We start from the raw sequence: 72,089 nt of genomic DNA on the forward strand, positions 1-72,089 counted from the left end.
ACACCAATCTCAAATTCACTGGGACACACAAAAAATTCATCAAAACTGGTCCAGCCGTTTAGGAGGTAGTTCAATTGTGAATCTAAACCATTCTCGAATCCACCTGAAGACGCACAAAACAATATATATATTAAGATAAAATCGACTAGGTATGATATAATCTTTTTGGTATATTTAAATATGCTAAAACTACTGAAAAAACTTACTTAGATAATTTATTTTATTTAGAAGTTTAGTAGATAGGTAGGTATTAGTTGTAACTTGTATAGCCTATAATATGATCTTCATTTAAATAAAAATTCCGCTTCAAACACAAGAGCCTATTAAATAATATTAATATTCACCTTAAACTTATTGTCCCCGGTCGGTGCAGTTGCATATGGGATTCCATAGAATGCGTAAAATCCTTCATCGGGATCCATATACCCTCGAACATATCCTTGTTTGAGCTTTACTGTTAGCTCACTTGCCCCTCGTACACATGGCGACAATGGTACAAAAAGCAAAAAATATAATATAAACCACATTATTCGGAAAACATATATTCAATTGATCACTAGATCCACGTCAACACCACGTCAGTACACCAACAAAATGTACAATGTCTACATACCGAGGTCCTCTCGGCCAATGTCCTCGAGGTCAATATAAATATTATAATTATACTAGATGACCCGGCAAACGTAGTTTTGCCAAATAAAGTATTTTTAGTGTTCGGTCGTTTTATCTCAGACTTACTTTTTCAATCAGACTATCACGAAAAAGTATTTTCATCTTTAGAGTTAATATTGATATTGGTAACAGTCAAAATCAAATAAACCTATTTCAGATAGGCTTAAACTTAGCGGTTCTGAATCGTCACTATAAATTTCTTTTAATTTACTGAATTTACCATATGTTCGTAATAAGTTGAGCTCGTAATAAGAAACTCAACAGCCACTCTTTTCGATCAAATAGAGTATTTTACAATAGCTGTAATATTACTGTTACATAACAAAAGGTTGTAAGGTGCTGCATCAATATAAGAGTCATATTAAAATAATATAAATTATTTCATGAAAAGTAATAAATATTTAAAAGTATAAATATAAATAATCGTATATTGGAGGATTGCTTCGTGAACATGATGGTCGTGATTACTGTCACAATTAGTAATTGTATCCAACAAATACAATGATTCATTAACTATAACAGGTCGATCTAGCACCAAGCAGCACCCGTTCACGAGTTGACGCATGGACCAGCCATCGTTCCCTTCACAAGCATGCCATTCAGTGAGCATGATGAACTATGTTATAGCATACCTACGCATGATATCTCAAAATTTTAAAATTAATGCTCACCAAGCAAGCCCGCAAATGATTCTATATAATACAATCACAGTGGATTCTATATAAACCAAAAGAATATTATACAATATTCATGTTACATTCTTAAGATTATACAATCTTAATATTATGAATAATTCCTATTAGGTGATAATAAAAATACAGAAAATTTAAAATCGGTTCAGAAGATCTAGAGATTATCATTATTAGACAGTATTATCATTTCGTCTATAATTAAATGTTTTTATTATTTTGCTATTCGGGACGGAGACATATCCAACAAATAAAAAATCATGAAAATTTGTGGAGGCGTTCTCCAGTTATAAGTTAAGTTTAATTGGAAGTAAGTATTTTTATGATGTTCTCACTAATAGGAATTATAAATGCTATAGTTTGTAAGGATAGATGGGTAAGATGGTATATGATTCTAAAGTTATAGGTAGCTACTGCAATAGACTCCTATAAACTGATAAACGATTTATTTCGGTCAGCATTATCATGCAGATTTTACTATTTTGAAAAGTGTAAGCAAGCCACGCATGCCTGTTAAATCCCTGCGATTGATTTGATAGAACAACTACCCCGCCTGTAGTCATACGACATTCCTCACTATGCTCCTTAATCGTTACAAAATTAAAAATTCAAACCGTATACGTTGCTGTGATAAACCAGCAGATTATACCAAAGTATGCGCATCTATTAGCACCCCACGTAAATAAGCATGTACAGGTGCCATCCTGCAGCACCAGAACAGCCAGCACACGTAGCTCCACACAATGCTCCACGCCTCTTCCGTAGATGCTACGCATCACGCCAGAATAAGCAGCAAATACAGTTTCCACTTTGTAGCACTCCGAGCCAGTGACACACCGTTGGATTCATCAAACATGAAAATAATAAAAAAAATTATTAAAACTTATTTCATAAAATGCAATAAAACTGTAAATACTACGTAGTCATCGTGTCATGTTCCGTTATCTTCTTGCTCGGTCGAACCTGAGCAAATATCCCATCCCTGTCTAGTAAATGTAAAGATCTCATCAACTATGTCACCGACACACGGGCAATAGCTATAAATAATCATAGCCAAGGGACATTCGCCAGTGGTGTTCCATCGCTAGAGCCTCGCTGTATCATGCAAATACTGCGTAGGGCATCACGTGACATCACACGCTGTTCTGCACTACGCATTGCAGCGCACCCGCACCAGTATGTAAACAAAATTCATTGTATAGTACAACAGCTGTAAACATCAAAATTAGAGTTCGCACATGCTCACCATAGTGAGACTTATTCTCATAAGTGTTTTTACAAATAAGTGCTCAACACTCATGATACGGTATCATTTTTTTACTAACACAAAAGTCAACGGATCAGTCTTGCTATCCAACGCGGCAAAGCTGCCACTATTCTTGGTATATTTCCCCAAAATTATCCTTAGTCTTGCCATAAATATTGAAACAAAGAAAAAAAAAAATCTATTGCAAATAACATTAACTTTTACAGTGTGTTAGTTACTTTTGTTTTGAACATTTTCTGGGATCCTGTTGTAAAAGCACATACATCGCCCCACAAAAGACTTGCTAACCCGACTTAGTCGAGTAGTAGGCATTATAAGCTTATGTCTGTTCCTGGCGTTAACATTATGGTTATGACAGTTTCTGGCAAATTCACTTATGTGCCTGTGAACATACATTACATTATCATACATACATTATATAGCCTGTGCAGAGCTTGAACGTGCCATTGTAGTAGGTATATAGAAACCCCCCGATGCATTGCCTATATCAGTTATTTGAGAGTGTATTGGAGGAAGTTCTATCAAAATTATCATTATTTATCACCTCTAAAAGCTGTATTGATAATATTTTTAGTAATTATAAACTTATTTCTCAGTTAATAATTGGTAAACTGAGATCAGACCACTTTGGTCAATTATAATGTTGAAGTTAAATTTACATATGCATACCTTGACATGCCATCATGGACATTTCCATTTCATGGACATCAATAAGTTTATTAGAAAATATTTTTATTTAACTAAGTTATGTTAGATTTTTTAAATATACGCAATTATTTTTATACTTTTTAGTGCATATTTTATCTATTGTTTTGGAATAGTGTTTTTGGAGTCGGTTGTGTTTTTTGTTAAAAATTTTTTAAAGACCTAGTGAACAATGATTACCAATATTGTATTTTGTGTAATTTGAACGGCTTACAAGAACGTGAACACTTACAGACTAGTGCCATTTACACGTTATCACGGAAGTATGGTTACCTAGTGATAATTGATACTTATTTACATCGCAAATATGTAAAAGCTAATATTTTTCAGCTTTCCCGAACACAGATAATGAAAGATAATTGGCACCAGTTGGTAGCAAGAGAGTGATGTGAAGAAATTTACAAACCAAATAAGCATATATTTAAATTTCACTACTAAAGGACTTAAGTTTTTTGGATTTACCTACATTTAAAATTTGACAAAAGCTGTCATACAAATTTATGTTGATGTCCGCTTACATATACATACATATACGTGTCTCCTTTATGCTGATGACCTGAAACTCTTCAAAGAGATCAAATCTGATTCAGATTGCATAGCACTCCAAAATTATGTGCAAGCTGTACAGCTTGAGGAACCGTATGGCATTTAATACGTCCAAATGCTATGCCATGACTTTCGGTCGAAAGTGGTGCCCAATAGAGTTTGATTATAAAATTGGTGGTGATTCGATATCTCCATCAGAAACTATCAAAGACCTGGGTGTCACATTCGATCGAAAGTTAACCTTCCATGATCATATTACCACTCTGGCCAAGGAATCCTATAGAATTTTAGGCTTTGTTTTGAGGAATTCTAGGGATTTCACATCTGAACCAGTCATAAAGCTTTTATTTGGTGCTTTAGTGCGCAGCATGCTAGAAACAGCAATGTGTGTGTGGAATCCCCATGAAAGTACTTATGTACTCCTTTTCGAAAAGGTGCAAAAAGCTTTTCTTAGGTACCTTTACAAACGTACGCATGGATACTACCCCTATATGTATCCCACAAATTTTCTTCTGGGTACATTAGGCTACAACTCCCTCGAGGTTAGGCGAAAACGACAGCAGCTCACAGCTATGTGCAGAGTTCTCAGAGGTGATGTAGCTGCGCCGAGTTTGCATGTTCAGCTATGTAGAATCTCTGTACCGGACAATTACTGTTCGAGGCACAGGTATAGCTTGTTCGCGAATCCGACACATCGTACTGTGGCTCACACCAAGTCACCTATACCGAGGTCTCTCTCTGCTCTCAACGCTCTTCTCGAAGCCAACCCTGCTTGTGATTTATTTGCGCATGGATGGCAGACGATTTCAACGAGTGCTTGCGTTTTTGTGAGAGGAATGGATGAACAGTATTTGGATGTTAGTTAATTGTTAGTTATTTACAGAAAACTTTGTATTTATTAACTATTATTTGTGTAATATGTTTAGTTTATAATTAATTCTTACTTTAATTATCTTAATTGGCTTGCGCCGTTTTATTAAAGTATAAATAAATAAATATACCAAAAAGATACCCTGGAAAAGATATCTAAGTCTAAAAGACAAATTTTAATTAATTCAAGGAAATTAACACTCAAATAACCAGTTTAACTAATTATTTTATGTAAATAAAAATATTATATTTGAGTATTAGTTTCTCTCATTAAATATTAATATTAATATTATTATTACCTAAACTTATTAAACCCAAATCCCTTTAGAACGTCAAGATGTAACAAATATAAACACAAGAAAGCACAATATGACATGTATTTACAGGTGTAAACAACATTTACAATAGTGCGAAAAGAATAGCAAAGTTGAACAATAATTAAACATAATAAAATTAAAGAAATGAAGAGTGAAACAAAAATGATGATAAAAAATGAGTTAAATACATTTCTATTATAAAAAAAGAGATTTATAAAATTTATAACTTAATACAATAATTTAATTCTAATATTTAACTTACATAACTAAGATCTTAATATTTTAATGCATTTGGTTTTAAATTTATTGATATGAACCATATGAAAAATAACTATATTACCATTTTTGCAGTGATATCGTTATAAGAGCTCATGATTCTGTTTAAAGGGGCGTTTTTACCTATATTAGTTGTGCTGATCGTTGGGCTGAAAATATTTTTAATAGGCAATCTTGGTCTATTTCTAGGGACTGTAAGATTTACATTTATAAAACATTCTGGGGATATCGTTCTACCATGTATAATTTTATGTAAAGTTCACACATCAGTTATTATCCGTCTTATCTCCAACGATTTCAAATTGAAATAGTCCAGTCTTGTTTCATAGTCTACACGATAAGGGCAGGTTTTGTCTTTAAAAGCTAGAAAACGAGTCAAATTACGTTGAATACGCTGTAATCTTTCAATATGGACATTATATTGGCGATTCCGAACTGGTGAAGCGTATTCAAGTGCACTTCGTACCAAAGCATTGTAAAAACACACAATTGCAAATGGATTTCTGAAATCTTTGCAAGTACGTATAATAAAACCCAGCATTTTCCAAGACTTTAGTATCATGTTATCAATATGATTAATAAAATTTAGTTTTTTGTCTATAACTATACCAAGATCACGAACTAATGACGCCTGTTCCAAAGGAACATTATTAACGACGTAAGATGATGCAGTCTCAGTTCTATTTCTAGTGATCTTGATATGTACACATTTTTACGGATTAAGTATAATTTTATTTACGTTACACCAGTTGCAAATATTATACAGGTCAGTTTGAAGAAATCTTATGTCATTCTGAGACTTAATTTCTTTATAAATTTTAAGTCATCTGCGAACATAGAACATTTGCTTAATGTTATTTGATCCAAAATATCATTAATAAAAGCGTAATAAAGAACAGGACCAAGATGTGAGCCCTGAGGGACGCCTGATTTAGGAAAAAATATATGTGAAGTGTAACCATTTAGTTATTTATTTATTTATTTATTGAAAAGACCAACAGCATAAATATTACAAATTAGTCTTAAAAATTAGTGTACATATAATAGCCAATTACAGGTCTCTCTATATAAACAAAAATCAACTAATGAGTTTTCAACTTAAATAACTTTAACTTATAAACAAAAAAATCGACTTATGAATTACAACTTAATTTACTTTAACATAATAAGATGTATAGTTTAAACATTAAAAGAATAATATTATGCGTATGAATGCGAATTAAATATATATATCTATTATTATATTATGTTATAATCGGTTATAGTGTTTATTTTATGTTTGGATGTGTATGTGTTCGTGTAGTGTGTGTTTGTGTATATGTGCGTGTGTTAATGTACCTATTTGTTCGTTTTATATTGCTCCAGTAACATTTTTCGTATCTAGTGTATTCATTAATATTTTAATAATTTCTTTTTTGAAGATATTTTTACTGCGATTATGAATGTCGACCAGTAGTGACCCTCTGTCTTGTGTCTTTTAAATGAGATTATAACAAAATTAATAGTTTAGCATAAATCCCAGAGAATTTTAACTTTGAAGGAAGTATTTCATGGTTCACTTTATCAAAAGCGCTGGAAAAATCTGTGTATATCCAATCAATCTCAGCTTTGTTGTCTACGCCCGACGACAAATCCGTTACATAACCTAGAAGGTTACTGAGAGTTGACCTGCGTGTACGGGAACCATGCTGTGCATTTGACATAACGTTCTCCAGATGTCTGGTTAAAATTGGACAAATATTTTTTTCGACATCTTAGGAAATATGCTTAAGATTGATACGGGCCTATAATTTTTGATATTACATTTATCACCTTTTTTGTGCTTTTTTTGGGTACAACATTCGCAATCTTGCAATCAGTAGGAAATATCCCTGCAGTAATTGATTTTACAAAAATAATTTTGAGAGGAAGTGTTAACTGCTTTACTGTCCTTTTAATAAATATTGGATCCCGTGGATTGGTATCCCGTCCGGTCCAGCACCTTTACTAACGTCAATTAATTTAATAGTGTTTTCGATTGTTCGTTCCGTTATGACAATGTTACTAAGTTATAGCTGAGAAAAAGAGTCACCTTTGTCAAGACGAATAAAATTATAGGACGTATAATAAACAGATGAAAAATGCTGAGCGAAGAAATTACAAATCTTCTCCTGTATGAGCTTTATTTTCATTTAAAAAAAAATATTTGGCATATTTAAAACACTAACTCGTTGTTATGTGACAAAAGACTAAAACTTTTTAGGATTTTTAAAAATTGTTTTTTCAGTAATATTTATATAATCGAAATAACAAGATGAAATCACGTGTGAACCACAATGGAAATTTAAGGTTACGAGTTTTAATCTTCGTTATAGTTGATTCGATGATGGAACATTGACATCTTTAATAGGTATGAGCTCTGACTTCCAGTCAATTCTTTTCAACTCTGCAATAACTAGAGAATAGTTTGCTTTTCTAAAACTATAATTACAAATTTGTTTGTTTATACAATACATATATGATAAATTTGTGTATGTCTTCATTTAATGCTGGATGATGAGGATCAAGTTTGCTTAATGGGCTCCTACAATGTTCTACAAATACAACAAAGATATACCTTCAAAGTTACTGAGTGTTAAATCTAATAATCTATTGTTCTGATTTCTTACATCATTATTTGTTAAGGACATAAAATCGATTAAACGGTATCCTAAATTACAATTATAATTGATTGGTAGCAAATGAGAGGAGCTGCTTCTATCATATTTCCAGTCGATAAATCCCAGATTAAAGTCACCTAAGATGATGATTTTGCCAGAATAAGACTGCATTACGTAACTACAATTGTCTAAAATATAATCCAGTGTGGTGGCCGTAACCGGAGGGGGTATGTAAAGTTTACAGAACAGTATTTCCTTGTAGAATTTATCATTGTCGAAACGACATTTCAGAGACCCATAAATCTGCGCTGGTGCTTAAATGGTTGACTTTTCTTGAAATCAGATGTTTGGAAACAGCCATAATAACACCTCCTCCATTTGCTTTCGATGAACTACTAGAACTTCGGTCTCTCCTGTATACAACATATTTATCTCCAAACAGCTCACTATCCTGAATTCCGTCATCTGACCAAGTTTCTTTTCCAACAATAATATCACTTCACTTTCGACTTGAGTCCTCTAAAGTTTTGGTAGTAGATATTCAATTTTGTAATTTAGTCCACGGATTATTATTGAGATTGACGGATAGGCAGATCACAATTTGTTTAGCGGTTGATTGATCATTTTTTCTAATAAATATGCGGCCGTTGCATACCCATGTATATTTATATTGTTTCTCACGAGCAATTTGTCTTATACGAGCATGTACGGCTATGTAAACTGGAGCGCGGTGTTCTGAAACAAACACTGGCATCTTGGTCCCACCAGAGCTTAAGTGTGCAGAATTCAATTTATTAGTGGAATTACTTTTGTTGAATTTAGTGACTGCAGATAGAATATTATCTCTTATTCTTGTTATAGGAAGCCGGACAGAAACAGACCGTGGTCTGTTATTGGAATCGTTCTTCCTAACTCGCGTGCGTGAATTAATATCCATGTCCTGTATAGGGTTTAAGACTATGGAACATAATTGTTTTAGGACGGTGATCAAGTTTTCACTTTTACTTTCCGGTGTACCACTTAATTCAATGTTAGTTTCGCGCGAATGTTGATCCAACAAATTAATTGTTGTGGTTAGTTCGTCTATTTTATCCTTTAGTAAAATGTTGTCCTTACAGAGAGAAATTTCTTTTTCTTCGGAATCCAAAAGTTTCTTATTTATTCGGTCGTATTCGCCACTAAGAAATTTTTAATTTTGTAAACTGATTTTAATTCCTGAAAGACAGAGAGATTCTCTATTACGGTACCAATTCTCGTTTAATAATTGTTTCGACAACAGTTTGCTTTCATTTCAGTCCTGATCACAGATAAGATGGCCATATCATTTGGAGGTGATGCGAGTGAACTTTGTTGTGACTGAATGATTTTTTTACGGTATGTTGCGTTGTCTTCCTCTCGTGTTTGAATGCTGTAACAAATTTTTTGCTGAGATGTAGGATGAATTGGAGTGTTCATGTTATCGACATTTTTTTCCAAATTTTGGCAACCAGGGCCGGATATTCATTTATCTTTTCTTTCCTTATCCATTGCCGTGAAACGTTGACGGTTAACTGTCGCACAGACCAAATCATAGGCATCATAACATCTATAGCATAATATACATTCCTTGTTAGTAATTTTATTTTAGCATCCAGCTCATATTGTTAATTTCTGAGACTGAGATATTTGTGTACTTAGAAAAACACACAAGCAAAATACACTGGCCTTCAAAAGTAAGTATCACACTTTTAAAATTGGGATAACGTTTTAAGTTCACAAGATATGCTTTCGAAATAAAAAGGACTCCAAAGAGAATTTGATTTTGTACATAAAAACTTTATAGTCGGTAACCTTCTTTTAAGAATTGGCTGAAAAAAACTTCAAAACCAAAACCATTCCTTTTTCAAAGTGGACATTTCCGAATTACAATTTTACCATTCACATTTTTCTTTCTGTTTTAATTTTTTTTCAAGATCGATGGGTCTTGTTTCAAAAATTTATGCTAAAAAGCACATAACATTTATTTATCATGCCTCTTTCAGTTGAAAAATGTGCTAGGATCATGGCTTTTCTGGAACTAGGCATCAGTATGCGTCGCACTGCAAGAATGGTGGGTGTGACGGTACGAACGGTCCAGAAGGTAAAGCGAAGGTACGAAGAGACTGGACACCATCTGAGGAGACCTTGTAATGGCAGACCCAGGTGTACCAGTGCCCGAGAAGATCGTTATATTATTTTAACTGTGTTAAGAAATCACCACCAAAATGCAGTTGAAGTCCAGCAACAGCTATTTCAGACCCGGAGGGACTACATTAGTGACAGTGCAGTGAGAAGAAGACTCGCTGAAGCAAATTTGAAACCCCGAAGACCAGCGAGTGGCCCAAAACTCGAGAGACAGCATCGAGTAGCGAGACTGCGATACGCCCGTGAACACATGCAGTGGGATGAAGAAGAATGGTCAAGAATTTTGTTTGCAGATTAGTCTCGATTCTCCCTTTACACTTCTGATGGAAGGCGAAGTGTTTACAGGCGACCTGGTGAGCTATACCTTCAAGCCTGCATCTCAGAAAGAGTCCAATACGGTGGAGGCAGTGTACATGTATGGGCTGGCATATCTTCAGAAGGACGCACAGAGCTAGTAGCCATAGAAAATGGCACCCTCACTGGGCAAAGATATGCTCAAGAGATTCTCAATGAGTATGCAGGGCCGTATTTAGCAAATATGGGTGATGGATCGATGCTGATGCATGATAATGCCCGGCCACACACGGCTCATATCGTACAAGAGTATATTCAGGAGGTCGGTATCAGCGTGATGGCATGGGCATCAAGAAGTCCTGATCTCAACCCGATTGAACACGCCTGGGATGAGCTTGGGAGGCTATTAAGAAATCGCAGACCACCACCTACTACCCTCAGGGCACTAAAGCAGGCCCTGGTAGAAGAATGGGAGAATATTCCCCAACATTGGCTCCGAAACCTAGTGTTCAGCATGCCAAACCGGCTCGAAGCTGTAATCAGAGCTCGAGGAGGCAATACCAGTTATTAAAAATTAAATAACATGTAATACATTTTAGTTGAATTTTTTTACACTAAACTAAAAATTTCTATTTTCATTGTTTTATCTTTTTTAAGTTAAAAATGTTACTAATGTATAATTTTAGTTTCTAAGAATTAAAGCCTATAAAATTTGCAACAAAACGTTTTTAATCTTAAATCTCTACCTTCTATAGTTAAAAAAAAAATTAATTTGAAAAGTGTGATACTTACTTTTGCTGGCCAGTGTATGTATGTAAGCAAATTTTACAGACCCATAACAATATATAGTAAAATATACTTTACTAAATTAAATAATATTAAAATAAATAAAACTTGGGGTAGTAATTATGAGAATAAAAAACAATAATGTTCTTCTGCACGAGGCTTGATCTTGTGTCGCTACGATATCAGTCCGATATATTAACATAAAGCTATACAACACACAAGAATTAATTTGAATTGTGTGAGTCGAAGCCGTTTAATAATTAATGTAATTGGTGGTTACGCGCATTATTATGTGATTAATTTGGCTATATGCATCACAATCACTTATTGTATCACTTTTTAAACCTATTTAAGCAAACCTTGTAGACTGTGATCGGATTTCAAATGTAATTTCAAAAGTGCAGTATCTGCCGGATTTTCTATGAGATGAGCTCGGACTGAAGCTCGGACACTGGACCGCCTTTTAAAACTAAGGTAAGACAGAATTATCAACACTAATAATTTTAAACTTTAACTTTTTATGGAGACTAACGCACCGTACACCATGACAGTATTATCTTAATTAACTGATCTGAACTGACTGTTAAATTATGATCGGCAAATCGGGACAGACTAACGAACGTAAAACTTACAGCAACTTTCTTTTTCGTCTGGGTTTAAAAAAATACCTAACTGCTACTCCACTGCTCTTACTGTCCAAATTGGGTTCTAACTGTTTACATTGCTGCGTATTGACCAATAATATTTTAAACAACTGGAGTAAACGCAGAAATGTATAGACATAGCTGTCGAAGGTTATTATGGTATCATTTGTGGCATGACGTGCCATATTTCAGGCTTGATTTTGTATGAGGTGCATTGTCTATATGTATAGAACGTAATTGTTGACTAAAGATAATTATTATTATCTTTCTAAATATTATATTCGATATTAAGCAGATATGCTAAATTATTACCTTATTAACTTGTCCAGTTCAGTGGACAAACAGACACCTGCTTCTATTGAGCAGATTAATAATACCTATGGTATTAAAACTGTGGAATATGTTCCAAACAATTTTCCAAACAAACTAGTTTGTAAGACAATAAGAACAAGTCCGGCACAAATATGAAATGTAATAATACAAATTTTTACAAATTGAATATTAAGAATAGCCTACCTTTATTAGATATTTTTGCACCAAAATATTCAGGGCTCTTCTAGGAAACTAACTAGGATATTGATATCATTTGTATAACAGAACATTGGTTAAGAAGTCATCAGCTTATGTTTAATTTTATCAAGCACCAGGTTGCTAGTTGTTCGATAGACAAAAAACTGGATCACGGAGGCTTTCTAATACTTATTCTTAATAGTTTAAAATATAAAGAACGATCAGATATTGAAAGCCTGTCAGTTGAACAAATTATTGATATGGCCCGTAAGGGTATACAGACCTCTGATAGAATAAAATGAACATGGCAAATAATAAACAGTGACACTGGAAGGGACAAACATCGCAACATAAATTTTAATTTAATAATACATGATAAAATCTTGACTACTGCGACACCTTCGTTTGATATTTTAAAATTTAATACAAAAAAAAAAACAAAACGATAGTGCCTCAGTTAAATTTCTAATTTTAATTAATTTTAATAAGAATTTATAATATAAAATTTATATTATGGTAGGGTAACACGTTAAAAAAAAAGAAAGTCGTGGTAGGTTCTATCGGATTCTGCTATAGTTGGTACTCTCCTGCGAGATCCCGTTCAGTCACGCTCGGCGATCTGGATGCGGTGATCTTCCAGCGCCAGGAAGACAGGAATCGTTCGATGCGGAGCGACGTCCTCAGAACCGCAAGCACCAAGGCAGGTTCAACGTCAGCGGTAACTTAGGACCTGGAATTATAAACTAGCGATTGGCGGTCCATTCCTTTTTTTTTTTTTTTATTTCGTTCCTTCTTTCCAGAACACGGAACCCGCAAGCATAACATAGCAATCGCACAAATCGACATCTCGAGGATTGCGTAGGTACCTACTTGGTGCATAGTGGCGAGATTGTCGACATGGCAAAGCAGAACGAAGTTTACATATTATTATTAATGAACTAATAACGAAAGCAAGCACTTTATTATGATAATAAATTAAAACATTACTAATCTAATTATTTAACAAAAAACCTTGTGGTCAGTAAAAAGTTTGCATAGATAACTGTAATTTAAGCGATTTCTATTTTATTTCTCAAACAATTAACAATGGCGAATGTTCTACAGCTAAGTTATAATAAAATAAGACTTATGTGCTATTCAATACTCACCCTAGAGCGGGATTTATCCAATACACACTATATATTTATTACGTAACTGTTAATTTTAGTAATTATGTATATTGAGCACGCGTTGAAATCTTCTTAAATCAATTTATGTCGACCGGCCGCGGAAACAGCTGTTAGCCTCTGTCCGTGCCGCTTGCGCAGCCCAGACCCTTACACGGCGTCATATGCGTGCCTGCTCACTCATGAACCGTCTCGCCCACACCTATTATTAATTGAAACACCACTACCTTATGCTGTAGTAACGTTCCGTTACATTACCCGCTCGGCCCACGCAAGGATTTAACCTGACTAAAGGTAAAATCCGCAAATAATATAGTACCCGCCCTACACACTTACACAATAAGGCTAAACTATTAAAAAAAAGGAAAAAAAAATACAGAGTAAAATAAAAATAAAATACTTAGAAATTACTATAAATAAATTACTAATTACAATTTATTATGACCTACAATTTTTAAGTCTTTAATGTGCCAAGTGCCTAGATTCTTTCCCGACATATTTTCCAAAACATATACGAGAGGTGAAAGCTTTTGCGTTACCCGACACTTAATAAACTTTGGAGCCAATTTTTTGCTGAAGTACTTGTCTTTATCGCTCAATACGTAAGCACGCTTAAATACGATGTCTCCAACATTAAACTCGTAAATTGTAATGGTTAGTATTTTTAACATGAGCTTGATATAAAGATTTTTGAACATCATCAAATATTAACCTTAGAGCCCCAAGGTTTTCTGCATAGGCTTCGCGCGGAAGAAACAAAATTTCGTCACCTAAATCCGTATCCGTGTAGTGGGACCCGCAAAGGACAAATTCCCTACCGTACACAAGAAATGAAGGAGTATATCCAGTAGCCTCATTCACAGAGTTGTTGACCGCAAATTGTACTTTTGGAATGAAGATATCCCAAGTTCTGTGATCGTTCTCGACGAATGTGGAAAGACATGTTATGATAGTTTTATTATAGCGCTCAACCGTGTTTATTTGGGGTGTATACTTGGGCGTAAAGAAAACGTTTGGAACTTTGTACCTATCAAAGAAGGATTTAGTCGGACCACTTATAAATTGACTACCATTATCTAAAAAAATGGTCTGAGGTACGCCATGTATTAAAAAGACTTGTTCTTCGAGGATCTTCGTAATAATGCTTGAAGTAGCTTTCTTAATGGGAAAAATTTGGCAAAATTTTGAAAAGCAACAAGTAACAACCAGAATGTAGCTATTTTGTTTTCGAGTCACCGGAAGTGGTCCCATGAGATCAATGGAAATCATTTGAAAGGGCCTAGAGCATTGTTTAGGCCTTCCCATTTCACCTAGCGTAGCATGATTTTGTGGCTTGTATGAGAGACACGTAGAGCAAGAACTAACAAACTTCGTTACATCGCTATGCATATTAGGCCAGTAATACCTGAGTGCAATACGCTTATAAGTCTTAAAAATGCCCATGTGACCTGCTGTTGGCTCAGAATGATTCTCTTTCATAACTACCATTCGAGTTTCTTTCAGAACTACTTCTTTCCAATCAAATTCTCTAGTAAGTGTACAAGGTTTTCGCATAATTCGGTATAGTTTATCATTCTTTATTATATAATTAGGATATGAACTGGGCGCCTTTTTACAGCCGTCGTAAATATTTAAATACCAATCGTCACTAGTGTTCGTGTTTGCTAACAAAGTATCTATGGTAGACACCGGTACAGCACGCGATAAAGCATCTGGTATAATATTATCAACTCCCCGGCGGTGTTTTACGACAAAATTAAATGATGATAGCCGTACACCCCACCGCGCTAAGCGCCCTGTTGGATTATTTAAATTTAGGAACCACTTTAATGCTGAATGATCTGTGTACACCGTAAACGTTTTTCCGTTTTCTATGTAGCATCTCCAGTGCTCTAGTGCGACGATAACAGCCAATGTCTCACGCTCTGTGATACTATAATTCTTTTCTGCCCCGGATAGAGATCTGCTCATGTAAGCTATTGGGTGTTCTTTACCCTCAATAGTTTGAGTCAACATAGCACCTACGCCATAGTTGCTAGCGTCAGTGTGGATAGGTCATACTTAGGGCAAGATAGAACTGGTGCAGATACTAAACATTCTTTTAGCATCCTAAACGCGACGTCAGCTTCATCAGTCCATTTAAAGGGGGGAAAGCTGACTTTTTACTAGAAGTCAGCTTATTGAGCGGCCCAGCGATTGTGCTAAACTTTGGAACAAATCTTCTATACCAAGTTGCCGTGCCGAGGAAACGTTTAAGGTCCTTACGACACGTAGGAGTTGGATAGTTTAAAATTGATGAGATTTTATCTGGATCAGTTCGTAGACCTTTCGCATCAACCACGTAGCCTAAATATTTAAGCTGACTACGAAAAAATTCACATTTTTCTAGATTCACAGTTAAGTTTGCCATTCGTAACTTATCAAGTACTTGCAAGAGAAGTGTCACATGATCATCAAACGAGCTAGTAACTAAAACTATATCGTCCAAATATGCGAATACCTTGTTTTCCATATTCCCAAACAATAAATCAACCAAACGCTGTTGCGTAGATGGTGCGTTAGTCAACCCAAACGGAGTAGTTTTGAACCTGAACGTTCCGCGACCTGGGACGTAGAATGCTGTTTTATCTCTATCCTGGGGGGCAATCGGCAATTGCCAAAAGGCCTTAGATAAATCAATACTACTAAGGTAACGCGCGTCACGTAAGTTATCCAATATTTCGCTTATATATGGCAAATTATATGCATCACGTTTTGTGATGGAGTTGAGTTTTCTGCTGTCTAGGCAAAATCTAGGCTGACCGTTTTTCTTTGTTACTAGTAATACTGGAGATTGCCACGCACTTTCGCAAGGCTCAACTACATCAAGTTTTAACATTTCATCCACCTGCTCGACTAAAATTTTTTGTTTTTCTGGAGAAAGTCTATAGTAACGCTGTCTAACCGGAGGAGAACTTCCTGTATCTATGCGATGAGTAATTAAATTCGTGCGTCCTAAGCCTTTGTATTCAAAAGAAATTTCCTTAAACTGATCAATAATATTACTGGCACGAGCCCTCTGAGACTCATCTAAATTCTCGTATGAATGTATGAATACAGTAGAAGTATCAGTATTTATGTTTGCTACAGGAACACTTGATAAACCAAGCGATCCCAAATATTTAGGACATAGTTTAAAAGCGCGCCAGAAATCAACTCCTAAAATAAGTGGTGATTGAACTTCGAAAACTATATGGGCCTTAATAATGTGAAATTGATCTTCAAACTGCACTGGTAAATCTAGATAACCAACAGTTTTGAAATTCTGTCCACCAGCCGTCACAATTGATAACTTATCTGCTGTATATAACTTCAAACCACGATCGACCAATGCGGTGTGAGCATAATTACCTAGTATGGTTACTGCTGAACCTGAATCTAGAAGGCCTGAAGCTGTAATATCATTGACTTTTATATTAACGTAGGGTCTAGTATCATTTTTAGGTTTAACGTGCAGAATTGAAGCAACCTTGTTCCCAAGAAAAAATAAACGAACCATTTCTAACCAGTTATTCCATTCCTCTTTGCTTGTACGGTTGTTATTTATTCGTTTAGGTTTGCCACAATTCTGCGATTTTAGTTTTTTGAAACCTGAGAACTGGTATTACAGGTGGGGCAGTCAGGTTTCCTAACTCCTTTGTGACCGCATTTAAAACACATAATATCCGCATTAGTGCAATCCTTCAAGGAATGTGTATTATTACGGCACCTTGGGCAATAAGGTAATTTGTGACTTGTACCAGAATCGTTTTTTTGGATGCTGTGTACGTATTTTTCATTTATATTGACATTAGAGTTGTTTCTCAAGCTAGTATTCGATTGTTTTACATTACTTTTAACGTCATTACTGCTTAACTTAAATTTATCAGATCTTTCAGTGCCTTTATAAGCAAATTCTGGTGCCAGAGTACCAAAAGCTGCAATTGGTTCTCTGAAGTGCGCAAATCGCGATTGAATATTTTCGTAATTTTTACAGATAGTTTTAACCTGATCTATATTCCGTAACTCAGGCGAGGAAGCTAAAGTGCTAGCATAACATGGACGAATATTATGCAACACAATTTCAAGCTTGTCCTCTTCCGGCATTGGGTTAGAAAGCCGTGCAAACATACCTGATAAGATAGACAAAAAAATTGTGATATTTTCCGTTTCCCCTTGGGTCCTAGAGCGAATCTCAGAAACTAAACGGTAATCATAATCACTTTTATCAAAATCTTGTTTCAACAAAACAACTAGATCATCCCAAGACGAAACTTGGTCTTTAATACTTCTAAACCAATGTAATGCGTCACCCGTAAATATTTCTGTTGCAAGTGATAAGAATTTTGAGTCGGGGATGTTACGTGCTTCGCTAAATTCATTAGCACGTTCAATAAAAGATCTAACGCAAGACTTGCCATCGAACTTCAACCTGCCTAGTTCGGAAGTTACACTTTTGTCACAAGTGACAGCAATATTAATAGGTTGTTGACTTTTAGACGAAGTCGCAATCGTTGAGGTGGCTAAATCAACTAAAAGAGGATCGACTATTTTATTTGAAAGTTTTAAATATTGTTCGTAACATATCCTGAAGAGTTTGGTACTTGTAAGATGTTCCTCTTTTATGTCATCAGGTTCAATTCTGTTGATCCTATGGTAAATGTGATTTAATAAATTTTCTAAACGTAATAACGAACTTTTGTCTGTAAGACCTGAGTCCAGACTCGATTTGATTTTGTTTAATAACTTTACAACAGCCGCTATATCCTCAGATGGTTCAAGGTGAGAGCATAATATGTCGTGAGAAGGAAACAACTGACTTAATTTATTGATTTGTTTTCTAAGTTCAGCCACAGTAGTACCTGGGCTTTCACCTCTTATCGCAACTTCGTATTCTAACTCTGTTTTTTGAAGTGAAAAAAATTTTATTGGAAAAGACATACTGACACTGATTGCACTTTAGGTGAATTTTAAATAGCACACAAATCGAGAAAATACTTCGTTCTGTTACAAAACACTGTTCTAAAATCGTCCTCTTATAAAAATAATATAACTTAAATGTAACTATAATATATAATGTATGTAGTATTTCAACTTGATATAAAAATTCACAAATAAAACAAAACTTAATTAAGTTGCACAAGTAAAATATAATTAAAGCGATGCAATTTATGTATCATTTATATTTACACAATTACACAATTAAAAAAAACAAAGAAAAGGACGTCCACATAAACACTTACAAACAATCCACAACCACTATACCCAAAGCAAAACCAGATAGAAACCACGTTGGGCGCCAGTGCGACACCTTCGTTTGATATTTTAAAATTTAATACAAAAAAAAACAAAACGATAGTGCCTCAGTTAAATTTCTAATTTTAATTAATTTTAATAAGAATTTATAATATAAAATTTATATTATGGTAGGGTAACACGTTAAAAAAAAAGAAAGTCGTGGTAGGTTCTATCGGATTCTGCTATAGTTGGTACTCTCCTGCGAGATCCCGTTCAGTCACGCTCGGCGATCTGGATGCGGTGATCTTCCAGCGCCAGGAAGACAGGAATCGTTCGATGCGGAGCGACGTCCTCAGAACCGCAAGCACCAAGGCAGGTTCAACGTCAGCGGTAACTTAGGACCTGGAATTATAAACTAGCGATTGGCGGTCCATTCCTTATTTTTTTTTTATTTCGTTCCTTCTTTCCAGAACACGGAACCCGCAAGCATAACATAGCAATCGCACAAATCGACATCTCGAGGATTGCGTAGGTACCTACTTGGTGCATAGTGGCGAGATTGTCGACATGGCAAAGCAGAACGAAGTTTACATATTATTATTAATGAACTAATAACGAAAGCAAGCACTTTATTATAATAATAATTTAAAACATTACTAATCTAATTATTTAACAAAAAACCTTGTGGTCAGTAAAAAGTTTGCATAGATAACTGTAATTTAAGCGATTTCTATTTTATTTCTCAAACAATTAACAATGGCGAATGTTCTACAGCTAAGTTACAATAAAATAAGACTTATGTGCTATTCAATACTCACCCTAGAGCGGGATTTATCCAATACACACTATATATTTATTACGTAACTGTTAATTTTAGTAATTATGTATATTGAGCACGCGTTGAAATCTTCTTAAATCAATTTATGTCGACCGGCCGCGGAAACAGCTGTTAGCCTCTGTCCGTGCCGCTTGCGCAGCCCAGACCCTTACACGGCGTCATATGCGTGCCTGCTCACTCATGAACCGTCTCGCCCACACCTATTATTAATTGAAACACCACTACCTTATGCTGTAGTAACGTTCCGTTACACTACATAACAAGATGTTGCGGATGCTTTTGAAAGATTTTTTTGCAGATATTCAAATTTCCACCACCAAGGCTCTAAAGTCATCTGCCACTCTTGCTGAATTTCTAATTAAGTGTAATATAAATGAATGTAAAATAGACAAAGTAAAAAAACAAAGTGTTTACGGTTCGTTACACCAAACACAGCGGAGGTACAAACCAACGTACTTATAAATGTCCAGAGATTGGACCTTGTGGACACTACGGTCTTCTTGGGTATCACGTTAGATAAAAAGCTTCAGTGGGGTCCACATATTGCCCATCTAGCAGATAGACTCAGCTCTGCTGCATATGCAGTTAGAAAGATTAGAGAGTACACGAATGTTGCGACCGCTAGATAAGTTTACTTCAGTTATTTTCACAGCATCATGACGTACGGTATTTTACTATGGGGTCATGCTGCTGACATTGATATAGTGTTTGTTCTGCAAAAGAGAGCTGTTAGTGCTATATATCAGCTTGGTTAAAAATTTAAAGAAATAAATATAATGACTGTTCATTCTCAGTACATTTATGAAAATTTAATATACGTTCACAAAAATCGTTACCTTTTTGCTCTTAATAGTGATTTTCATTATTATAACACTAGAATAAGGGATTGCTTCTAACTAATTCTAGTAGGCTTCATAAGACACATAATAGCTTTAAGGGTAAATGTATACACTTCTATAATAAAGTCCCAGCCACTGTTCAGGCATTATCTATAAATAAATTTATATGTTTTATAAAAAATGGCTCTGTCGTAAATCCTATTACTCCACTGCTGAATATCTAAATGATCGGACAGCGTGGGACTAGATTGTGATTATTTTATAGCGATAGAAATGATTGTACAATATTGTATATTTTTATTGAAAAGAGCGCAAAAAAAGAATGCTGGGAGAGTTTCTTGCGCCGCTTCTTTTCTCTCAGAGCGCCATTTATTTCCGAAGCGGTAGTAGTATTTAGTAGTTATTAGAAATTACACTAAAAATAATTCTAAAGGAATCAATTTTGAGAAAATAAATGCCTTTTATGCCTTTAAGGCTTTCTAGTTAAATCCATCGACTTATGTCATAATGGTATGTTAGTGTGGGGGTCACTAGCTGATATTCAGGACAAATTTGTATTATAAAAGAGAGTCATACGCGCCATTTATTAATTAATACATCGTAATTCGCTTAGAGATTTATTTAAAGAAATTAATATTTCACAATTGAAATTTTATATTGGCCTGGACCTGCTATTATTTTAATAGATAGCTAGATTAACCAGTTAAAGTACAGTCTATAACACGTTGCGGCTGGTGGTGGTATTGGCTGCCGATAATGTTCCTCGTAAATCTGATCCCAGAACAGAGTACGTTCCTTCAGTAACGAACCCCTGAGGCTCAACGGAAGATCTAATGACATGTGCGGAGACCAGTTCTTCCCTACTGGTGGCCACGGAGGCAGCTCTGAATCTTCAGAAATTGGTTTCCTGCAAAAGGTTATACTTATAAGTTTATCATGAATCTTGTCGATCGTTTTTAAAACCTATTTTGCAGTAAGTTTAATCGAAGTTCCTTCTGTAGAGTTTGAGGTACCAATGATATGATATGAGTACATTAAAAAATACTTGTAAGGGTCAGTAATCGTTTTTTAATTCTATTTGTTTATCATGCAAGAGAGTGGAGCAAGGGTGGCAGTTGATTTACTTTATGTTAAGTTGAGGGCTCATTGTAATATTCCATAAAAATATGTTTATTTTTCAATAAAAGAGAAGGTTACGATGAAAGAAATATTTGAGCAACGTTATGTTTTATCGTGCTGTCAGATGGTATAGATATCATATTTAAAGTCTGTTGCATCTACCTATATTGTGATTTATTATTCCGCCGGAATAAATTGATCGAAATAACACCTTTGGAAATATTCAATGTTTCAGCGGGATCGTAAACATAACCATAGAAAGACAGACAGATTTTCTGTTATGTTCACTCAAACAGTTATTCTATAACTTTACTCACCCGGTAGTTATAAAGTTCAACCATATTCTCCTTGTCAAAGTTCTCATTTCTTCAAGCTTTGAGTTTGTATAATTTGTACCAAAAAATCCGTCCGACACAGTGTTTGTTTGACTGCAATGACCCACCCCGCGAATATTTGTGTGTGGAATGATGGGAAGTTCATCGTGAACGAAAGAAAATTCATACAAATATATTTGATTGTGTCCTGCTTCTACGTGTAATTTTACTGCTCTTAATGTTGGATAAGCAAATAAAACATCAGTAAAATAATTAATATAGCCATAAATATCGTCATTGTCTATCGTTGATTGTCCGAAATAAAACTCTTTAATTTTTTTGGTGACTTTTTGCTTTTGATCATCGCTTTCAAATTCTAAATCAGGAGAAAGAAAAGCTTCAAAGTCATCAGTCATAGCCTGTTTCCATTCATCAAATAATCCTACACGGAAAAGACCTTCCATTGATGCGAACCCATATAAAATAGGTACTTTTGGGTATGCGCCACTTTTTAAAATATTATCAGGACTTTCTGATAAAAATAATTCTTTAGTTTCTTTACGTTCAATACAAGGTGACATCAAAAACACAGAATCTCGTCTGTTCATTACATCAGCTGTCATAAGCGTATCATAAGACAGGCTTTTGTAATAATTTTCTAAATCAACAATACTACCGTTGCCTGTATAATTTAAAAGTTTTGCATATTCTTTGGCGCTCTCTATGGGGTCTGTTTGTACACTAAATGCTGCAGTACTAGCGCCACTCTCTGGTATAACCTTATGAAACAGACCTTTAGCACTTTTCGAAAGCATTAACAAATCCACCGACGACGAACCAGCACTATATCCTGCAATAGTTACATCTTCAGGATTACCACCAAATTTAGCAATATTTTGATTAACCCAGCGAAGTAAAGCCACTTGGTCCTTCATTCCAGCATTTCCTGGAACGTCTTCTGTTCCAAGACATAAGAATCCATGTGCTCCAAGTCGATAATTAAATGTAACAATAACAACTCTTTTGCTTCTAACCAATTGTTTATAAGTAAATAAATTGCCATAACCAACTTGGAATGCGCCACCATGGACATAAACCACTACTGGTAGATTCTTCTCTTTTGTGTCTGGTAGAAATACATTTGCTATCAAGCAGTCTTCTTTTATTTTCATATTTTGTGGAACTAATTGGAAAGGATCATTAATTTGCGGGCAGATAATGGTGTTGTCAACGGCTTCAAGCGTATCCAGCCATATTGGGCCGGGAAGAGGAGCCTGGAAGGATTAAAAAAAATAAGTGTTGAATAAAATATTTTTTTTTAATGTATGCGTTAATACATTCATTCTTCATAACATTATACAACAAAATAAAAGAGGCATCTAGTTCTATAAAGTGTTGTTTTGAAATTTCGAATTATATGAGTCTTCTTTTCGCTTTTTTATTTTATGGTACACATGAAAACAATATAGTTAAATTATGATTCAAGTATGTTGGTCACACTCCGGCCACACCCACAATATAATGATCATTAGAAGTTGCGCTATGCGCTATGCAAACGCCTTTTTCAGTGTTTACTTGCGATAAAAATGTAGACTTGTGTTGTTGTTAACTTAGGGGCTGTTTAACAATGTACAAGTAAAGTTACGAACAGGCTTCTTGCTACTTATCTATCGAATAAAGACATCATTTCTGTTTCACAATGTATAGATAGTGTTATCTAGTAGATAAGTCCCATTTAAGTTATTGGATGGATCTAGTGGCAAAATCATACTTATGTATGGTATTTGCTAGCTTTTATGACCCTAATTATCATAGGCAGTATCCGGCAGAGTGACAAGCATTTGAAAGAATACAGTCAATTTATATAATGGCCACCTATGAAATCAAATGAAATCAAAATCACTTTATTCATGTAGGTCACGCAAATGACACGTCTTATGAATGTCAAAAAAATATTTTTCTTATTGAATCTACCGCTACTTCGTAAAGGGTTGAGCTAATGAGAAGAAGTGGCAATAAACTCATTTTCACTCTTTTATATCAGGATTTAAATTTTCATCGAATTGATTTCAATTTCAATATAGTATGTAAAGAGATGCAAGAAATATACTCAAACGTCAAATAGTCAATGCCTTACACGAGTAAGTCAAAAAAGTAAATGTAAATTAATACAAAAGCTATTGAGTACAGTAGCTGCATCATCCACACACACCGTAAATAAATAAAGGTGTTCTGTGAGCATTTTATAAGCGATTATAAATAAATAAATAATAACAAAATCAAATAATAACTTTAAGGATGTAGAAATTTATTTAATCAAAACAAATTTTATAACTATATTTACAATACTACGACTACATAAAATTAAAACTATCATTACGTGGAAGCGTACCAAGAATACTGGCAGCATTACCGCGTTGGATAGCAAGGCTGATCCGTTGACCGAAATAGCTGCCAGCGCTTGGGTTTCCAGTAGCCTTATTGAGGCGCGAGGATAGTATTTTGAACATTCTCCGCGCCTCTGGGCCCCACGGGCCAAGTGTCTCGACACTAAACGGCACAAAGATGTATGACTCACTGAGACCAACATATTTGCGACGCTTGCTGTCTTCGGCAGTCGAAGCAGCAGCCCCAGCACCAACTGACGTAACTTGGACATGAGAAGGAGCCAGAGTGTCGGCGCAAGTAGCGTCCCACACCAGCGCCCTTCCCCGTGCCCAAGCCACCAGCGTCATTCCATCAGGACGCTTGCCATCGCGGCGGGTAATACTATTTGGCTCTAAAACAGCTGGTATATTAAGAGCGGCATATGCCCTGCGGATGACTTCATTAATGCTGGCGTGACGACTGATACGGCCTGCCGATTTTAGGCAGGATAACGCGTGGCGTCCAAGAGCATCTACCTAAACGCCACATCTACATTGATGTGGTTCATTCAGTTTTATACCTAGCCGGAGTGATACGCATATTGACAATGTCATATTGTCAAGTAGCGTTCCAATCGGCGCAGAAGGCAAGGCTTGTAACCAAAAGCCCGACTCATTTTGTCTCACGGCCAAAAGACGAGCACGCTCTGTTATGTCAGGAGATGAGATCAAAAGAGCATCAAAGGCTGACTTACAAAGAAGTGCGTCCCATGCTTTTTGACACTTTCGTCTTCAAATCGTCTGGAAAATTTTGAATGTTTGCAATATTTAGCCAAGCATTGTTAGCTTCGTTCAAATACTCTGAGTTACCTGGTACATGGTTTACAATTCTAGTAACCAAAGGCTGCGCACTATGAACTGAAGATAGAAATGCTGGTAAGGCAACGCCCGAAACTTTGCGAGTACCCAAACCCCCAAACCGTATCGGTAAAGAGGCTTGAGACCATGCACGATCTGTAAACGGGCAATTCAAAACGGTTTCTAAAATAATTTTAAGTGAAATATCAATCACATCAAGCAAATTTGGAAAATCCCATAACGGGCTAGACCTTAAGAGGTACGTAAATTTTGGAACAAATAAACAAGACCGAAAAATAGTTAAGGCCATATGAGAATTAATTTTCAATAATCTGTCCGAAACGTTATTAAATTTTTTAATGTGATCGTTTAAGATCGTTGGAATTGAAACTGGAAATAATGGAGCTCCAAGAAGGTGAAGTGAATTCTTATCCAAAACTTTAATCCCAATATTAAAGTTAAGTTAAGCCAGAACATTAAATTTATTGGTAATATCAACCCGGTCTGAAATTTGGAAATTTTCGCCGATAAAAAGCTCGCATTTCGAAAAATTTAACTCAAGGCCGATTGAGCTAAAACTTTCTATTACAACTTTCAAATCATCTAAAACAGAGTCCACTTCACCACCCATAACTTTAAAGAATCTGAAACTGAGTATCCGGTATCAGGATCATCCTGCCACCACAAACAGCGCCCGTTCACGAGCATGACGCATAAAAATAACAAAAAACAATTCATCTACAATATATTCAACAATACTCAATAAACAAATCTACTAACAATTTGACTATTTTGCTTATAGTAAAATTATTCATAATTATAAATTCTATTATATTTCATTAAAGCTCAAATCTTTTAGAGCAACTCATACCCAAGCTTTCTTATCATCTAAATAATCCTTTAAATTGTAATACGATTTTTCCATAAGTTTATGTTTAATATAGGCTCTGAACTTGTTGAGGGACATTTCCATTATGTTCTCAGGAAGCTTATTATAAAATCTAACGCAATTACCGATAAAGTTTAGTCTTGATTTTATAATTTTACCAACCATTTAAATAAAGTTAGCGATAAAATTGAATTGTTAGATATTCTGAATTTGAACGTCATGGAGCGACGTCAATTGCCTCCAAATGAAATGCAAAGAGCTGTAGGGATATTGCAAGCGGGAAGTAATCAATCTCAGGTATCTCGGCATTTTAGCATTCATAGAAGTGTTATTAGGTGCCCACCGATACGTCACGGGAATCGTGCTCGTCGAAATGAATGGTGTAGAGAACGTGGACCCAGGAACAATGGGATAATATTATGTTTTTCGATGAGTCGCGATTCGGGTTTAGGCCTGATACAAGAAGGGTGCGAGTGTACCGTCGGCCCGGAAATACTAAAACGCTCAGGAGCATTCAGGAAGTTCATTCATACAGCGGAACAACAGTTATGGTATGGGCGGGTATTATGAAGAACAGGCGAACTGAACTCGTTTTTGTAAATGGAAACATGAACCCTGAAAATTACGTTGAGGATATTCTCAGACCATCCATATGTTCATCCATATGCACAGATCTTTGGCTCCGATTTTACGTTAATGCATGACAATGCGCGTTCACTTACAGCTCGGCGAACCAGTCAATACTTGGCAACGGAGAACGTCCGGGTATTGCCCTGGCCTGCACAGTCGCCAGGCCTCAACCCCATCAAGCACCCATGGGACGTGCTCCAGAGCGTGTTTTGAAGGACTTAGATGGAGTGACAACAACCCAACAGCTGAAGAATTTGCTACAATTCCATTGGGAGCGAATACCGCAAGATGACATAAACAGTCTCATTAAGGCGAGGTTTTCCCAACACTTTAGGTAAAAATTGCGCGAACGTTAGATTCGATAGGTACGCATGGACACGGACGTCGGGCATGGCTGAGAACGAACCGAGCGATGCGCGTTAACGACCGCCGACCCAGAAGGACCGCGTAATATTTTTTAAAACTTACAGTTGTGCTAGAGTACGGAATTACTGTGATAATATTTTTTATGCATTTTTGAAGTAAATCTTTTTTATCGACGTATGAGAGAAATGTTATATTACGCGCAAAATTATGATTTCAACATTATGGGTATCGTATCCGAGATTCTCGAAGGTGCAGAGAACTGATTTGGGATAATTTTTGAAAACCAAGATGGCCGCCGCGCAAAATTATGACTTCAACAATATGGGTATCGTATCGTATCCAAGTTTCTCGAGGGTGCAGAGAACGAATTTTGGAATGATTTTTGAAATTCAAGATGGCCGCCGCACAAAATTATGATTTCAGCAATATGGATATCGTGTACGAGGTTCTCTTGGGTGCAGAGAACGATTGTGTGATCATTTTTGAAATCCAAGATGGCCGCAAAAATGTTACTTTTTAGGACTATAGCGCCTTAATTCAATGAATAATCGTTGCCCACAAATTCTGAATAGCAGAGGAGGGCATACTTTGTATTAAATTATCCTATTCTTTCATAATAAATTCATTTTCTTTAGAAATTTCATTTTGTTAAAAAAAATATTAGTTGCTTATGTACGTTAGTTTGATAGTGTAATATTGTTAATTTCTGTTATTAAGAGAACTTATAAAGATAACAGCTGTTATTATTACATCATAGGACCCTAAAAATATTATTTTAAAAATAAAATACAACGTTATAATGTGAAAAACTATCCTAAAATTTAAATTAGTAATAGTACATGTTGCTTAGACTTTTTTGATGTGTGTATAAACAGTCATAATTTTAAAATCTTTAAGTACTTTAGATCTAAGCGACTCTCTTGGTCCCATACCATTAATTGCCCGAACAGCTCTTTTCTGCAGCACAAAAATTTAATCAATATCAGCAGTAGTACCCCATAATAATATACCATATGACACAATGTTGTGAAAGTAACTAAAATAAACCAATCTTGCAGTTTAAATGTCTGTTATGAAACGAATCTTTTTTACTACTTATGCAGCAGATCTTAGTCTACTCGATTCGTTTATCTACTCGTTTTTAAGCTGTATATCGATTGACACTTGTTTAAAATAAGGTAAAGTAAATTTAATTAAGTACCAAGTATTAGGTTGTGAGGTTTAGATGCTAAAAAGAAAAAAGTTTATATTATGTGCACCCTGTCACTGGTGGGCGCATCAGATATTAATAGTGTATGCGGCCCACGTGTTTCTGGTAACAGAGAAAATATTAATCTGCCGGTTTTCATGGTAGGCGTGGCCATTTCAAACAAAGGGGCTATTTTATAAAATAGGAAGAAAATACTCTTACAGCGCTTCATTGAGATCGCTGATGTACCCTATTGTAGGTCCTAGTCAAAATACTTACGATTTGGACGTGACCAAAAGTTATGACCGTTTTTGAAAATGCAAAAAAAGAATCGGAACCATGAAATACTAAAGCAAAATATATTATTATACACACGGTTCATCTTAACGTTAATATTATGTTCAGTTAGGTGGAGGAATTCTCTTAAATAATTAATTAATTGAAATTTTTGGTTTGAATCTTTTCGATTTAAATAATAGCAAAAACGAACAGATGCATTTTGTACTCTTTGTATTACATTTATTGTTTTACAAGGTATACTACACTGTATCAGTATAAATAAACTTTGATAGAACAAGAGCCTCACAAAGACGTATGCGCAATACCTCCCATGTAAGGCGGCAAGCGTTTTTATGTTCCTATGCTACCGTGTACACGTGGACATGGCAAGACAGCCGCCAAAAACAACCAATATCCACTTATCCGTAGACAAAAACACCAGAGAGATTTTTTTACTGGGTGTATTATTAATTGATATTAGTTCTAAAAGCCATTGAACAAAGCGCAACGTTTTTTAATACTAATATGATATTATTAGTATTTATTTGAATTTAGCTGGTGGTGGCCACTCTTGTATAGCATACAACGGGAACTAGATTTTGTAATTTTTTTAAAAGAAAACATGAGATCACATTATAATGTGACACGTTTTGCAAAATAGTCACAATTTCTCGTACAACTCTGAAAGAGCGGCGATATCACAGCACGAATCTATCACAAATCACGTCTTTTGTTTACAATAACCAAGCTTGATTCTTGATCTATTAAGCCATAACATAAACCGCATAATGATACCTCGGCTAATGTAAACACAAGTGGCTATAGCATCTCAAGTGACCGCGCCGGATTGGCGCCAAAACAACTGAGCGAGTGGCGTCTGCGCGCGCGCGGGACGTGATAGCACAGCTTAGGTAAAAATCAGCGAGTTTTTAACCGACTTCAAAAAAGAAGGAGTTTTTTTATATGTTTGTTACCTCAAAACTCTCGACTGGGTGAACCGATTTTGATGATTCTTTTATTATTTGGTGCTTCCCGTGTGGTCCCATTGTAATTTGGTCCAGATCTGAAAATGGCATCCATGAGAAAACCATAAAAGTCTTAAACTTGCTATACGTGTGTGGATGATAAATTTACGAATAACTCAATATCGCGCCAACCTATTTCGATGATTCTTTTTTATACAATAAAGGATGTACTTCAAAGGTAGTTTGGTGAGAGTTTGGTTAAGTTCTGATTACGGAATCCATGACAAAGTAACCGAACTCTTCAAATCTTAGGAGCAAATTAATGGTACTGGCCGAATCTTTTTTATGCTATTAGGATATTTATGTCATTTACCATAACATAGTTATGGTCAGGTCAGGTAATTGTCGTAGTCGAATTTGATGATCAATGGGACTCCTTAACGACTTACAGTAAGATTGCCATCTGTGGCAGACTTTCCAACTGTCTGTAATCAAATTGCAAATTGCTTACGTTTATTGCTGTATTGAAAAATTTAGTATATCTACACATATTTAGACAAATTGTAAGGTTCTTCAAATACACTATTCCAAAACAAAAGATATGCACTAAAAAGTATAAAAATAATTGGATATTTTTATACAATCTAATCCTAGTTACGATTAATGTAATTTTTGGAGTCGGTGTCTTCCATGATATGTTTGTAACTACATACATAGTTATAGGTGAGATGTGCTTGAGTCTTGAGGAGGCCAGAAGCGAGAGCGGGTCGCGGCGGAAGGACACCGATTCCAAAAATTACAATTATCGTATCTAGAATAAGTTTAATTAATAAGATTGTATAAAAATACGCAATTATTTTTATACTTATTAGTGCATATTATATCTATTGTTTTGGAATAGTGTATATTTTGAAGTCGGTTGTATTTTTATTAAAGTTTTTTTCCTGTTCACATGAATTCATGAAGCATTTACAACATTTATTGCCTGTTGGCCTTCACGTGGAGAAAAGGAGAAATGAAATTGTATGTCATTGGCAATATCATTAGCGTAAATCTGATAATTGCAGTGCTTTTTTTTATTATGTCAGCAAAGTATAGAATATAAATAAGAGGCCCTGAAATAGAGCCCTGGGGTTCTCCTCTTCTCATATTCGACGTTCTGAAAAACTGAGACCGTCGGTGTACTATTAGTGAGATAACTTTTAAACCACTTTACACTATTTTCGCTTAAACCATACTAGGCTGGCTTGGAAAATTGTAACTTTTTTTTCCTCTTGCGCTGGAATGAATTTAATCCAAGTTGTTGTGAAGTTGAAAAGTATCCAAGATAAGGGAAGTGAAATCGTGAACACTATTTCATTAGATGGTAAGACGAATATTAAAAATTCACTGGACCTGTATGCAAGAGAACAGCTTTAGCTAGATCGCAGCGGAAAAATATGTGTCCCATACAGGCCGTTTCCAGATTTTTCCGACAAGCAGAAGATAAAGATAAAAAACAACAATAATGGAATGTTAATATTAATTATTAGATCTTTACTATATTTGTATGTTTAACAAACTTTTGTTTGCAAGAAAGGCTTATTCAGTCGTTCATATGGACGAAAGGGCCTATATATTATATCGGTATTCCAGAATGTTAGATATATTATATTATTTGATCAAGATGTGTATTTTGTGTCTTTTATGCACAGTTATGATGATAGTCACAAACCACAGTTGATCACAGATTGCGAATTGAGAATAAAAGACAAAGTTCAAGGAATGTACGAAATTAATTCAATATCAAAACAAGGTCAATAACGAAACAAGACTTAATTGGTAAATATACAAGATTTTTAGAAACTGACCCAGCAAACGTTGGCTCGCTCTTTGAATTATTTTCATAATATGTAATGAAATATCATTGACTGAATTATTTGTGATGCGAATATATAGGTATTTCTAAATCAAAAAAGTTAAATATATACCGTATAAGTAATTAGCAATATATCATATACTATAAACCTTCTCCGAAACACGTTGCATCTTATGGTATAAGTATTATTCCGATCGGTTCAGTAGTTTTTGCAGTATGATAGAACCGGCTCTCCATTTATTATTATAGATTACTAGCTAACCCAGCAAACGTTGTATTGCCGATATTAAAAAATTGCGAAACAAAAGTAACTGTTGATCGTAGATGGGAGAAAATTTGAAGTTGTGTGTATTTTTTAATGCTGACTCATAATCAAACAAATTTAAAAAAAAATGTCAAAAAAATTAAAAAAACAAATTTCGTGTGGATCACCCTTAACATTTAGGGGGATGAAAATGTTGTCCGATTCTCAGACCTACCCAATATGCACTCAAAATTTGATGAGAATCGGTGAAGCCGTTTCGGAGGAGTTCAATGTTTAACACCATGACACGAGAATTTTATATATTAGATTATATTATATAGATATATTATAGATACCTGAAACTTATTGTCACCGGTCGGTGCGGTTGCATATGGGATTCCATAGAATGCGTAAAATCCTCCATCTGGGTCCATATATCCTCGAACATACCCTTGTTTCAGTTTTATTGTTACCTCACTAGCCCCTCGCACACATGGCGACAAAAGTGTAAAACTTAATAAACTAATTATAAACCACATCGTTTGCAAGCAACGCGAATTTACAACTGATCACAGAATTGTACAGGTACACAAATCTAGAATATAAAACGAGGCACTACATTATACAGCTATCAACATAAAGCGCTGCACAGACGTAATCGTGCACAATACGTCCGCGGAAAAAGATATAGCGAAGTGCAACTTACGCAAATAAAATTTGGAAAACAAAATTTTTTGAACGATGCGGGACTCAAACCCACGACCTCCGGCATTCCGTGCCGGTGCTCTAAGCAACTGAGCAAACCGTTCCAGTACCGCCTCGTTATAAAATTCTGTTTGCTTTGTTCAACTCTCAGGTTGTGGCTTCATTTACAGGATCTACTTTACAGTTGATAACCTGCTCAACCCCAATATTTGCATATTAGGAAATTGACTTGAGATGTCGCTCTTGTAAATCTAAACAATATGTTATGTTTTTAAAGTGATAACCCTCACTTCTAGGATTAATACGCAAATTAAATTTGAAAAACAAAATTTTATGAACGATGCGGGACTCGAACCCACGACCTCCGGCGTTCCGTGCCGGTGCTCTAATAAATTTTATTTGCGTATTAATCCTAGAAGTGAGGGTTATCACTTTAAAAACAACATATTGAAGTGCAACTTCATAAAACCTCGATATTTACCATTGATCATAGACACCCCTCGCAGGCCGATAATGCATGACCTATTTTGGCTGGTCCATGTGTGCCATAGTTAGGGGTTGCTAAATATTCAAAATACTAAGGAGCTAATACCAAGCGTGGCTGTAACGGTAGAGTCCCTTTCCTTTTCTTTCTTGCTGTATCCCCGTTAGAAGTGTTTTTCTGTCTTGTAGGCTTTGTTCATATACACGCCCGTATATTCTAAGTCAATGCCATTGCCTATGGTGTCAAGGATACAAAAAGCATAATCATTGATCACTTAACACCAGGTGACCCTCGTACACTTGTTTGTCCTCCTTTATCATAAAAAAATGCATAAGTTGCAAAAAAGAAAAGCAGAATACTTGGATGAAGAGTGTTTAAGGTACTAGTTGTCTATTAAAATCAGACTTATTTTGTTCAATCTCCCCTATATAATTATTCGTCGTCTATGCCGAGCCTTATTCAATTTTTTACACTCATTAATAAGTTCGAGGTGAACTTGAAGATGAATAAGTATGTTTCTATAAAATAATAATATATATCATTAATCAGCCATTTTTTATTCTAGTTTATAAATAACTTTTAATGAATTTTAGTTATATTGATGAAGAAGAAGTGATTATAAATTGGTACGTCCCTTTGCTTATGCGCACTAGGAGGTAACAGCACGCGGTTCAAGGCGGCGCAGCTTAATTTTAGTCAGTTTCAAAATGGACGTTGAAGAGGCTGCAGTTATTGTGTACCTTTACTTAAAGCCTAGGAAGAAAAAAAGAAGTACTGGATCCATCCTCTACTACAAACACGCAGTGAAAATGGACTGTTTATTACTCTGTTTGGTGAATTAAAATAGCATGAAGATAAATATTTTAGCTACACCCGAATGAGTGCCAAGTCATTTGGAGAGTTATTAAAAAAAATTGTACGTAAATATTAAAGGTGTTGTATAAAATGTAAATAATACACACACTTTCGAGGGTGTAGGTATTAAGCCTGAAAAAAAATTAGTCATAGCACTTAGGTAAGAAAAATGGTTTTTTGTTAATAAAATTTTAGTTTAGTTTACTTTTATTCATTTTAATTCGCAAATAAGGTAAGTATGGCACTTTGAGTAGAAGTTGTCTCGTTGGACTCGTTGGAGGTCTGTGTGAATGTCTGGTGAATCCATGTATTCTGGTGATCTAAATGGAATTTCAGCTCCCGTGGACTGGTTTGGCTGATATCTGTGCTCAAAGGTGTAACCACAATAAAGGAAGTTGATGTGGGATGATTCGCACTCCGTAGTTGACAGTCACTCTTCGAAGAGAGAGGGTTTCATATTTTGGATGCTGCCTTGGATTTCTCAAACATACGAACCGGTTATATGGAAATGTCTTGAATGGTGGTACACGCCAGGGTCGTGCCACAGGTTGGCCGCCGTCAAGACGTAATTTCCTAGTGACAAACATTTTCCGTGTGTTATTGGTAGTATGGGTTTAAATATGCTGTTATCTAGAACCGTTTCACTTGCAGAGTTGTGTCTCAGATCGAAAGGGCGTATAGATCTCTAACGAGGTGGCACTCCCTCGGCGGGATTTGCCTTTGCCCCGGGTGGTCGGTAATATTATTATTATTTATTATATTATTATTATTTTATTTGATACCTTTGTGCTTTGGATGAGTTGGCTTAGCTTAGGTTGCTGTATAATTTTATGTTGACATTAAGTTTCCCTACTGTTTAAAAGTTTATTTGGACACAAATTTGTGCTGCAGTTTTCTGTGTACCGCTCCGAGTGTCACCCAACCATCTGGTGTGGAGCTACCTGCTGACGTGATGAAGCCACAACCCAGGTCATAGGCAACTCTGGAAATGGCTCTCAAGAGTTAGAAAACTATGGAGCCCGAGGACGGTCACCTGTCAGGAAAGGCCATGTAGAAAGTGAATAGAAGAGGGTGAAAAAGTCGATAAAAGACGATGTCTTTGCCGTCGATATACTTCCGCTTCAACCGTTGAAGAGTTAGGGCGTTATTCTATCCAATTTCTGTCCGAATATAAATTATTTGTTGTCAAATGTTGATTTATTTTATAATAATTTTCCATTTTATTTTACAATAATTTAGAGCTTGATTATTTAGTTAGTTAGCTTGTAAATTATTGGTGGTATTAAAATTGGTTATAAAAAATTCCATTTGATATTGATTCCTACAATACAATACCTAAAGCTTACTTTAAGGCTAGTCAAAAGTTCAAAAACATATTAATTCTTGATAAAGCTCCTAAAATAAGAGGGATGGCTCTTTTGAATTGCAATGAAGCCGCTGGCCACGCGGCCATTTAGCTGCGTGTATTCATTAGTCTGATAACGTCGGTCTACGTTTCTACGTTTCTGCAGCACACACTATACAGGAATATGAATCTACAACTTTTTTGATTAAATATGAAAATAAGGGACGAGACGGGCAGAACGTTCAGCTGATGGTAATTCATACACACTGCCCATTACAATGCAGTGCCGCTCAGGATTCTTGAAAAGCCCCAAACATTCTGAGCGGCCCTACAACTGCGCTCGTCACCTTGAGACATAAGATGTTAAGTCTCATTTGCTCAGTAATTTCACTAGCTACGGCGCCCTTCAGACGGAAACACAGTAATGCTTACACATAACTGCTCCACGGCAGAAATAGGCGCCGTTGTGGTACCCATAATCTAGCCGGCATCCTGTGCAAAGGAGCCTCCCACTATTATGTATATACAACTTGTGAGCTTTGTGTGTGTACCGCATGCTGTTGCATCGACCGTATGTTGTCAACATTGAGCTATGTAAGTATAAACGCCGTTATAAGTACGTTTAGCTATTCGAGTATGCCACGCATGTATCAATGACGACAATTGATCCTTAGCGTAAAAAATAGGGTAGTCCCAGGCCCAAGGGTGTCGTAAGAGACGACTACGGGCTTATTGAAAGTGGGAGAGTCACGCGTGTAGTGCCCATCCGACGCTAACGTCACAGACCACCAGCGACCCGCCGCGTTTGGCACTACAAGTCAGCAGATTGGGATAGGATGCGTACCTTTTTTTCATCCTTTTTTTTTTTTATGGAATAGGAGGACAAACGAGCGTACGGGTCACCTGGTGTTAAGTGATCACCGCCGCCCACATTCTCTTGCAACACCAGAGGAATCACAAGAGTGTTGCCGGCCTTTAAGGAAGGTGTACGCGCTTTTTTTGAAGGTACCCATGTCGTATTGTCCCGGAAACACCGCACAAGGAAGCTCATTCCATAGCTTTGTAGTACGAGGGAGAAAGCTCCTTGAAAACCGCACTGTAGAGGACCGCCACACATCCAGATGGTGGGGATGAAATCCTAACTTGTGGCGTGTCGTGCAAAGGTGGATTCAGCGGCAGGAATCAGTTTAAACAGCTCTGCGCGGCTTTAAGAGAAGTGTTCTCGAAGAGCGGTGATACGACAAATGGGGTTTTTTTAAGTGGTAAACGCGCAAACTTGAGTCTTCTGGGGGTTAAATTGGACAAGGTTCAATTTACCCCATTCCGCGACCTTCTCGAGAGAGGACTCGATAGAAGACACAAGTTTCTCCCGGCACTGGTCGACGATTTCCCGAGAGAGGCCTGCATGGCCCGTGTATACGGCATCACCAGTGCTGTCGTCCGCATAGCAATGTATGTTGGAGATGTCCAACATATCATTGATATGCAGAAGAAAGAGCGTAGGAGGTAGCACACAGCCTTGGGGCACTCCAGCATTCACGGGCTTCGGGTTCGAGCAATATCCGTCGACAACGACCTGTATGCTACGCCCAGTGAGGAAGCTGGAGGTCCACTTGCACAAGCTCTCGGGAAGCCCAAATGATGGAAGTTTTGAGAGGAGCGCCTTGTGTCATACACGATCAAAGGCCTTCGCTATATCCAGGCTAACTGCCAGGCCTTCCCCCTTGCTTTTAATAGCCGCCGCCCATCTATGTGTTAGGTATACCAGAAGATCACCTGCCGACCGTCCATGGCGAAAGCCGTACTGTCGGTCGTTGATCAACTGGTGACCCTCTAGGTATACTAAAAGCTGGCGGCTAATTATGCTCTCCATGATTTTAGAGAGCAGGGAGGTGATAGCAATAGGCCTGTAGTTCGCCGGATCCGAGCTGTCTCCTTTTTTTTGGATCGGATGGACAAGGGCTGACTCCCATGAGTCAGGGACTACGCCTTTGGAATAAAAGTGCCGGAATAAACGCGTTAGCACCGGCGCCAACTCAGGGGCACACGTTCTAAGCACGATTGGAGAAATGCCATCCGGCCCGCTCGACTTCCTGACGTCCAACGAAAACAGAGCTCGCCTAACAGTTTTCTGTCTGAACTGTACTTCAGGCATAGAGCTCTGACACCGCGGGATGGTCGGCGGTGTATTTACGTTGTCGTCAAGAGTCGAGTTGGAGGTGAAAAGAGCGCACAGGCTTTCTCTTTTGCCGTATGGGCCAGGGTGTCATTCCTCATGTGCAACGGCGGCATGGACGGCTGGTTGAAGTTACCAAGAGCAGCTTTCGACAACGACCAGAACTTGCGTGTTCCAGTCGGGTAACTGGAAAGCTGCTCGCCGATTTTGACCTACCCTTGGGGCAAGGTTTGTTTCCCTTCGGATGATCCTAGTGCCTGCACCGTTGCAGTAGCCGATGTGATACTGCAGCCCTTAAGAACTTTGCAGTTCAGATCCTTTATGTCCAGCGCCGCAACCCAAGTTCGATATGCCAGTATTTGCTGCTTCAGATGCTGCTTTAACTGACGCATTGAACCAGGGCTATGGGCCAGGGCGTATAATACAAATGGCTGCGAGAGCAACGTACAATACTCTGAAGTATTTTTGCATTTTGAATTAATTTCGGTCGTTTTCCGTGTTATTTATACTTCAGGAATCAACGTAATAAAGTAAACATTTTTTTTTGTAAATAGTTTTCCTATTGATGTTTGTTTAGCTGTTGTCATCACTGGTTTTAGTACCGCAGACTCCCGCTACATGGCCAACAGCGCCAAAATGGCGAATATCAAACAGGCATAAATGCACTTTGACAGCCGCCAGTCTATTGGTATTTATACAGGTCAGTGGCTAATACCAAGGGCCAGTCTAGCGAAATTCTAAGAAAAAAGCGATTGTATCAGATTGTATGAACCGTGCAGTCAGTGATAGATTGACAGATGACTGCTATAATCTTGTAAAAAACGGTGACAGACGAAATCCACTACGTTTTAAGCAACTGTTCGCTTTCATACTTAGCCGGATGATACTTCGTCGTCATAATATTTAAATGACTATTTCAAACTTATGTCAAATCACTGCACGTTTTATATTAAACTCAACTTGATTTTTTACTTAGGCAGTCCCTCTACCTCTATTAGATAGAATTTACATCCTTGCCTACGGCTGCCAAGCGTGGCTGACTGCTTACAAATCAAAATCACTTTAGTCATTTAAGTCATTTAAGTCAAAGAAATGACACTTTTATTTTTACATTTACAATCACTTTAGAACAGGTTGAGCTTTAATGAGAAGAGGTGGTAGGAAACTTATTGCCACTAGCTTCATAATTTGTATCTTACAAATCATTTCAATTATAATATACATAAAGTAATGTAACAAAAATAGTCATATTACGACTTATCAATCAAAATCGTTTACTTACTGTAACAAAAGATTCGCTGTCCTTTTCTATTTTACTGTATCTGCATTAGAGATGTTCTTCTCTCGCGCAAAAAAAATATACAAATAATATTAATTTTTACTTCAAAGTTACCCCGTTTCAAGGTTATATGAGTTTGATTTGAAGTGCGTATTTTTTTGTGACAAGTTTATTTTTATATTGGTCGGGACAGGCTGTTACAATGCTGAAAACATTTAAAGTTCAGTATGTTGTGCGGCTGGTGGTGGTATTGGCTGCCGATAATGTTCCTCGTAAATCTGATCCCAAAACAGCGCACGGTCCTTCAGTAACGAACCCCTGAGGCTCAACGGTAGATCTAACGACATGTGCGGAGACCAGTTCTTCCCTACTGGTGGCCAAGGAGGTAGCTCTGAATCTTCAGGTATTGGTTTCCTGTAAAAGGTTATACTTATAAGTATATCGTGAATCTTGTAGATGTTTTTTATTTCTACGTTGCAATTTAAAGAAATTAACATCTTGACTGTTGATTCTCGATAATGTTATTGCTAGAAACTGCCATAATCATAATTACAACACTAGGAACAGACATAAACTTATAATGACTACTCGGCTGAATCGAAATCGGAATAATAATAATATATAATAAGATGCAGCATGTTTCGGAGATGCTAGTTTTAAAATATAATGTATGGCTATTACATATCCGAAACCAATATATTTGACTTAGAAATACCTTTATATTTGCAATATAAATAATTCCGTCAATGACATTTCATTACGACAATTCAGGCGACGAAATACTTTAATGTAGCATTTGAAAGAGTTCGTCTTTTGTTGGGTCTCCATAAGTAATAAAGTTGATGTTATAGAAGATATACTAAGGCCAAAACTTGTAATTCTCATTATCTTCTCACCCGTGGAAAATATTCAATGTTCTTACGGGATCGTAAAGATAACCATAGAAAGACAGACAGATTTTCTGTTATGTTAACTCAGATAGTTATTCTATAACTTTACTCACCCGGTAGTTATAAAGTTCAACCAGATACTTCTTGTTAAAGTTCTCATCTCTTCAAGCTTTGAGTTTGTATAATTTGTACCTAAAAATCCGTCCGATACTGTGTTTGTTTGACTGCAATGATCAGCTCCGCGAATATTTGTGTGTGGAATGATGGGAAGTTCATCGTGGACGAAGGAGAAATCATACAAATATATTTGATTATGTCCCGCCTCTACGTGTAATTTTACTGCTCTTAATGTTGGATAAGCAAATAAAACATCAGTAAAATAATTAATATAGCCATAAATATCGTCATTGTCAATCGTGGATTGTCCGAAATAAAACTCTTTAATTTTTCTGGTGACTTTTCGCTTTTGATCATCGCTTTCAAATTCTAAATCAGGAGAAAGAAAAGCTTCGAAGTCATCATTCATAATCTGTTTCCATTCATCAAATAAGCCTACACGGAAAAGACCTTCCATTGATGCGAACCCATATAAAATAGGTACTTTTGGGTATGCACCACTTTTTAAAATATTGTCAGGACTTTCTGATAAAAAGAATTCTTTACTTTTTTTACGTTCAATACAAGGTGACATCAAAAACACAGAATCTCGTCTGTACATTACGTCAGCTGACATAAGCGTATCATAAGATAGGCTTTTGTAATATTTTTCTAAGTTAACAATACTCCCAGTGCCTGTATAATTTAAAAGTTTTGCATATTCTTTGGCGCTCTCTATGGGGTCTGTTTGTACACTAAATGCTGCAGTACTAGCGCCACTCTCTGGTATAACCTTATGAAACAGCCCTTTAGCACTTTTCGAAAGCATTAACAAATCCACCGACGACGAACCAGCACTATATCCTGCAATAGTTACATCTTCAGGATTACCACCAAATTTAGCAATATTTTGATTAACCCAGCGAAGTAAAGCCACTTGGTCCTTCATTCCAGCATTTCCTGGAACGTCTTCTGTTCCAAGACATAAGAATCCATGTGGTCCAAGTCGGTAATTAAATGTTACAATAATTACTCTCTTGCTTCTGGCCAACCGTTTATAAGTAAACAAATTGCCATAACCCAATTGGAATGCGCCACCATGGACATAAACCACAACTGGTAGATTCTTCTCTTTTGTGTCTGGTACAAATACATTTGCTATTAAGCAGTCTTCTTTTATTGTCATATTTTTTGAAATTACTTTGAAAGGATCATTTTGTGGACAGATAATGGTGTTGTCAACAGCTTCAAGCGTATCTTGCCATATAGGGCCGGGGAGAGGAGCCTGTAAAATGTTAAAAATAAGTAATTAATAATAATACCACTCATAAAAAATATTTAAAATAAAAAATAAAATAAAATAAAATCTGCTTATTTCAGACTGTTGGGCCATAAGTGTTAGTATTTCTTAGAAACTATCTTATTACGTTATATTTAAAATTGCACAATTTAATTTTTAATTTAATTAAATTTAAATATGTCTAATTAAATTTTATGTTATGTAAAAAATGTGTTTATACACTCATGCTTCACAGCATAATGCTCTCAAATTCAAGAGGTATCTAGTTGTTAGTGTTAGTGTTTATTATGAAGTTTCAATTTAAATGAGCCATCTTTTGGCTTTTTTATTTTATAAATACATGATAATATAACGTAGTTAACATTATGATACAAGGAAGATGGTTATTATGCTCGAGGTCACTTCGACAATATAGTGATCATTATTAGTCACGCTATGCAAAAGACTTTTTGGAGTAGATCTACAAACGAAGGCGATGTATATGCAACAACATGATTCCCAGGAAATGTGAAAAACAAATGCATTACGCAGTTCAAAAGAACTGTTGAAAGACGTTTATGTGGTAAAGGTTAGTAAAACATAAATTACTTTCTCAATGTTACCACAGAGCGAGAATGGAACAACCGCTGTCGGGCAGCAGAAATTATATAGAATACCCAAAGAAGAAGCCCGGTTAGGTTCTTCTCAGGTGTAAGACAAATATTTTCGATTGGGTAGTAAGTAGCTTTTGACTTCCACTATAATTTTAACAATAATGAATTATACTAATAATGTTTTGTATTAATAATAACAAATTTAAGCAAAATTGTCAAATTGTAAGTAAAGGTATTTTCTTTTTAACCGACTTCAAAAAAGGAGGATGTACTCAATTAGTCCATATGTTTTTTTTATGTTGGTCACCTCAGAACTTCCGACTAGGTAAACCGATGTTGATACCTTTTTTTATTTGAATGCTGGTGCTTCACGTGTGGTCCCAATACAATTTGGTCTAGATATGACAGTGGAATCTATGAGAAAACCATAAAAGGCTTAAATTTGCTATAATTATATGCGTGACAAATTTACGAATAACACAATATCGCGCCAACCGATTTCGATGATTTCTTTTTTTATTGGAACGGATATACTTCAAAGGCACTTTGGTGAGAGTTTGGTTAAATTCTTACTATGGGATCCATGACAAAGTAACGGAACTCTTCAATTCTTAGGAGCGAACTAACGATACTCTACAGAATCTTTTTTATGCTTTTCGGATATTTCAGTAACCTAACGTCGTTATGGTCGACTAACTGTTGTAGTCAAATATTTACAGTAAGGGTGCGTGCGATCTGTGGCAGAATTTCTAACTGTCCATAATCAAATTGCAATGCGCTTACGTTCATTGCTGCATTGAAAAATTTAGTAGATCTTTACATATTTAGACAAATTTATAAGTTACTATAGATTCACTAATAATCTAATAATAAAAAAAAAAAAATTTCATCATGCTCGCTGAAATGTCACTGCTTGTGTCAACCTGATAAAGACATTTGAGGTATTATAGAAAAGCAGATATTATCTTAATGATTTATTAGATATGATAATTATGATTTCTACGATAACTTTTTGATACCATTTTTATTTCAAACTCATTAATAATATGATGGCCTTATTATTCCTATTTCCAATGAATTGGAAATTATTTTCATAGTTTTGAATAGAAAAAATACAATAAATTAATACAATTGCAATATTTATAACATTTATATGATGAGAATGGATGTTTGTTTGAGAGTCATGGATATGTATTTATGTATGTTTAAGAATGTATATCGTACTTAATATTTATATTATTTACATACTCTTAAATCCAAATACTTTGTAAATATTATTTTTATTATTGTTTTATTATATATAATTATGTTTATCATTTTTATATCCGTGTTTTAATTGAAAGTTACTTCAAATTGTGACAACAATATTCGTATCATATAGTATTACTAGCTGCCCCGACAGACGTTGTTCTGTAGATAGTAAAAAAACAACTGTTTTATATTTCAAAACATCAAAAATTGTTTCGTAAATATGCTCCCTGTTGTTAGAATGAAATTGTTTCACAGCGGAACTGTCAAACCGTGCGTCACTAAATTCTCTCATAGAAAATATGTCCATACAAAATCAAATATTGAAAATAAAAATATTTATGGGTCCCAAATCGAAATAAAAACTACCCTATCTCTGAAGTTGGACCAAACTGCACTCCACGAAGTAATCACCATTAAAATCCGTTCATTAGTTTAGGAGTCCATTGAGGACAAACATTGTGACACTAGATTTATATATATTAAGATTATGTATAATATATATATCGTATTATTTCACAGTACAGGCTAGGCCTAGTTTTGGCAAGATAATTTGTGTTAATATTGGGAAAATGTAAAGAAATATTTTTTATTAACATCTTTATGTAATACTAGCTGACCTGGCAAACTTTATTTTGCCATATAAATGATATATGTAACCCTTCCTTGAGCTTCAACGAATCTATTACAAAAGATTTCATTGAGATCGGTCGAACAGTTTAGGAGTAATTTGGGAACATACAAACATACATTCTCTTTTATATATATAGATAGATTGAAGGTAGGTTCTACAGCTACTGTCATTAACAAAAGTCAATTTAAATTATCGCCTGTTGCACTAAAATATTTATATTAAGGCTATGTATAATTATTTATTAATAATAATTTATTGTTACAAAAAATTAACACAACTTTGTAATCATCTTTTCTGCACTTTCGGAAACAAACATTATTTTATTTACATTAACCGAACGTCTAGATTTAAACTAAATATTGCGAGATCAATTTATGATTTGAAAAAAAAAAAAGTATAACAACCATCCGACGTATTATATCATACACTATAATATATATTATATAGTAAGTAATAGAATATTAAGAGAAAAACAGTTATAAATAGAGTGAATTTCGGTTATCAAAATCAATTCAACTAAATAACTTTATATCGCTGGCATTCCTATATAATAGTACCTACCGTTGCAAATTTGTTATTTGTATTCGAACAAAGGGACGAAAGGGCCGCCCGTGTAATGTATGCGTATATTCCATAAGGTTCATAAGATGTATACCATTACCTAACCAATACGTTTATTTTGTGTCTTCTGTGCACAGTTATGAACACATTGAAAAAACACACTTGAATTAATGAAAGTATGAGACTAACAGACAGTGTTACAATAATATCAATAATGACACTAGATTATAGATAGTATAATGCAGGTTATAAAGAATAATTTTTTTTCGACACTTACCTTAAATTGACGCGTATGGCTTATGTTATATGGCTGAAAGCTATTACTTTATACTTCGAAAACAATAGAGACTAGTAAATAGCGTCATTTTAAAGTATATTATTAATATTCACCTTAAACTTTTGGTCACCGGTCGGTGCAGTTGCATATGGGATTCCGTAGAAAGCGTAAAATCCTCCATCTGGGTCAATATACCCTCGAACATACCCTTGTTCCAACTTTACTGTTAGATCATTAGCCCCTTGCACACAAGGCGATAAAAGTGCATAAATTAATAAACTAATTATAAACCACATCGTTCGCAAGCAGCGCGTATTACAACTGAGACAGATAAACATCGAGGTCGAGCCGGGAGTCGGTAACCGGTACACCAATCTACAATATCTACATAACACGGCGCTATATCATATAAGTATCATAAAGCGCTGCACAGACGATAGTGAGTACAATACGACGGCGGAAAAACGTAGCTGAGAACATATTCTGCGTGTTAAGTTCAATCAAATCAAATCAAAAGCAGTTTATTCATATAGGTCAAATAAATGACACTTATGAATGTGAAAAGTTTCTTTTGTACGAGTTACGATCATTTTGGAAAATATTGGGTTTTAATGAGAAGAAATGGCAAAAAACTCATTGCCACTCTTTTAAATCAACATTTACTGGATAATAATTTGCCTTGAAGGATATAAAAAAATACTAAGAATAGTGACAATGTTCAGAAATGTTTTTGTCTGAGGGGTGGATTTTAAATGAGCTATTTTATATTGTAGTATTTTTGGAATTAATGTACTGTATTAAATGTATGTAAATGGAAAATGTATGTAAATGTATGTGTATGGAAAATATTGAGATTTAATGAGAAGAAATGGCAAAAAACTCATTGCCACTCTTTTAAATCAACATTTACTGGATGATAATTTGCCTTGAAGGATATAAAAAAATACTAATAATAGTGACAATGCTCAGAAATGTTTTTGTCTGACGGGTGGATTTTAAATGAGCTATTTTTAATTGTAGTATTTTTGGAATTAATGTACTGTATATTATTAGGAGCTAATTCAGCTCAGATCCACACAACGGTATTTGCTTCTAATCTCAAAAAACCTTTTTTATTTCATACAATGTTAACATGCAAAAATTACACACATTGGAATATAGCTGTCCGCGCACTACCAGGAGAATGGGATTATATCAGTAAAATTGACAATACACGGTGAAGCCCAATTGTCCACGCTGGTGCACTGATTTTCTCATGATTCACAACCACTTTACACAGCAGGCCTGCTAAATTTCACTGTATCTCGCGCAATTTATAATATACACATCAAAAAAGTCTAAGCAACATGCATGATATTACAAATTCACCATTTATATTAATTAATTTCTAAGTCTTGTTTCCTGACCTTCTGAAACATAGTAAAATTACACCAATATGTCAGGATGCACTTCTGATCCGAATAACTGTCGTCCTGTGTCGGTTTTGCCGACCCTTAGTAAAATTTTTGAAAAAATAATTTTAAGCCAAATGCTTACTTACTTTAACTCTCATTAGTTACTTCATTTAAAACAATTTGGCTTTACTAGGGGACGTTCAACAACGGATGCAGGTGTTGAGCTAATCAATAATATTTTTGAAGCCTGGGAGGAATCACAGATTGTTCTTAGCATCTTCTGTGATTTATCTAAGGCTTTTGATTGTGTTCAACATTTAACGGTGGTCAGGAAGCTATACCACTATGGCATAAAAGAAACTGCGCTCAATCTTCTCACTTCATATTTAAACACTAGAATTCAGAGGGTTGACGTGAATGGCAGGAGATCTCCTGGGTCTCCTCTCAGTATGGGGGTACCACAAGGGTCTATTCTTGGACCGTTCCTCTTCCTTATCTATATAAATGATCTTCTTAATCTTATAGAGAAAAAACATGAGGTAGTATTGTTTGCGCACGACACTTCACTGATTTTCAAAGTGAAAACAAACCAAGCTATGTATATATATATATATATATTCTATCTGACATCCTGTACTGGTTTAGCGCTAATAACCTATTGTAAAAAAACAAGAAAACTAAATACATTAAATTTACCGTACCAAATGTCAAATATGTAAATGCAAATGTTTTGTTAAACGGAGAGGTGATAGAACCGGTGGAATCTACTATATTTCTTGGCATAATTCTAGATTCCAAATAACAATAGGGCCCCCATATTGAAGGATTGGTGAACAGACTTAGTTCTGCAGCATACGCGGTTAAAAAGATTAGATACTTAACTGACATAGATACTCGTACGGCGCGACTAGTATACTTTAGTTATTTCCATAGTATTATGTCCTATGGTATATTGCTATGGGGCAACGCTGCCGATATTAATACACTATTTGTGCTGCAGAAGAGCTATTCGCGCTATTTATAACCTAGGTCCTAAAGAATCATTGAAAGCAAAATTCAAAGAAATTATTATCTTGACTGTTGCTTCTCAATATATTCTTGATAATGTAATGTTTGTTCATTGGCACATAAGTGAATTTGCCGGAAACTGTCATAACAATAACGTTAACACCAGGAATAGACATAAACTTATGATGCCTACTACTCGGCTAAGTCGAGTTAGTAAGTCTTTTGTGGGGCGATGTATATGCTTTTATAACAAGATCCCAGAAAATGTTCAAAACAAAAGTATTACGTTATTCAAAATAATTGTTAAAAAACGTTTGTGTGGTACAGGTTACTATAACATAAATGACTTTCTTAATGATACCACAGATTGGAGTGACTGCCCTCAGGCTATTAAATAATAAGTTTAATTGTACAATATTACTTTGTAGACATATTTATTCGATGAAAAAAAAGCCCGCTGAGTTTGTTGTGCCCATTCTTCTCAGGTCTGAGGCATTAATTTTGGAATGGGTGGTAGTTTTTGACTTTCAATAAGTGATGTCACATCCTATTTTGAATAAAAATATCAGAATTTGAATTTATTCACTCAAAATACATAGGTATGTAAACTTTTTTGTTATTGATGTTGATTTACATACTGGCGTGTTGTAAAAAATTATGTCTTGTTTTCTTCATAAAATTAAATGAAAGGGAATGTGTTTGAATTTAAGTGCGTTTTTATTGCTACGTTTAGTCTTTATTTTTTTTTTATTTTACCAATCATTTAAATAAAGCTAACAACAAAATTGAATTGTTAGATATTCTTTACGTCATGGAGCGACGTTATTTGACGGCAAATGAAATACAAAGAGCTGTAGGGATGTTGCAAGCGGGAAGTAATAAATTTCAGGTATCTCGGCGTTTTGGCATTCATAGAAGTGTTGTCTAGTATTTGTCGTCTTTGGCGGCGCTACAATAATACAAGGGAACCCGCTGAACAGCATTCAGGCCGTAAAAGGAGTACAACCACTCGGCAAGACCGGTACATACAACTGACTACAAAACGCCAGCCGATGTTAACCGCTCGAGAGATAAGTTTGAGGCTACAAAATTCAAGTGGTGTTGATGTCCCCAAACTATGCGAAATTTACTGCATGAGTACGGCCTACGAGCTCGACACCCAATTAGGTGCCCACCGATACGTCACGTGAATCTCGCACGTCTAAATGAATGGTGTAGAGAACGCAGAACACGGACCCAGGAACAATGGGATTAAATTATGTTTTCCGATGAGTCGCGATTCGGGTTTGAGCCTGATACAAGAAGGGTGTGAGTGTACCGTCGGCCCGGAAATATTGAAAGGCTCAGGTGCATTCAGGAAGTTCCTCCATACAGCGGCACAACAGTTATGGTATGGGTGGGTATTATGAAGAACAGGCGAACTGAGCTCGTTTTTGTAAATGGAAACATTAACGCTGAAAATCACGTTCAGGATATTCTCAGACCTTATGTTCATCCATTTGCTTAAACATTTGGCTCCGATTTTACGTTAATGCATGACAATGGGCGTTCAGATACAGCTCGGCGAACCAGTCAATACTTAACAACGGAGAATGTCCGGGTATTGCCCTGGCCTGCACAATCGCCAGACCTCAACCCCATGGAGCACGCATAGAACATGCTCCAGAAACGTGTTTTGAAGGACTTGGACGGAGTGACAACAACCCAACAGCTGAAGGATTTGCTATAATTCCATTGGGAGCGAATATCGCAAGATGACATAAACAGTCTCATTAATTCAATGAATAATCGTTGCCGACAAGTTCTGAATAGCAGAGAAGGTTTTGTGTTAAATTAACCTATTCTTTCACAATAAATTCATTTTCTTTAGAAATTTCATTTTGTTAAAAAAATGTTTAGTTGCTTAATATGTATCTTAGTTTCTGCAGTATATATATCTAATATTGTTAATTTCTGTAAGTAAAAGAACTTATAAAGACAACAGCTGTTATTTTAAATCAGGCAACCATTAAGGTTTTTACAGACACCAAATACTTGCTTGGTGCTTCCTCATTAGTTGCGAGCGACGTACTGGCGAGCTAATTGTCCAAGGGGAAGGAGAATGAACAAGGAAATACGAAAAAGTGACGCATAGACAGCTAATCATTTACTGTATTCTCTGCTTTTTTTTTCGAGAGAAGGAAAATACATTTACGTATTGAAGACCCCGAAACGGGGCCCATATGTCAGGCGGGGCGGGCGGGGGCCTTGGAGGCCGAAAATGTAGCTCACAGGCGCGGGGCGTCTCGGAAGGAGACTCAAACCTCGGACCACCTGCTCACTAGGCTGGATGGAGAGAAGATCACTAATGATCTGTTAGTCCAGTGGACTCTAGGTTTGAAGAGTCTTTGCACTCGCCGGCGAGTGCGGTGATATACGTAGATTATTATTTATATTATTGTTACGATATCATCCCCACCATCTGGATGTGTGGCGGTCCTCCACAGTGCGGTTTTCAAGGAGCTTTCTTCCTCGCACTACGAAGCTGTGGAATGAGCTTCCTTGTGCGGTGTTTCCGGGACGATACGACATGGGTACCTTCAAGAAAAGCGCGTACACCTACCTTAAAGGCCGGCAACGCTCCTGTGATTCCTCTGGTGTTGCAAGAGAGTGTGGGCGGCGGTGATCACTTAACACTAGGTGACCCGTACGCGCGTTTGTCCTCCTATTCCATAAAAAAAAGCGACTGTAAAAAGAGCAGTCACATCAATTCATAATATTTAACAAAAAAAAAGACTGTGGTCTAGTGGAGTGTAAGCACATGCCTCCCTCACCAAGATATTAGGGTGCTGGGCCGCCTTATCAAAGTAGCGTCGCGATATCTCCTTGAAATGTTGAGCGATGGTCAGCAGCTCAAGATGGCGATGGAGATCTACGTTACCACGGTGCTCCGGTGGCCGTGCGCGTGAATCTATTGTGTCTGTGCTCGCGTGGCGCTTGAAATTGGCGTGAATTTGAACGAAACTCAACTTTTACCTATTCATCATTTTAGAAATGAGTTTTATTACAATATATTATGTATAGTGATGCAACAAACTACTTTAACGTCAAATACCCAATGACTTAAATGAATAAGTAAAATAAATTAAATTAATAAATAAAAACATAAGAGTTATTAAGTACGGTAGCTGCATTCGTGTTCATCGCGTAATATTACGGCCTTTAGGTTATCTAATATTTTATGATGAATAATCCCTTAAAATTCAATAAAAAAACGTAGCACCTGTTACATTCTCCATTCATCATAGACTTAGAATATACTAGCGTATATACGACCTGACAGCCTTGCGTGGTAAATTTAGATTTTTCAATATTCTAGGGGGATTATTTAATGTTAAAAATAGTAAGGAAATAATTCTAAGTGTGGCTGACTGTTTACAACTAGGACGTAGAGTGGAAGGGGTAGTAGTTTTCTATGAAAACCAGATTTATTCTGTACAACCAGATTCAGAAACAGTTTTTGTTCGTCGTCTATACAGAGCCTTAACCTATACTTAACAATCATAGATAACTGAATGGTGAACGTGAAGTTGAATGTAATAATGATAAATGAATTTTAATGCGCAGTACTTGAGCTGTGATTAGTATGTTTCTATAAAATATTAATATCATCATTAAGTAGCCATTTACCGTACCGATACCGTCTGCAGCAAAACGATTATTTTTGTTTATAAATTGGTTTCGTAAGTACAAGGCTTGGAAAAAATTGTTTCATGACCCACTTTGCTGATAATTCTTTTAAAATCGTAAAATCATATATTATAGACCAAATTAATATAATAATAATATATAATGTTAATTATAGTAGTATATTTCGATTTCCAATTTTTTTGTTTATCAATGTAACAACTTTTTTATTGAAATTTTCCTTCTCGTTAGGATCCTTTATTGTAAAATTACTTAAATATTAATAGCTTTTGAGTCATGAACAAAAAACTAAAGCTATCTCTTTTCATCTTAATTTGACTGACATTTTAACTTAATTTACATACTTTCAATATATTTTTCTAGTCGTCATTCGATATCAAATGAGCCATCGATCATAGTTTTAGGAGCTTTATTAAAAACTAGCTGACCCGGCAAACGTTGTTTTGCCATATAAAGTATAATTCACGCGATAGTTTTATAAGTAATAAAATATTGCCTATATTATAGCCTGTACATCATTATGTTCTATTGTCAATAGTTTTTGCAGCGCACGCAAAAATAGGTTTTCGATTTTACACCTTGTGTTACAAAATAGCAATTTTATTACGGATCCCTAATTTTGAAAAAAAACATAGCCTATAGCCTTACTCGATAAATGGACTACCCAACACTGAAAGAATCATTCAAATCGGACCAGTAGTACCAGAGATTAGCGCGTTCGAACAAACAAACAAACACTGCAGCTTTATAATATTAGTATAGATTAACTTGTTTTTGAACATTCTTTAATAGCCTATTTTAAATTTATTAGCAAAGAATAATAATCATCATCAGCCGGAAGACGTCCACTGCTGGACAAAGGCCTCCCCCAAAGATTTCCACGACGGTCGGTCCTGCGCTGCCCTCATCCATCCGTGGGTGTCTTAAGAGGTGACTAAGGGATACAGAGAACGGAGGATGGGCAGTAGCATCCTTCCGAGAAGCACCAACATCAACAAAATGGTTACGGAGCCTGTCATTTTCAAGACACTAAACTTTTATTTCATATTACTGAATCTACCATATGTTCGGAAAAAGCAGAGCTCGTGTGAAGAATATACAAGTATGGGAATATATTTATATTTATAATCGCTTATAAAATGCTCACAGAATACCTTTATTTATTTACGGTGTGTGTGGATGATGCAGCTACTGTACTCAATAACTTTTGTATTAATTTACATTTACTTTTTTGACTTACTCGTATTTGACTTTTTTACTGACATTGGCTATTTGACATTTGAGTATGTTTGTTGCATTACTTTACATAATTATATTCTTAGAAACACAAGAAAATTTTCAAGACGTGACGTCACCTCTCCCCATTAGTAGCCGACAGACCGCTATATAACCGGTAGCAGAACAGTTGGTGACGATTCCACAAGCGAGAGCAGTCTGTTGCAGTATTCCTCGATATGGAGAAGGCGTTCGATCGCGTCTGGCACGCCGGCCTCGTGTACTAGCTGTCTACGTCTACTACTCCCCGCCGAGTAGTTAAGACTGTGGCCACCTTTTTGGAAGATAGACGTTTTCAAGTGGCGGTTGAAGACGCTCTGTCCACGGAGCGCCCCATCCGAGCTGGTGTGCCCCAGGGAAGCTGCCTGTCGCCCGTCTGCTACAGCAAATACACGGACGACATTGCAGTCGCCGACGGCGCTATTTTAGCGCTGTATGCAGACGACGCGGCGTTCATTACCACCTCGCTGAATGCCCCGCATGCAGCGCTGAAGATGCAGCGAGCTCTGGACGCGCTTCGCGATTTCCATCAGGCGGGCGCGTCTATTGCCGCCCCCGATGTCACTCATGGGCGAGACCGTCGTATGGTCCCCGAAGGCCAAAAACCTCGGCGTGACCATCGACAGGACACTCTCGATGCGGCCCCATGTTAAGAACGTGGTTGCCCAGACGCGCACCACACGGAACGTTCTCCACCCCGTGCTGGCGTCCCACCTGCCTCTCCGTACGAAGTTGTGCGTATACAAGGCGTACGTTCGCACGCGACTCACCTACGCGGCCCCCGCCTGGTTTGCGCTGACAAGCGAGACGGGTCGCAAGTCGCTGCGAGTGCAGCAGTCGCTGACGCTCCGCACCATCTCCGGAGCACCTCGCTTCGTACGAAATCAGGTCATCTCCAGAGACCTTCGCATGGAGAGCCTGGACGACTTCGTTCGTCGCCTGAGCACCTCTATGTTCGCGCGCGCCGATGGAGTGCGATCCCAGCATTTGCGTGGCATCGCGCCATACCATCGACGACCGCCGGACATAAGAGGACTATCACGCGACCTAGTCTCCTAGGACACGACTGCTTCCTCGCCGCTGGCTGATGGGCGCTCACCGGTACACTACTGGCGGGCTCGACCTCGCTGAGCGGCGGGCGCAAGCTAACCACGGACCTACAAACCAGCTGCAGTCCGCAGATCGCTCGCGACACTACGCGGGCTTGATCGCACTGTAGCAAGATACCACCGGACATGACACCACGGACCAACCGGTCCCACCCAGTGCCCCGTCTGTAGTTGCAGGCGGCGTTTATACTACTGAAAGGGGCCATCGCCCCGAACAGTTACCCCGAGGCCCGTAAGGACCTACGCGGAAGACCCTACCAGGTGGTGACGATTATTTCGTTTGTCGTTGGACTGTGAACATATCACCGAAAATCTGTCCGTTTTCGTATTGATTGTTTGTAGTGAGTAATTATTTAAATTGTGTTGACACTGACAGGTGGACAGGGTGAAGACGTATATAAAATGCGACGTCTCCCTAGCGTCGACACATTTTCGCTGCAACCGTTGACTAGTTAGGACGTTATTCTGCACGACTTCTATTCGAATATTAGTTTTTGTGTTGTTTGAAATTTATTCTTAGAAGCTTAAAAACCCTTTTTGATCTTATTTCCTAATTATATTGTAATTGAAATGATTTGTAAATCGATGAAAATGTAAATCTTGATATTAAAGAGTGGCAATGAGTTTCTCGCTACTTTTTCTGATTAGCTCAACCTTTACAAAGTAGCGGTACATTCAATAAGAAAAAATATTTTTTTGACATTCATGTGTGTCATTTCCGTGACCTACGTGAATAAAGTGATTTTGATTTGATTTGATTTAGAAACTCAACGGCTATCCATTTCAATCAATAGAGTATTTTACAATGGCTGTAACATACTGTATTTTACCCTCTAGGGTTCCCTAGATAATAATATATATGTTATAATAATATATAATAATATATGTTATTGTAATGTTTCCACACTTACATCTTCTAGCCTTGCCTTAGGCTAATAAGTAATTCTACTTTAACTTAAACTGCTACATAGATTAAACTAAGAATATATCCTTTAACACATTTTTTAATGTCTCTAATAAGGGGAAGTCACTTTGTTCGTGTGTCTTTTATAATATCACTATTTTTATATTGTTTTACACTAATTCACTGGCACTACACTTACTCAAATGTTTTTGTTCATTTTAGTCTTCTTACTATACCAGATTGCCTTGACACGTGCGTTCAGTCCACCAGAATCCCCTAACCTGATCCCCAGGGGATCCGTGTGAACTCAGGAGTTCACCAGGATCCCCTATCGGTAAAAGAATCCAAAGTTGCATTCACATGGAGGCAAAGTTTTCATACATATCCTTTATTGACCTAGCTAACTGTAGCAACTGGCCACAAATGCAATCTTGTCAATGAAATGTCATTCTATATTCACTATATTACTGTGTGTAATCTTCGAATCGGTAATTTAATAAAATGGAAAATGTGATACAGAATCTTGGAAAAGTGATAATATTTGACGGGCAAAAATATCATAAGAAAAAGGGAAAATCCAACAAAAGGAACTGTTTTATTGCGGTTCACCAACTGGCGAACGACTACTATTCGACTGTCGATGTAAGTAAATATTCTGTCAGTATTTATGTATGTACATTTATGCCACTTGAGGTGTTTTTACTATAACTATATACTTTTTCAACAGGGAATATCCGTTGTGAAAGCACGACCACACGTATTGTCATGCGTAAAGAATGAAGTCCAAAACGAAGTTGATCTGGCTATACATAAGTGCAAAGACGAAGTTAGAAAATTGGATTCCCGGCCAATACGTGAAATATATGATGAATGCGTTGGTCCATTAAAAAACAGAGGATTAGATTTAGTGGTAACGGTACCACCACTCAAAGGGTTATAAAGTGCTCTATACAAGATAAAAAATGAATCTGCAGATGAAGAAATGAGGTAGAAATTCCCAGAACACATTTAGACTTTATGTGTGACTATCTGGATGTACATGGTTTGGGAGAATCCTCACCCCGTGTTATCATTTTCTGTTTGAATGAGAACAAAGAAGTGTTGTCCACTATACAACATATTTTCTGCGATGGTACTTTCCAATGTTGCTCACCACCCTTTAAGCAATTATATGTCATGCACGGAGATATTGGAAGTTCTCTCACTTCAACAAATGTTGTGCCATTACTTTACGCTTTGATGAGTGACCGAAAAACTGAAACATACGATATATTTTTTAAAATGATCAAAGCCCAGGTACCTTATTTTAACCCCAAGAAAATTAATATTGATATGGAACAAGCCGCTGTTAACGCTATTAAGGAAAATTTTCACGAGGCAGATATAAACATTTGCTATTTCCATGTAATGAAAATATATTCGTAAAATAGGCAAAAACCTCAACTTCCTAAAAAACAAATATACGAGAAGAGTGGTTATGTTATGTAGTGCATTGCCATTATTACCCGTTACTTATATTACTGATGGATGGAACTATATAAAAAAATATATATCGAGCATGAGCGAAGATCATCCAAAATGATTGAAGTTAGGAAACTATATGAAATACTGGCTCAAAACGACGACGTTAGCGATATGTGGTCAGTGTTTAGTGAAAGACATCGCACCAACAATTGCAGTGAAAGCTGGAACTCAAAAACTTGAGTTCCAGCTTAAACAATCAAAATGATCGGCCGTAAACGCGACGACATCATAAAATTATTGAATACACTGAAAAGAGATGCTGAACAGAAGCGACGACAAGCCAAGAGGACACGCAGAACAGAAAAAATCGCTAACGATAAATTCATCCAGGAAGCACAGATGGAACTATTGAATAACGAAATAACTGTTGGACAGTTTTTAGATATTGTTAGATAAATTTATAAAATTTAAGTGTGTTTCTGATATTAGTAGAATTGATTATAAGGAATAAAAAATATAATTTTAAAATGGTGATTTATTATCTTTTATTTTAAGGTGACCTTAGTGTGAATGGAGCCTATTGTTATGAATCTGCATCTAGGGGATCCTGATGAATTTCTAAGCTCATGAGGATCCCCTGGGGATCGGGTTTGGGGATTCAGGTGGACCGAACGGACACGTGCGGCTGCAATGCTCTGCAAAAGAGAGCTGTTCGTGCTATATACCAGCCTGGTTATAGACAGTCTCTCAAAGAAAAATTTAAAGAAATAAATATTATGACTGTTCATTGTCAGTACATTTTTGAAAATTTTAGTTTTATTAAAATTTAGTTCAGTTTCTAAGCTAACGAAAATCGATATAATTAAGTGACATCCTCAAAGTAATTGGATTCGTAACAGAGTAATATCATTGCATCAATGAATTTTTATTAAGTATTTGCTTTATATAAAATAATTAATTATGCTGTATTTTAAATGTAGGAAAATGTAGGTCTATAATTCAATGAATGTTTCTGTGCTAATATGTAACAGTTATAAATAAATATTTGTTTCTGAGTGAATAAATAAAAATAAAACGGTACCATATTATGCACAATTTTGAAATCGTAACACTGAGTGCAAAATTTGTCATTTAGCAGTTTCTTAAGGCGAGGTACTGATGCATTAAAAAAGTAGACATCTATTTCGTTAGGTACCTAAGTTATTGTCCATGCTCGATACATAAAAGTATTTTTTTATATTATATTATATATTCTTATAGTTAAATTAGGTCGTCCGAGAAGTCCGAAGTTCTGTTCTTCATTATAGTTCTGGCAAGTTAACCGTACCATTTGTTTTACTCATATAAAATAGAATTGGCTCGATCTGCGTAACATCTTCCTTTGTAAGGGTTTTAATATATGGAATTTAGTACAACATTATATATATCTGGATTAGTAAGTTTTACTGCGAAAATGAATCACTTTTGGTGCTTTCACGATTTACGTAGACATTATAACTTGGATTCCAAACCTGTGAGCCGTATTCTTACAGACTTACACACACACACACAATCTTAAAAGTTTTAAATAATATAATTTCCGTTGACATTCTAATAATTAAACCTAATGCTATTGAAGTTTTGAATCAAAAATGACTCCGAAATCACTAATTCTAAAGACTCTTGTAATTGGTGTTTGCTTATAGCTGATTTTTAGGGGATAAGGTTTTTGTGTGACGTATTTAGCATTTAGATACATTTATCTATTTAAACTACAATCATTTTGAAATCAAGGTGTTCTTGAGGTCGAGAACTATCTACATAGGTACTAATGGGACAGTAAATTTTCAAGTCATCTGCATATAAAATAATTATATAGTGGTGAAAGCAGGAGGTTATGTCGTTCACGAATATAATGAACAGTAGGGGCCCGAGCAGGGATCCCTGAGGTTCATTTGCACAGGAAGCCGACTAGATTATGGGTACCACAAGGGCGCCTATTTCTGCCGTAAAGCAGTAATGTGAAATTACTGGGCAAATGAGACTTAACATCTTATGTCTCAAGGTGACGAGCGCAATTGTAGTGGCGCTCAGAATATTTGGGTTTTTCAAGATTCCTGAGCGGCACAGCAATGGGTAGGGCGTATCAATCAACATCAGCTGAACGTCCTGCTCATCTCGTCCCTTATTTTCATAAAAAAATGGCACTCCAGAAGGAATATACATCGTTAATACTCGGCCTGATAGCTATTCCGTATATATGGTGAAAACCATAAAACCATCTATACAAATAGGTAGTGCTTTATTACGATCTATTTGATCAAACGCTTTGCTATATTCGATGTATATGACATATACATTACATGACATAAATTTCAAAAGGTATATGAAAAACATAATATTAATACTAGAACCAAAAATAAACTGTTAATGGCCACTTCTAGGCTTAGTAAACTCGACAAGTCATTAATCGGTAATTGCGTTATATTTTATAAAAAGCTTCCTGAGAACATAATGGAAATGTCCCTCAACAAGTTCAAAGCCTATATTAAACATGAAAAATCGTATTACGATTTAAAGGATTATTTAGATAAGAAAGCATGGGTATGAATTGCTCTAAAAGATTTGAGCTATAATTACATACAAATATTATATATAATTAAGGGTATATAATAGTATTTATAATTATGATATTTTTTGGAAAATAAATAATATATACTAAAAGCAAAATGGTCAAATTATAAGTAGAGGTGTTTAGTGAGTGTTGTTGAATATATTTTAGATGAAAATTCTTGTTTTTTGTTATTTGGTTGAGTTCTTGTGACAGTTTTCATCATGCTCGCTTAAATGTCACTGCTTGTGGCGGTGACGTGGGACGGGTCGTTCCCTTCCCTAAAATATGGTCGAGGGAGGTAATGGCTGGCCCGTGCGTCATGCTCGTGAACCGGTGCTACTTGCGGTGGCAGGATGATCCTGTAGCCGGAAACTCTGCTGCATGGTTTTAAAATTAAAAATTATATTTTTTTATAATTGCTAATAAAATGGTCGCTAAATACCTTTATTTATTTACGGTGTGTGTGGATTGATGCATCTACTGTACCATGGTCTAGTATTATTGTTGATACAGTAGTAGTCGGCCGTGACTGTACTCAATAGCTCTTGTTTTTACGTATTAATTTACATTTTTTTTGAGTATTTGTAGTTTGAGTATTATTGCTGCATCACTTTACATATATTGTAACTGAAATGATTTGGGAGTGAGTGATTGTCACAAAGAGTTTCTTGCCACTTCTTCTTATTAAAGCTCAACCCTCAAAGGACGTGAATATAAAAAGAAAAGTCATTTCCTTGACCTGCTGAATAAGGTGATTTTGATTTGCTTACCCTAAAGGATTGAGCTTTTGATTACTGTTAGTAAAAATATAATATTAATTACAAGTTTAAGCAGAATTGTCAAATTGTAAGTAGAGGTATTTGGTGAGTATTGCATGGTATGTAGATTAGGATTCTTTTATCGTTGCTTGCTTGAGTTCTCGTAACAGGTTTCGTCATGCTCGCTTAAATGTCACTGTTTGTGGCGGCGACATGAGACGGGCCATCCTCTTCCCTAAAATATGGTTGAGAGAGGCGATGGCTGGCTCATGCGTCATGCTCCTGAACGGGCACTGACTGTTTCAGATTCTTAAAAGTTATTGTGTGTATATATATGTATGGATATATACATTTAATTATTTATAATCGCTTATAAAATGCTCACAGAATACCTTTATTTATTTATGGTGTATGTAGATGATGCAGCTACTGTACTCAATAACTTTTGTATTAATTTACATTTACTTTATTGACTTACTCGTGTAAGACATTGATTATTTGACGTTTGAGTGTGTTTGTTGCATCATTTTACATATTATATTGTAATTGAAATGATTTGTAAATCGATGTAAATGTAAATCTTGATATAAAAGAGTGGCAATGAGTTTCTTGCTACTTCTACTTTACGAAGTAGCGGTAGATTCCCTTTACGAAGTAGAGGTAGATTCCATAAGATTTTTTTTTGGCATTCATAAGTGTCATTTTCGTGACCTACGTGAATAGACTGATTTTGATTTGATTTGAACTTGATAGGGATTTGATAAGTAATTTGTTTAACATTTAGTGCACCCTAAGAGTTTTGGGATTGTTGATTTGCCTCTCAAGAACCCATGTTGACACGGACTTAAGATTTGTTTAATCGAATAATAGAGTTTATTCCAAACATTTTTCTGAAACTTTGCGAAGATACACAGTTAAGAAATTGGCCTGTAATCATCTACACAGTTTTTATGCCCTTTTTATGAATAGGAGTTATATAAGAAGTTTTCCAGAGATTTCGAACTAGTCCTTCAGATGGAGATATTAAAAATGACCGTTTTTGGGGTCGCGATACTACAAACACATCTGACTTTAAAGTACGGAAGCCTTTATCAGGCTGAGCTGACTTGTTCAGGTCCAGTGCCTTGAGTAATCTTACCACGTACGCTAAAAGCAATTTAATGGATCCCTTTCCCGTTTTCATGTTCAAATCATCGAGGCTAGCCGAATCGATAAAAGCGCCATTGAATTGACTGTTTTGAAAGGTTGAGTTGAAATATTCACTAAACATTTCACAAATTTCTTCTCCCTGGTCTCAAGTGCGTTATCCGTATTTCAATACAGAACGGTAACTTTGCTTTTATGTTTTAACGTATCCAGAAGGTTCTCGGACTTTTAGCTATACCAATTTAAATTGTAGTCATATTTTCGACAAACATTTGGTTTCCAAGTTACTTTTACGTTAAAATTACGCGTGAGTTCATTAGCAACCAAGTATGTTCGTACTTCTATTGTGCTAGACAATCAGATTCAAATCGATTTCAGCTTTCAAAATAGCGTCCATTTAAACAAGAAATATATCGGCTGCGTAGTACCTAATGATATTGATCCAATGCGTGTGGAAGTCGTGGAAATTTACTTTTTATTGAATTGAAATTAGGATTGGGTTTCTAGAGTCAGACCTCTGATCATGAATGTACGACTAGGTGAACCTTTTCTGAAATTTAGCTAGTGGGAGGCTCCTTTGCACAGGATGCCGGTTAGATTTTGGGTACCACAACGGTGCCTATTTCTGCCGTAAAGTAGTAATATGTAAGCATGATTGTGTTTCGGTCCGAAGGGCGCCGTAGCTAGTGAAATTAATGAGCAAATGAGACTTAACATCTTATGTCTCAAGGTGACGAGCGCAATTGTAGTGCTGCTCAGAATTTTTGGGTTTTTCAAGAATCTTTTCAAGGAACTTTGACCGCGACTTTTCGCGGTTAAATGATCATTATATAAATACAAAATAATATACAAAACTTTGTACTAAAGCTTACTTTGTACAATTTACAAGGTAAAATAAAATAAAAACGTTAATGAATTTCTCAAATATATTAGCATAGTAATATTGGTTATTGGGAATTTCCTTGTAAATTTAATATTGCGAAAGCCAATATGTTAAAGTATGTCTACATGTTAAGCTTCTCATAAAAATGTCATCCAATTTCGCTGAACTGTATTCTATATTAAATTCTTAAAGATATTTTACATAGCTATAAGTCTATAAATGTTAGTAAAATTGAAGTCTGTTTGTCGTGTTTAAATATCATTGTTATATTAATTATGTGTATACAAGGCTCATCTCCGAAACAGCTGGACAAATAGATGATAAAAAATAATATCCTATCACAATATATAAACTCTTTGATGAAAATATGTTTTTCAAATATTGATTTCTTTTACAGCTTGTAATAAAATGGAAAAATACAAGCTTTTCGAATATCGTTTTCTATTGAGCACTTGTATTAGAATAATATGTTTTTGTAATACCGATTACAATCACAACTTGTAATTGAAAAATATAAGTTTTTTCGTATATCTATTTCTATTGAATCCTTATAATAGATAATATAAGTTTTTCTAATATCGATCTCTATCCCCTTACTACTTCTACCCCTTTTTCTTAGGTACTAGATTACTACTGAGGTACTAATTAGGTATTAGAAATGACATCAAAAAGAATGTTAAAGGAATCAATTTTTAGAAAATAAATGCCGTAGTACGATGTTAAGGGGTTTTTTTTTGGAAAGTGGAAAAAACCAGGGAATTATTTATCTATTTATGTAGAGGAAACAAAGTGGCGAGTGTGGCTACAATTGCATAGCCTTCTCTTTGGGAGATACGTGTGATTGATTGTGGCTGATGGTGGTATTGGGTGTCGATAAAGTTCGTTAAATCACGATCGTCTAATTTCATATTTAAATAATAGAATTCAGAAAGTCGATGTGACTCGCAGGAGATCTTTTGGGACTCATCTTAGTAAGGGGGCACCACAAGGGTCCTACGCCTTAAAGCTTAAATGGCAACGGGCTGGACACGTCCCTCGCTTGACTGAAAATTAATATGTGGACACAGACAGCAAAAACATGGAAGGGACCAGACGGTGGATTGATGATCTTATTCGGATTGCTTGATTAGATTATATAGATTACGCTCGAGCCAAAAAAGAAAAAAGAGGCCGTCACACTAAAACCTAGACAATAAAAAATGAAACTTCTAACATTGCTAACTTGTACAGTATAAGATTTAAATATATATGGTAAATTTATAGATATGAGATATTAAACGACTAATTATTATTATTTCATAGGCTGGTTAACACTAGTAATGAATTGTGAAATACATACGATTTCTTTATTCGATGGAAGAGTAAGAATGAAATAAGGCCTTAAAGTATGATTTACGTAGTAGTCTTCATAGGTAAGTTAATATTATGTTGATTCTCAAAATAGTTTTAATTAAATAATAGCTTCAAATTTCAAATCTTAGCATCTTCGTAATGACTTATAAAATAGCCTTATTATGTGTATTTGAAAGATCACTTCTTTCAGCGCAGATTGGTAAGATAACGCCTAAAAGACTCATCAAAGTTTCCCGAAAGCAAAAATTTTTTCGGTCATTAGTTCGCTCCAGAGGGATGAAAGAACAATTCCACCAAATTATTATTAGATTACGATTAGTACTAGACCCAGCATACTGGAAAAGGCTTTGTGGGAAAGCGTTGAATGATTCAACTCAGCTATTTCCCCGTTTGCTGTTGACGCGACAGAACAATAAATTAACGACAATTGCACTAATCGTGCACGTAATAGCTTCAGTTCTATGAGGTATTGTCTCGCTCGGATACAAATACTATCAATAATAGTGAAGGATGTTCGTGGCATTTAGGTAAAAAAGCTAACTTATTTTAACCTCAGAATTATATTGTAGAAGCTATTTAAGTTGAACCAATTTGGGATGAAAGTAAGTAAATTTATTTAGAATGTTAAGATATCATCATATCAATAAACGTACTAAATAACACGTAACTAATAAACTAATGTGGTAACCTAGATGACAAAGTGCCATAAACTGTAATTTTCACATTTGCCGCGTTGGCTGTATGGGTGTACCATTGCCATTCTTTGAAGTAAAACTAAAACCACTCACCAGAGATAAGTATATATACTGCCGAATGCACGGAATACACGAGCCAAAATCTCCAAAAAAAAGTATATAGACAATACATTTCCCGCCTATTTTAGGGGCAACTCGAAAACTTGTGGTTTTTGTTTTTTTAATTTTTGTTTTATTTAAAATTACCAAGTCGTAGAAAATAAAAAAAACTATTTCAAAAGACGCTCGTGGCTTTATGCATTGCGATGTTTACCTGCAGCTCAATTCGCAACCCACAACACTCACGTTTTCTATCACTGTTTCCCTATTTATTATTGCCCAACTCGTTTTTACTTTAATATTTAAAGAAATATTCTTGTTGCGAATATGACCTATTCAGCACCAGATTTGCGATATTTACTATCCAAGCGTGGTTATGTTATTATGGGTTCATATTTATGAAGGTATTGTTATGGTGTCGAACCACTTTACGCGTGCGAATTTTCAAGTAAATCAGACTTATTGAATTTGTTCATAATAAAATGGGAAAATTCCGTGACATAGAATATACATTTAGATCAAATTTATATAAGGTGATTAAAAAAGGAACAGCTTTTGTAGGGAGCCATGTTTATTTAATGGAATTATTTCATTTTTTTTAAACTTGTTCAAATTTACGACACTGAAGAAAGTAAACATCAAATCTAAGGTCAATGTAGTACAAAAATATTTTTACATTACAATATAATATTATGATACCTTATTTTCAGAGAGTGCCGGTAACAAGCTGAAAATGTTTTTCTTATGTTGTTTCCTTATTGAGTACGTGATGTGTATTCTCCATTCAGTGAACGACACAAATCAATGATATTGTACATAACAACGAAGCCGCGCGGAACAATGAAATGAGTAATGCTTAGATTAAGGATTGGTCTCCACTGCGCTCCAACTAGAAACCGCAGACGTAGTCGCAAAGTGCGGTAACTAATACAATACAGGTGGGCGTACTCGAGCCAGTCTCGGACAATGTGTGACGCGACACGATGTACCGCAATTTCTGTTTTACTACGCCGGGTTGCGTAGTAAAACTTTATAAAAATAATACTACAAGAAATGAGAAAGATACTGGTATCACATTTCATCAGAAAGTATTTTGTATTTTAATAATTTCAATGTAAAATAACACGAAGCGTCTAGTCGTTCCCTCATGACTGAGGATCGTGGTCATCAACAAGTGGTCAACACTTGGAGTGAACTATTTGTTTCCATCGGCTTCTCTCCATCGCGGCCCTGACGATGGAGCTAAACCTCGAGGACCTGTAGTCTTTTATTTGGTCGGTGCATCTGGTAGGAGGTAGGTAACTACGACCAATTTCTCCAGGCTCTCATTACCCCTTCGCATTATGTAGCCAAAATACGAAAGTATTTAGCCAATAAATACTACAATATAAAGAGGCTGTAATAAAAAAAAGTTTATACTTCTTAGGTAGTGTTGTTCCTTAATCTATGAAGTTAGAGTTGACGCGATCAAAGCGATCGATATTGAAATTGGTTTAATGACATGTCAGTGTTAGCGTGTCGTGCGACTACTAATCTACAATTGATAGGAATCTGCAAATTTAGCTTTAGGAAGAAGTTTTCCGAGGTCAGGGCGTGCAATTATTTTAAATTATGTAATGTTTTAATGACTCAGGAGTTCAAGTATTGAATTAATTCATTGTGCCTGGCGTAGCTGTACTAATAAAAATTCAAAGGGAATTATAATCGAAAATATAAATATTAGGGTACCTTTATTCAAAGTTCGACTTTATTTTATTTATATAGAATGCAATATAGTGAGATATAATGTATTTTTTGAAACATCAAGCTCTTAGGAAAAATGCCCGAAAATCTTTCCTAAACTTTCCGCCGTATAAGCTAATTGTAATCTTGTTGAAAGTTAACGTCCTTTGGATACATTTTTCAGGGGCTTTTGAGGTGAAAACTTTATATTAACTATCTTTTTCGAAGAAATGTTATTAAAGTCAATATGAAATTTTAGTATATTTGTTATCGATAAAACAAAATAATAAAATATTTAAGAGCCCAGGTCATTGTTTATAAGATTTTAGTGCATTAAGTGTACTTTATGTTTGTTTATGTGACTGTATGTGTTCTGAAATTTAAATAAAAAATATAAAAATATACCTAATACTTATTAAAAAAGTATAAAATAGTGGTATACGAAAATATCCAAATAAAATTTGAAATCGTAATTTTATGAACGATGCGGGACTAGAACCCACGACCTCTCGCGTTCCGTGCGAGTGCTCTTCCAACTGAGCTAACCGTTCGAGTGACGTATCGTCATAAAATCTTGTATGTCTTGTTCAACTCTCAGATTGTGGCTTCATCTACTTTACAATTAACGATAACCTGCTCAACCCCAGTATTTGCATTAATATGCATTTCCTAATGGAAATTGACTTGAGATGTCGCTCTGACAAATCTAAACAATTTGTTATGTTTTTAAAGTGATAACCCTTACTTCTGTGATTAATGTTTTCAAATTTTATTTGTATATTAATCCTAGATGTGAGGGTTATTACTTTAAAAACATAACAAATTGTTTATACTTACTAAAATATATTAAGAATGTGTTTAAGAATTATATAATACTCGTATGGCATAATAATAGAATTACATTTCAATCTTAGATCATTAATAAGATCGAATATGACAGCTGTGAAAACCTCGAAAAAAATTGAGTTTAGACTAACCTCTATTTTGAGTAATGCACACAAACACAAAGTGTCATGCAAATCGCGTGTGTAACACGTAGCTTGTCACGCACACTAAAGTATCGAATCTGGCCTGTTTTTATCGGTTTTCTATATAAATTATCTCACATTTCAATGGTAAAAGAAGGTACTAAAATGATAGTGGGGATGGATACTTATGATAAACAAATATATATGGCGATCATTTTTCACTTGAGCAATGAATTTTGATGTCCAAAACGATTCCTTTAAAAATTTCTTGTGACTATCGACGGTGATCTAACTTTTGTTTTCAAGCCACAAAATGAAACTGAATAGAAATAAATTCAAACTATCAAGAGCGTCGTTGAACTACGCCTGTAGTTAGCGACTAAAGTTTACGGAAGCTCAATCTACTAGAAAACCATTTATTCCGAGCTGGATATAAGTGGTTAATTAATTATCCCTGTTCTAAATACGATCATCTCTCCAGTCCGCCATCTGTCTGGCTCACTGCAACAGTTGGAGCTCAATGAATCGGTTACGGTGCTGATATCAACAATGGATTGTGCTTCCGGTGTTCTGGGTATTACACAAATCCACTTAAAGTTTTTGAATATCATTATTAATAATGAAGAACGACTGGCAAATTGTTCTCGAAAGGTTTTCACTTAATGAATCGTCGGGACGGGCATTTGATTCAATATGAAGTAGGTAGTAAACTTATATAATATACATATTACTATTCACAATCTATTGAATACATAGATTGAATACAAAATCAGACTTCGACACGATAATAATAACTTGTAGAGAAAAATCTGGCGCAGTTTTAATATTATTATAAAAGAATGAGTGTTTGAAGGAATTGTTATAATAAGTATCTCTTGCACGACACGTACATCACCAAGGTATACATAAACGGCAGGATTAAATTATTACATGTTAACCTCTTAAGACATTAAAAACTAATAGTATAGTAAAATAATAATGCTTAAAATGACAAAATATCGTTTGAAAGGACTAGGTATCAGTAAGTATATGCAATAACTTCTTCGGAATGAGCCTTCGTGTTGATATGACAACTGAATTTAAGATTTGGGGATAAAAATAGACTTAAATCCTAGGATTTACTGTTCCCCCTGTTTGCGGTAACAGGCCTGCCCTCAACTCCCTATACGCTCGTTTGTCCTCCTTTTCCGTAAAAAAATGAGATGTAGAAGTCGAGGCACTTAACTAAGGAACGTGTACACATACTGTGAACAGATGTAGGTATAGAAACAGGCAATTAAATTGAAAATCTGAAAGAATACGGGAGCACATTTTCACAGATCAGTGACTCTGCTGCTTCAGAAATGACGGTATGGAGCTGATGATGTATTTTTGGGTAAAACATTGTTGTTGCATGTACACAATACTTGTGTCGGCAACACTCCTGCCATCTCTCTGGAGTTGCGGGTAAATGTGAGCGACGTGGGTCACTTAATATTAGGTGATCCCTATACGATCGTTCTTCCAAATAATAATCTGACGAAACAATTACATATCATATTAAATAAAATATGAATCAAAATTTATGAACGATACGGGACTCGAACCGGCGACTTCAAATGTTCCGTCCGAGCGCTCTTACCAACGGAGCCAAGCGTTTGAGTTACGCATCGTTCATAAATCTTGGTATATCTTGTTCAACTCTCAGTTAAACAAGATATATGTCGCTTCATCTGCGCGTTCACATGACACATAATATTTTGTGATTTAAAACGTGTTAGTTGATATTTCTTGAGCCAACTACAGTAGTTTTTACTGAAGGCTTAGATACTTTTGTCAATGTTTATACTCGATTACACTTCACTAACAAACTAAAATTTTTCTGTTATTTCGTTTGTACCTACAGTTTCGTGACAGAATTCTCAATCTTTGTTAACTTCAAGCCTTTGTATGTAAAAGTGTCCAAAACCAATTTTGGAGTCAATAGCTTACTGCAGGGGATTATATTATGCAGGGCATAATATTATGCTTAACCAAAAAACAAAAACATACATAGTTCAAAGCTATGTAAGTAAATGCAAAAAAGCTATTTTACAATGATAAAAAACGCACGTTGACATCTAATTCTTAACGATAAACGCGGCTTTTTTAGGCCATGAAATATAGATTTTGTTAAAGACTCAATAATGAATGAATCAAAAGAATTGTTAAAAGACGTTTGTGTGGTATAGGTTACTATAACATAAATGACTTTCTTATAATACCACAGTTTAGGGATGGAGCGACCGCCGTCCAAGTTTAATTGTACAATATTACTTTGTAAATATATTTATTGATGGAAGAAAAAGCCCGCTGATTTTTTTGCGCCCATTCTTCTGTCTGAGGCATTCTGTTTGGAATAGGTGGTAGTTTTTGACTTTAATAAGTGATGTCACATCCTATTTTAAATAAAAATATTTGAATTTGAATGTATGTACTTATATTAGTGGTTGTGGATGTATAACTGACAGATATAAGTAGAGGTGCAGAAAAACAAACGCTCCATTGAACGTGAATATTAAATGTACTGTCGGTTAATTAGTTGAATGCGTCTGTTATCTCGACCCGTTATCGCTTTCACAATATGAATCTTAACGAGTGATCAGTTTGAATTTAGAGCTTCCGTTGTACCATAAAGTTTGATGTGTCTTTAAGCAATAAGAATAAAATAGTTTGAAGATAGCAAGCGAACAGAAGATCCGTTTAACGATAGATATTATCGGTTGACTGTACCGCGATCATAACATTGTTTCACTAGCGTTGTGAGGAGCTCTGTGTGTTTATTGCTTCCGAAATGTAGATATATACTATGATTCGAGAAGTTCTATGTAATATTAATATTTTTATTATATTTTGACTTTTTTATTAAAGCCTGCGCGCACCATTTGCATGTGCAAATGATCGCTATAGCTTCAGCTATTTGCCACAACTTAATTCGCCGGTCTTAAAACAAGTTTCTTTACCTTTTCAACAGTTTGTTCAAACGGCGGTGTTTCAGACGTCCTGGCCGAGGATTATCTTCCATCAACTCTCTGCCATTCTTGAATTCTCAGGTCCAATGTTTTATGGTGGCAAAAGAAGGTCCGAATGGAAGAAGGGGCCAGTGGCAGTGGGAAGTTAGAGCTAGATTATAGATATCACAACGGCGCCTTCTTCTGCCGTGAAGCAGGAATGTGTAAGCATTACTGTGTTTCGGTCTGAAATTACTGGGCAAATGAGACTTAACAACTTATGTATCAGGGTGGCGAGCGCAATCGTAGGACTGCTCAGAATTTTTGGGGTTTTTCAAGAATCCTGAGCGGCACTGCATTGTTATGGGCAGGGCGAATCAATTACCATACCATCAGTTGAACGTCCTGCTGGTCTCGTCCCTTAACTTTGGTACTATGGTACAAGTCATTAGTTACACTTAAACGTGCTTAGACTCAAAGCATTTCAGCCACCCCTCTTATACCTATAGTTCAGCGGCTAAATATTTTAGTGCTGTATGAAATTTTATAATAAGCAGTATTTACTAGCTTTCACAAAATATTTGTTATGAAAACCATAAACTTATACAAGCGTATAGACGACCTGACAGCCCGATACGATTGATTTGTCAATGTGGTGGTTGCTAGTGGTTTTTTAATTTACGACTTGTCAATTAAAATTCGTATGAGTATTGTTAGATTCGATTTCCAGTTCTATCTTTCTGAATCTCCGTTAGATATGTTCTTTACCACGCTTTATTTGTTTATGACTCTAGACGTTAATATATTGTAAGTCCATGTGCAAATGCTTACATATTTAACTATATACAGTCCCTATAACTAGTTTTAGGAACAAATTCATAATCTGTACTTAGTACAAGAAATGGTACAACTGTTAGATGAGTATTTTAAAATTAGTCGCCAATGTAATAATTTCAAAATAAAACTTGCTTACTCAAATTTTAACAGAAGTCTATAAAAATAATCAATAGTAGGATTTGCTGAAGAATTTATAAAACCCTATTGAGAGTTATTACCACAAAGTTTGTAGAGAATTTTCGAAGAGACTGTCTTGTCCTATTCCAACTTTATCGTAAAAAAGGGAACGGAAAATAGATTATAAGTTTCCCTCTAACTTTTAAATCTCCTTAATCTGCTCAGAGTGCAACTTATGTTCTCGCATTTTCTGGCAAACAAAGAAAAATTTTACGAGGAGCGTCTTCTAATTACTCAAACTCAGTGTGGCTTTAGCCATCTGCGTAGAAGCTACACACTGTAGTTATATTTCCTATAACTATATGTTTATAACGTTAGGTAATTAAATTAAAAAGATGAAATCATCTGCGGTTCCTGCCGCTTGGACGACACAATCAATTCGGATAAGCCATAACGCCATTGCGAAAATTAGCACAGATTGCCTTGCCTATATAGTCCAAGCCTATTAGTATTACGCGCGTCAAAGTTAACCAAGACTACGACCTCATAGAGGGATCAGTGATGCAGGCTGACATGGCCTATGAGATGATCCGTTCCTGCGGTACCACTATTTTACCTGTACGAGTAAACACACGCGTGTATGTGGACTTGGGCCTAAAGACCTACGTGCAGTATAGTAGACAAATACGACCCCCAATTTCCGACACGGCGATAGCACATATCCTCCCCTATAAACACATCGGAGTTACGTCAAAAGATTGTTTTTCTCCCCAAGATATTTGCGTCTCATAAATAACAAGGCCAGCTGCACCATCTCAAGTTGTTGATGGATCGCATTTAATTTGGATTGTCACAGAGATCCACGTTAAGAGGGGAGCGGCGATCCAAAAAGAACGCGAGTCATGTTAGCCCAAACTGAAGCACATAAACAGAGTCGAACTAACATCAATCTATTTTCCCTGAAGTATAATTGATATCCCCCCCCCCCATGTTATTACAAAATAAGTATTAATTTGTCGGCAGCAAAAGATTGTGCCAGATATAACCAACCAGATTTTGATGGCAAGTTTAGTTCCGGCCCTTCATCAGTCACTTAATTCTGGTTACTAAATGAGATTCCATGTTTTATGGAATATGGATGATGAGCTTCTCTTTGAGAGTATCAATAATTTAGGTAAAACTAAAAGGGGTAAAATTGAAAAATTGATTGAAATTGTAATTAGTTTCGTCTTTATTTATTTTTATTTCAGTCAGGTAAACGTTTGATACGTTTACTAGATTATGATCAAATTTCATTAACAATTTCCTTAAAAAAGCGTTTAGGGAACGCTTTCTTAGAACGCTTCATAAGTTTTATTCCTCTTTCATCCACCCCTATTTTATAAGCGACTTTTCTTTAGTAACTCATAATTTGAATGACGTAAAGCCGTGGATTAAAACTCCGCAGCAAAATCCAATAGCCAATATCTGTCACGATATTTTCCTGTCAATACTTAGATATTTGTAAGAGGGAAAGAAAATATACTTCGGAGAAAAATAACGGCTTACCGACGCTATTTCGTATTGTTTCAATTTCGTGCCAATCTCGCTCGTGTTCGCTTTCAAAGAACGAAAAGTTCAAGACTACGTCCATTTCTATGCGAAGCAAGAGCTAAAATTCTGTGATTTATATCAATATTCCGTGATCGATAAAATTTCCAAAATCGATGGATCGAACGATCCTTAAAGCAGATGGGAATAATAATGTATTAAAAAATTCATTCAACATTCAAATGTATAAGTGAAAGCTTCACTCTCTTTAAATCTCTCCAGATTCATGCCCCTGACCTGTTTACGCTTCACAATAAGACTTTTCCTGTAAACAACAATTTTATTGGTCGCTAAGTGAACAGAAACAGAACTCTCAAAAAGATGAAGTCGTTAAAAACATTTAACGTGACGACGAAACTGATAACTATCAGGCTATATTGTTTCAAAGTTTTTATAAAACTTAGTCTGAAACTGTTTGTTATGTGACAGTGACCTGTAAAAGTGTGTAATCATAAATTTTGTGTAGAAGAATAAGTACTATAATGTATATGTATGTACTGAACATGTAAAGAACGGCGGATAAATTATTGCATCATTTTATGTTCACATGTAAGTGACAATATTATGTTTTTAATGAGAAATAAACATCTTTAAACCTAAAAGTCCTAACATTTTTCTCCTTTATTTCGTATTCAATTCCTCAAATAATAATGTATCGCATAAAAACCCCATTATTACAATTTGTAGAGTGGGCTGATAATGATATTATCCTTACAAATATACATTTGTTAGCTAAATTACGTTCAATAATTACACGTTAAACTTAAATTTCATTATAATGTTATTTCTGTTGTATCCGCCTTTTTGATAAATACAATTTAATTGGATCTGAGGATCATACAAAGTTTCCTGTTCTTGTTATTCAATGATAGTTTTAACCTGTTATCTGTTGTTAGGTAATTTGTTTTTATTATTATTAATATTATTGAAAGAATAGTTTCAGTTTATTTATGTCAGTCGTAGTTATCTTTAAATGAAATCTAGTTGATTGAAATTCGAATGTGATTACGACTCGATTTTGCCGGATTAGGTTTTAAGTTTATTGCCAATTTTACAAGACTTGTAGTTTAGCTACATGCAAAGTTATAATTACAAAATGTCTTGTATATTATTTTCATATGCTTCACATTAATTTGAACATACATCGATCAAAATGAACGTAAAAATACAATTGTAATGTCCAATTGTATTGGATAATACAAAAGTATTTCTGCCTACAATATAATTTATAGTCAAGTAGATATTTATGTTTAGTATTTTTATATCTATTACTTCATGTTAGTTAGTTATCTTAATTGTTCACACAATTGGACATAAATCAATACTTATATATTTTCGTAAGTGCTTCAATTCGTTCTAAGTTTATATTAAAGCACGTAAAAAAACCAAAATTTTTTGTTCTATTTAATTTTTTCCGCTATAATGGACAAAATGCTAAGTCGTTTTATAGATCATCATTGTTCGTCTTTAGTGCTATATCTCACCGGGACACCATGGCGGTGCAATCAGTCGCCGCTACCA

General features: G+C 35.7%; 3 protein-coding genes across 3 annotated transcripts in view; all 3 read right to left on the minus strand.

Annotated features, from left to right (window-relative positions):
* LOC126971304 (cholinesterase-like) overlaps positions 1-422 on the minus strand; it is a 5,393-nt gene extending 4,971 nt beyond the window's left edge. Inside the window, exon 1 of the mRNA XM_050817526.1 lies at positions 341-422. Coding sequence (XP_050673483.1) covers positions 341-422 — 82 coding nt within the window. The remainder of the gene's footprint in view (positions 1-340) is intronic.
* A 20,658-nt stretch (positions 423-21,080) lies between these two features.
* LOC126971113 (cholinesterase 1-like) lies at positions 21,081-32,112 on the minus strand. The gene is made up of 3 exons (XM_050817268.1): positions 31,911-32,112; positions 21,914-23,184; positions 21,081-21,384 (listed from the first exon to the last, which is right to left on the minus strand). Exons 1-3 carry the CDS (start codon positions 32,091-32,093, stop codon positions 21,168-21,170), a joined length of 1,671 nt encoding a protein of 556 aa, XP_050673225.1. The 5' UTR covers positions 32,094-32,112; the 3' UTR covers positions 21,081-21,167.
* A 6,437-nt stretch (positions 32,113-38,549) lies between these two features.
* LOC126971110 (para-nitrobenzyl esterase-like) lies at positions 38,550-44,333 on the minus strand. The gene is made up of 3 exons (XM_050817265.1): positions 44,111-44,333; positions 39,402-40,669; positions 38,550-38,812 (listed from the first exon to the last, which is right to left on the minus strand). The coding sequence occupies exons 1-3, from the start codon at positions 44,291-44,293 to the stop codon at positions 38,614-38,616; spliced, it is 1,650 nt and encodes a 549-aa protein (XP_050673222.1). The 5' UTR covers positions 44,294-44,333; the 3' UTR covers positions 38,550-38,613.
* Between the last annotated feature and the right edge of the window lie 27,756 nt (positions 44,334-72,089).

Source organism: Leptidea sinapis, chromosome 23 (genome assembly GCF_905404315.1).
Source record: "Leptidea sinapis chromosome 23, ilLepSina1.1, whole genome shotgun sequence".
In the NCBI taxonomy this organism is placed as follows: Eukaryota; Metazoa; Arthropoda; class Insecta; order Lepidoptera; family Pieridae; genus Leptidea; species Leptidea sinapis.

Coding starts and splice junctions, on each gene's coding strand:
- LOC126971113 (XM_050817268.1), bottom strand. CDS start 32,093: ATGTGGTTTATAATTAGTTTATTAAGTTTTACACTTTTGTCGCCATGT. Junction 23,185..31,910: donor CCGGTGACAATAAGTTTCAG/GTATCTATAATA, acceptor TAATCCTTCCAG/GCTCCTCTTCCCGGCCCAAT. Junction 21,385..21,913: donor TTGAACTTTATAACTACCGG/GTGAGTAAAGTT, acceptor AACCTTTTGCAG/GAAACCAATTTCTGAAGATT.
- LOC126971110 (XM_050817265.1), bottom strand. CDS start 44,293: ATGTGGTTTATAATTAGTTTATTAATTTATGCACTTTTATCGCCTTGT. Junction 40,670..44,110: donor CCGGTGACCAAAAGTTTAAG/GTGAATATTAAT, acceptor AACATTTTACAG/GCTCCTCTCCCCGGCCCTAT. Junction 38,813..39,401: donor TTGAACTTTATAACTACCGG/GTGAGTAAAGTT, acceptor AACCTTTTACAG/GAAACCAATACCTGAAGATT.